General features: G+C 42.6%; 3 protein-coding genes across 4 annotated transcripts; all 3 read right to left on the reverse strand.

The window, feature by feature from the left end:
* Positions 1-5075: 5075 nt before the first annotated feature.
* Positions 5076-13399, reverse strand: LOC308325008 (uncharacterized protein). Of its 2 annotated transcripts, none has more exons than XM_080777388.1 (8): positions 13099-13399; positions 12057-12197; positions 10434-10495; positions 10270-10338; positions 9357-9423; positions 9170-9229; positions 8302-8400; positions 5076-6440 (listed from the first exon to the last, which is right to left on the reverse strand). In XM_080777388.1, exons 1-8 carry the CDS (start codon positions 13379-13381, stop codon positions 5335-5337), a joined length of 1887 nt encoding a protein of 628 aa, XP_080633514.1. In that variant the 5' UTR covers positions 13382-13399; the 3' UTR covers positions 5076-5334. The 2 variants fall into 2 exon arrangements, with proteins under 2 accessions (XP_080633514.1, XP_080633513.1); XM_080777387.1 differs by having other exon boundaries at positions 10425-10495.
* Positions 13400-17270: 3871 nt separating this feature from the next.
* On the reverse strand, positions 17271-23659 carry LOC308326340 (small ribosomal subunit protein mS40-like). The gene is made up of 8 exons (XM_080779146.1): positions 23616-23659; positions 22800-22945; positions 21778-21848; positions 21197-21265; positions 20635-20701; positions 19357-19416; positions 18363-18443; positions 17271-17508 (listed from the first exon to the last, which is right to left on the reverse strand). Exons 2-8 carry the CDS (start codon positions 22864-22866, stop codon positions 17417-17419), a joined length of 507 nt encoding a protein of 168 aa, XP_080635272.1. The 5' UTR covers positions 22867-22945; positions 23616-23659; the 3' UTR covers positions 17271-17416.
* A 4238-nt stretch (positions 23660-27897) lies between these two features.
* Positions 27898-46901, reverse strand: LOC308325291 (SPRY domain-containing SOCS box protein 4-like). Its single transcript, XM_080777775.1, has 5 exons — positions 46819-46901; positions 46337-46521; positions 44216-44714; positions 29007-29182; positions 27898-28614 (listed from the first exon to the last, which is right to left on the reverse strand). The coding sequence occupies exons 1-4, from the start codon at positions 46874-46876 to the stop codon at positions 29055-29057; spliced, it is 870 nt and encodes a 289-aa protein (XP_080633901.1). The 5' UTR covers positions 46877-46901; the 3' UTR covers positions 27898-28614; positions 29007-29054.
* Positions 46902-72089: the final 25188 nt, after the last annotated feature.

Raw genomic sequence — 72089 nt, forward strand, 5'->3', positions numbered from 1 at the left:
TACATGTTTTTAAAAATAGTTAAAAAAAATGGCAAAGAAGTTTAGGGATACTGGGTAAGGCAGCACCCTAAGGCCTTTCCCACAGTGTGCTCACCTGTGGGAAAAGCTTCACTGTGTCTTAAATCTATCTCTACTGCTAGCTGTTAGCATAAACCCCAGCTCCAGGGTCCAGCATATACGTTCACTTTAAGAAGACGGTGTTTGCCCGCCTCTCCGCCGCCCCACACACTCTTGTTACACACACCACCGCAGCATTGGAACAAGCACACACTCTTTACTTCTCGTCAGAAGCATTTACATGGCGCCAGCGTCGTGGTACAAAGGCACAAATTAAATCCGAAATGTGGATGGCAGAAAATCCACCAAGGACAGCGATCCTAGAATCTGAGTTATGACTGTTTGAAAATCCTCCTTTCAACTGCTGCTTTGCACTGTGAATATATTTGCAACGGAACGGTGGGGTGTTGCTATGGGAACCGGACCAATGTTAAAGGCTTCTGTAGGCCTATAATCTATTATAGACGTCTACGTTGGGGTACGTATACGGATTTGGGATATGACGCCACCTAGCGTCGACGTACGTATATACGTACCTGGGAAGAAAAAGAGTAATAAAAGTGGAAAGATCTTCACTACAAGGCACCTTACAGTTTACCTTTTTCATCTTTAAACAAACTGGATACAACCATACTATAATATTATATATTTCAGCCGGCGGCTGAGAATTACTGCACCTCTAGGAACCGATATGCAGAAACCAAATGTAATTATTTGTATTGGTATCCGACTACCCGGTACCCACCATGTTATCGGTTCTTACTTGGAACAGACTTCCGGTACCCAATCCTATGTCCGAGTGACCGAAATGTTGAATGTGAAGACAGTGTGCATTTCTCTGACGCACCAGTCCATCCGTAGGTGTGCAAAAAAATACTTTTTACTCTTTAAAAACATTTAAACACATTTACAAATAAATGTCAAACTCTAATATAATATCATGTTCATGACAATGAATGGTAGACTGTATCTTAGCATCTGCTCATGTGAACGCAGCAGCCTCTTTCATATATCATGATATCTTTTGCATAGTAATCATAGAGTGAAAAGTGGATAAGGTACTACAATAGAACAGAAGAACATTAAGAAAGAGCATGGAACTTACTGATGTCCATGTTTCCTTCAGGTTCCTGTTTAATAGAAACTGTTGTGAATGGTTCTGGGGAACTCATCTTCACCTGCAGGCTGGACGCCACACACGGGTCTAGAATGAAGGATCAATAGAATAAGGACATGTGACATGGGTTATACTGATGAAGGCTGAATGTAAAACACAGGGAACAGAAGAAGAAGAAAATAAGTGTTTTCAAAGTGAAGGGAAAGGGAAGTGACCGGACATAGAGTATATCCCCAATCTTCAAACAATGTTTAACTTGGATTATAACTATCTTTTATAGCTATAAATAGAAGTCCTATTGTCCATCTCAATATCACACCAGCTTTATTCATCACATAACACAATCACATTTGCCAAACAAGGGGTTTTATACTTTATATTTATATTTTTCTGCCAGCTACGTATATATTTGTATATTCGAACTGAACAGTTGGTGTGGTTCAGAGACAATGTAGGGCTCCACAGTAAGCTCACCTCTGAGAAATTCCAGAAATACAAAAAGAATCATTTTAAGTACAGTAGTGAAAATAGACGTTCTACAAACTTGCAATGCGACGCAAAGTGATGCGCTGCTATTTTAACTAGTTTACTTTGGGTCCCAGGCAAACATCTATCTTTTGGTTCTCAACCTGTTTTTGTATGGACGTAGTGTTGGGTGCTTGCACATATGCACACATGGCATCAACGCATGGTGTTGTGTGCAGGCACACTACACTTTGTCCTTCTTTTATCTGTATTGTATTGTGTTTTGTATGGACGTAGTGTTGGGTGCTTGCAACTATGCACACATGGCATCAACGCATGGTGTTGTGTGCAGGCACACTACACTTTGTTCTTCTTTTTTATCATTCATTCATTTTTTAAGAGCCTGCCCAGTGCCCAGGGACTACAGATGAAATTTTGCTTCGGCTAACTCTGGCCCATTTACATTGATGTGAAAACTGACATGTTGATTAATGAGCTTTGTCCCTGTCAAATAAATAAATAAATAAACCTGAAAAGTGTGGGAACCATGCACTGAGTAGGCTACATTATTTCTGTATCTCACTATCACCAGCGAGCCGCCCCGCGTCCGAAACGGTTGAGAAATGACAGTACCGTGTGGGGGTCCCTCTACTGTACTGTACTGTCACTGTACTGGGACACCCGAAATCATATACAGTTAATATGTGCGTGTGTGTTAGGTTGCGCACATGTCAGGTGGTGAAAAACAACCATGCTGTTTTTGTGCTCAGACACACACCCACACACACACACACACACACACACACACACACAGCTAGTCTTTTTTCTCCTTTTTGGGCGCTGTGTACCACCAGTGTCGAGTCAGCTAGGATTATACTCCTAGGTCTGTGTACCACTGTACCACTATTCATGCAGAGAGGGGCTCAACTACCACTGGGAACCTCTGGTCTGGATGACCAATGACTGTTCCATCGACATGGTCTCCAGTCCAAACAAAGGCTTGGTGTGTGTGTGTGTGTGTGTGTGTGTGTGTGTGTGTGTGTGTACTCTAGTCTAGAGAGTGAGACCTCGGGCTGCAGTGCAGTCTTATAGCTAGTTGCTAAGCTAACTTTAAAGCGGACCGTTATAATAACGGGATGTCGAATTATGAGCGGCAGCTGCGGACCCACTTTAAATCTAGCTAAATAAAGAAGGGGCGTGTGTGAACACAATCCTAGCTAGCTCTGCTCCATTAGCTCTAATGCCTTCATGCAACCGCAGCAAATATTAAAGGGCGTTAGGGCTATTCTATGGTATCAGAGCTAACACAATCCCATGCAGAATCAATATCAAATAATCAAACAGCACATACCAATGCCGAGTTCAATCGCTGGTACTATACAAATCTGTTGTTGACTTTACAAATCCGAGCTACGTTTGGAACTTGCGGACAGATCCTAAAGAGCAGCAGCAGCTTTTCCGTGAGATCAAAGCTAGCAGCAATAGTCGTCTGCTCCGTTTCTTCTCTGAATTAACACCATGTTTATCTTTACAGTCGTGGCTGCAGCCTGTCAACATGAGAAGCGTTAAAGCAAAGCATCAAGTTAAACGCGCGATAACACACGTACGATTCTATATGTGACCGACGTACGTACTGCAAACTAAACACTTTCACAATAAAACCTAGCAAACTGCACTATCAGTCTGTCTTAGTGTCTTCACTCTTTATTCTTCAATGTGTGCGCCGGAATAGAGCCGCATCTTCTGCAGGTAGTAGAATAAATGGCATTTTGTTATTGTTTATTTATTTTTTTACAGTAAGTTCATTAATTTACTTCATAGACGAGTTTCAAGCTTAAGGTTTCAAGTTCTGTTCTTTGGCTATAGAACTTAATTGTCTATTTGTACGTCTCTAAATGTTTTGATGAATTGAACAAGGTGGACCCTCTTGTAAACAAGTGTAATGCTTTATTGGGTCGTCCACTCACAGTTAACAGTCTTTGTAGTGAGTTGTGCTTGAAATGTACTGTAATTCTGCAAACTAGTAGTAATACATATTTCAATCAATCAATCAATCAAAAAAGTCCGCTGTTGTGACATTTTCAACTCGCCAGAAGATGGCGCCAGATTATGTATTTTCAAAGGGCTGCGAAATTAATAGCTGCATTAACCTCAGAACAGCGCTGCGGTCAGATAAACCCTTCTCATAATGGAGCCCGGCCGCCCGGGGACCCCCAGGATCTGTAAGGACGTCCGATGCCATGGGGTCCCCACTCCCCAGCTAAATGATTAGGCTAATAGATATATAGTTAATTTTCACCAGCCACGTATAAATACAACTAACTTAGAGAACTAACAAAAACGTCTGGCAGCCTTTACTCCAAATCAGTTTCACTGTCAATATCTCTGTACATATCTACATATAGTAATTCGACTATTGACATTTTCATAGATTTGTGTCCAATCAGAATGAATACATTAATGAATACAAACGTATAATAATACATTATACATTTATAATACTTATTAAATAATAATTATATATCTTATAAATAATACAAAATTTAAATAACTCCCAGACATAAACATCACACCCGTGTGAGGTGAGCTTAGAGTATATACTCTAAGGAGGTGAGGGGCTCTTATTATTATACTCATCATCCCATGAACAACTGAATATATGTGATTGGTTAATGGTTAGCCAATTTGCTCGCCTACATACGACATAATGTTCCCTTCATCGTCAAATGTCAATGGCATTAATGTTTGTGTGGCCACAAATGTAGGCTACGTCATATTTGAGGCACAATGGCCCCATATGACCTCATTTCTCCTTTCATTGTCAATGGCAAATATGAAACGTGTGTGGACAAAAGCTGTATACGGTATGAGCAGAGGGGCTAGAGCCCCTCAAAAATGTGTAAATTCTAAACAGGTAATTAAACTAAATTATGTCACCTGCCTCACTGACGCCTATCTATATGTGAGCGATACGCAGCCAACATCTACACAAATAGCACTACTAGAATTAGTCAGCACAGCATGCATATAATTAATGAAATTAATTAATGTACTTTTTCAAACCCTGACAGAATGTGGAAGAGACAATGGTGCTCAAATAGTTTCACCAGTAACCTATGAACTGCAGGTAAAAATGATACAAGGAAAACAAATAAAGCGATGGAAATAAAAAAATCACACTTGTGTGAAGTGAGGGGCTCAATCACATTCCGTGCTCAACCAATCAAATCATCACTATGGGCAGTATGGGGTAAACACATTGCTTAGCCAATCAAATCATCGCTATACACACAAAGCTGGGCATACTGTAGGAGGGGCTAGCACCCCTCAAAAAAGGTTGATAGATAAGAACAGAGATAATTGTGTTTATTGTATGTTGTCGTGTTAAGATTGCAAGGTTGTGTGATTCCTTTTCTTTAGTATTGCTTGTCCCGTCATTGTCATCCTGGATATCATACATACTTGATCATCATACATGTATCTGTGTGATATTGCATTGCAAGTATGATGGAATTTTTTTTTATACATAAATATAAAATGTATATTATTAAAAAATATATATATATATATATATATATAACACCACCCTCAGCGCCAAGGCTGCTCCTCGCCCCATTTTTTTCACTTGTATGCTACTGTAACATAGCCTCATATCAAAAGACAAAAATGCATCTAAAGAAAAGAGCATTTGCCAACTACATACTTTCTCCCCCTGCATGAGTTGTCATGTGCTTAGTTCTCATGTGCTTATTTAGTTGCCCCCTGTGAACACAGCCATGACCACAAACTGTACAAGTAAAGGGCTTTTCCCCTGTATGAAGCATCATGTGAGTCTTCAGATGTTCCTTTCGATTAAAGATTTTACCACAAACTGTACAAGTAAATAGCTTTAAATGACGCATGTGAACACAGCCTTGGCCACAAAGTGTACAATTAGTGGGCTTTTCCCCTTTATGAATCTTCATGTGTGAATTCAGATGATCCTTTCGATTCAACATTTTACCACAAACTGTACAAGTGAACAGCTTTTCTCCTGTATGAGTCATTGTGTGCCTCTTAAGACTCGCCTTTCGATTAAATGTTTTACCACAAACTGTACAACTAAACAGCTTTTCCTCAGTATGAACCAGTAAATGCCTCTTCAGAAGGGACATCTGATTAAACAGTTTGCTACAAACTGTACAACTAAAGGGCTTTTCACCTGTATGAATTATCATGTGAGTCTTCAAATTAGCATTTTGATGAAACATTTTACCACAAACGGTACAAGTAAATAGCTTTTGCCCTGCATGAGCCGCTGTATGCCTCTTCAGATGTGCCTTTCGATTAAACATTTTGCCACACACTGTACAACTAAAATTGTTATTCTCTGCGTTTCCTTTAACATTTTGTGTCTTGTGGGATTCCAGTGTGTCTACACCTGACTGATCTTCCTTGGTCTCCTCCCACTCATCACCGTCTTCAGTATCATATTCAGTATCAGATTCAGAACAGTGTGAAGAGAGGAGCTCATCACTAGTTGGTTGTGATGCTACCCAGTTCTTTACATAAGCTTGTGTTTTCATGTGTTCAGTTGAGGTGCTGGCTACTGGCTCTGTCTCTCTGTTTTCATAATAGTCATCTTCACTTTTCACAGCCAGAATTGTTAACATTGAGCCATCAGCCTCCTCTGGTCTTTGCAGTAGCTCCTCCTGTTCATCTTTAATCTGCGGAGGCTCTGGTTCCTCCTGGACCAGACTGGAGCTCCACTCCTGTTGTTCAGGGGGAACATCCTCTATACACACAGGGAGGTGCAGGAAGTCTAGGAAGAAGATAAAACCACTAAACGTTTGAAATGCCAAATAGCCCTGAAACCAATCTTACTCCAATTGCATAACTCATGCCTCTAGGGACCATTCCAGTGAAATCCCAGTAGAAGTGTGTGTGTGTGTGTGTGTGTGTGTGTGTGTGTGTATATATATATATATATATATATATATATATATATAACAGGCACTTTGAACAGGCATAACACATGCATCGTTTGGACAAAAGCCAAATGTGGTGACCTAAAGTGGCACTGTTGAGCTGCCTAAAAGGGCCATTCACACTGAGCACTATAACTGCAGCAGGCCAGCGGTGTTGTTGAGCAGCCTGCACTGCTCAGTTCACACGGGTGTGATTCTTCTTACTGTCTTATTGGTTGTTGGGTGAAATTTTGCCTGAGCTATATCTCTGAGAAATATGGGAGGGGACCCCAAACCCCTCCCGTACCGTTTTTCCTTACTGGGCGGGGTTTTTCCTTTTTATTTACATGAGTTGGGAGTGTTTTAATGTTATAGACTCTGGAAAAGCATTCTGGCAGAAAGCTCGAGGCATGGCTCGTTAGGCCAGGGGTTCTCAACATGTAGGTCGCGACCCCTCGGGGGGGGGGACCCAAAATTATTTTGGGGGGTCCCCAGATGATTTTCTTTTTTTAGGGCGCTATCCCCTCCTATACACAGGTTTAATGTTTGTCTATAGCTCAAAGTTTGAACATTGACAATAAATGGAAAATGAACGTCATAATGTGTCGTTTAAGTATCTTAATTGTTAATGGCGTTTGTGTTGGCAACGTTTGTTTTACATCACCATTACATCACCCATCATTAGCGCCCCTCACTTCACACGGAAAATGGAAATTGAGAGTTTACCTAGTACACATAGTGCATGCATAAACTTTCCTTAATGATTATATCTGGTTTCAGTATATATATATGATGTATTTTCTATTATAGCGGTCAATTTGTATTGAGGGTGGGGAGGGAGGCAGGGCATGCGAGACATGGAATAGACTTAATAATTCATACCTCCTGGGTTCGAATCCTGCTCACGCCATAATTTCTGTGCCCACCACAAATAACTTTTTTTGCGGATGAAGAAAAGTTTGCTTTGGTCTGACATGCATTGCGTCGTGCTTGCGGTTATGTTTAGGTTTGGGGTAGGATTTGTAATAGTAATGTCCAACATACCCTACATGGTCACCCGTGGCTTCGTGTGGTGTCACTCAAAGTGACTACAGTCTGTGTTGGGCTTGCTGGATGCATGTTCCAAGCCCTAGTATGTCTGTCAGAAGCAGTTGAGGGGTGAAAACACCCGCGTGCGTCTTATCGCTGATTGCAGCCATATTTATTATATTATTATTATTTTATTTTTATTATTATATTTAATATGAAAGTTGGGGATCATAGCTACGAAGTGAGCTATCTATCTAATAATTTAGCGGGGGTTGCGTGGCACAGACACCTGAAAATCAGCTCTGACAGTTGGACGGGGCATGTTCCCTGTCCGTGTGGACTTAAACCCTGTTGTTGTTGCGTGCTAACGGACACATTTTTAAATCACACAAAACATCTAATTCTTAACCTGATTATATAAAGAACTACTTTTGTGCCCAACCCAACTTCCCAAGACCATCTGTAAACAATTCCCCCCCTATCAGTAATGTGATCTATTACATTGCATTACCCACACTGAACATCATTTGCTGTTCATATATTCAGAACGGGTAAGGACTAGTTATATTAGATTGACCAACCAGTCAAAACAAATATTTGACACCCTTTTTTTTAAGCTTTTGAAATCAACAAATTGATTAACCACTATTTTATATTTCTGCACAAAGTATAAACCGGGCAGCTCACCAGAGTTCAGGCATGGGGGAGGTGGTGTGGTTCCCACTGCATGGTGGGTATTGTAGTCTTCTGTGAATTCCACATTAGGAATCTTATAGGGTAGAAAGCCTGGAAGAGAGGGTGGAGATCCATTGTGGTAGTAAAAATACAATGCAGTAGACAACATATACCCCACTGTTAAAAATATGTACTTACCATATACCAACATATGCTTTTAACCGATCTTCATATAATTGGTCCTCAATAATGCACATGATAGGGTACCATTTTTGTCTACTACTCCCTCAGATGAGGGCTGTGGACAGTTCAGAAACCTGCCTATCAGTGACATCATCGATGGGGAATCCAAGCTAACAGAAACTGCATGCTTTCTATTCCTAGAAAGTTAATATGCTAATGGCAGCCATAGTTATCTCGTTAATACAAATTAACACAAAAAAACAAAATCTTGTTTGAGAAGAAAATCTGTGATGATGTCACTGGTAGGCGGTTTTCTGAAGTGTCCAAAGCCCTCCTCTGTGACACAAACAGAGTAGGGAAAAATCACACTTGTGTGAAGTGAGGGGCGCTCTTATCATACATCATCACATTCCGGCCAATCACATTTGGCGTCCACACTTTTCTGTCATTCGGCCAATCACAATTCGCATCTTCACTTTTCTGTCCTCAATACAGCATTGTTCAGCCAATCAAATCATCACTATGGGGTGCTCAGCCAATCAAATCATCGCTATGGGGTACATACAGACACACAAAGCTGGGCATAGGAGGGAATAGCGCCCCTCAAAAATGGCACCGTTTCACCATGACTATTAGTGAGGATGTGAAGTTGTCCTTTAATGTTGGAGCCTGTAATGTGCATTGCAACATGATGTACCATAGTTTCGAGCTTTGTTCATTTCCTTATTTAGTCTCTTCTGGTGTTGCATGCATACACCTAAAAGATAAACAAAATGAGGGGAAATGGTTGATTGTTCTTCAATCTATTCACCTTGCTCTCATAACATTTAGCCATTTGTTAATGTTTGATAAAATGTTAAAATGTATTAAGAATGTTGGTGTACCTGTTTGAGTGTGGTCATACACCACCCCAGTGTCTGGATTCATGAACTGTTCCAATAACTTCACATTCTGTGGGATGAGGAAAATGATTTAGGTTAAAAACCAAATACAGTATGTGAACGGGAAGGGAAACCATAAAATGTACACAGACTCATTGCACTGCATGTTCATACTAGGATGTCCATGGATGGTTTGATGTATGCACATCGCATACACAGTATGCACAGTTAAATCAGCACTATATGTAACTTGATTCTTCTACCTCAAGTGCTGCCATTTTCTTTTACCACCAATAGAGCTGGTGGCTCGGGAGATCAATTGAATCTTTGATATTGTGTCTAGGTGAGACCTTTGGCACGATCTAAATGTCTCAATAGAAAAGCAAGGAGACTAAAGACAACCACCCCCCCAGTTATATAACTAATAATGTATTAACATACCATACAGAATGGACAGAATTTAAATGTATTCATAAAGGTTTATATCGTGAGGCTTTGACCACATAGATGTTTGGGTTGTCCAGTTGCCTTGCCATGATGTAACTCCAAAGGTGGGCAAGACAAAAATAAATGCTTCATTGACTAGAAATGTATAATTCAAAATGTGCTTCCTTTTGACATCGACCTTTGGATTTACATCATGGCAAATTACTACAGAACCTAAACCTCTACCAAAGTGGTCTATCCCTTTAAGCACTATTTTCAAATATAAATGTGCATTTTATTTTGCGGGGTCAAACAAGGAATCACATCACGTTGATTCCCTTCCGCTATTCACTCATACTAGGACATGACGTATGTCTAGGCAAGAGAATTGACTATAAAGACATGCCCAAAATAATTAGGGACACTGGGGTTAATGTGGTTAAAAACAATGACATCAACGTGGATTGCAGTAATTGTGATATGAACAGACCTGAGCGTGGATGATGATGCTTGGATCCCTGCAAAGTGGACATGGGTTCTCAGTGATTTTGCCTCCCATCTAAACATCACAGGAGAATTGGTAACTCCATCAAATATTCTGCTAACATAAAACATGTATGTTGAATCTAAACAATGTATTCTTACAATGCAAACCTTGCGTGTCATCTGTGGAAGGATGCCTCCGTCGTGGTCTCTTCCATAGCACTCATTATATTCTAGTACATAAGATAATTGGGGTCATTAGTAAGGCAACAAGATTCAATTGATTTAAGAGACAAAGTTTGACATTCTCATTTGTATGGTGTGCATGTGCGTGTGATACAAGAGAACTGTAACTTTTTTTGTAGAAAAGGCAAACTAATATTGTTTATGCTGTTTGCTTTGATGGAATAATTGATTGAACAAATTAACATGTACGCTGTAATATGATTTGATTTGGGTGTGTTCTAAATAAAGTGTTTGTGTGGAATATTGTGTAATTCATTTGTATGTGTAAACGGGTGCAGTACTTAGTTTAGACAGTTTTTGGTTTAGACTAGTCATTGGTTAGACCAGTCATTAGTCCTACAACTACAACCTATCTCAAACCCTCACCTCCCACAGGGCAGCACACCTAAACCTAACTTAACCCATGTCTAACCAATGACTAGTCTAAACTAAAAGTATGCACCCCATGTGTAAACTTGAAACATTAGTTTACTATAATTAGATAAATACACGATAATCAACACTAACACTTTATTTAGGACACACCCAAATCAAATCATAGTACAACGTACATGTTCAATCAATTATTCAATCAAAGCAAATTTATTTTGGGGGGTCCCCAGATTATTTTCACACAAAAAAAGGGAAAGAAAAATTCTATTGCAACTGAATGGCTGGAAAATGGAAATTAATTGTTTCCATTGTACACATAGTACATGCATACACTTTCCTTAATAATTATATCTGGTTTCAGTATTTATTTATGACTAGACCTGTATGTGCCCGTCGGCCACCGGTCTACTTGAGAACAATACAACTTGGGAACCTAATAATACCCGTTGTCAACTTGTCATAGCACCCATTTTAACTATCTGTCTGTGTCCCTTTTGTGCCCATACTGTACATGGAGATCTCTGTGTCTGTCTGCCTGTGCCTGAAGAGTGCAAACTGACTGTGAAAAGTGGACTGGTTAAGTAATCAATTGGCAGGTGTGGGGTTGCCATGGCAATCAATTGGCTGAGGCAGAGGCTGTAAATTGCTCCACTTGCAGAGCCTGACCAGAGCCTTCTGTGGTGTTTGTGGACAACGGTGTATGCCACCGACTCAAGGCCGGGTACTGCACTCCCTGTGGGGGTGTGGAACACGTGTGTCAGTGGGGCAAACGGTTCTCGAGTTACGTGCATTACAACTGTACACACGCACATACACAGACAGAGACGTGGTGCATTTATAGTTAGATGTATTCTCTCTATTATTAAGGTTATTGTAGCGGTCAATTTGTATTTCGGTGGGGAGGGGGGCTGGGGTCACGAGTCATGGCCAAAGCATTTCCAGGGGTTCCCAGCCAAAAATGTTGAGAACCCCTGGACTAGAGGACAAGAGATCCAGTAGAACTAAAAGACTGGGTCAAACATTCGGACATGGGGCTAAACATGAATTGTTTTAGACAATTTTATAGCAATACATTTTTTGTATTATTTACTATAGTCCTACTAGACCCCAGGAAATTACAACTGGCCACAACATATCACAGGATCTACTGAATGTGAAAGTGAATTTATTTTTTACCTGAGGGAGTTTCACAGCTGGTCTTCCTATGCAGTAATGTCAATGACACATCAGCCTCTTCCTGTTCGTCTTTAATATGTGGAGGTTGTGGTTCCTCCTGTACCAGAGCGGAGTTCCTCTCCTCAGGTTCAGGGGAAACCTCTTTACAAACAGACACAGAAGGAGGAGAGAAGAGGTAGCATTAGCACAGCAACTCAAAGTGTTTTTGTCTCTCATTGGATGAGATATATATATTTTTATATTGTTTCCCTATTGTATAACGAGCAAGCCGTTTGGAAGAGGGCTTGTCTCTTTGTGTGTGTGTGTGTGTGTGTGTGTGTGTGTGTGTGTGTGTGTGTGTGTGTGGTACCAAAGACGGAAACATGCCATCTCCGGCTTACTTCCTGTATCTGTGTGGAGTGGGTGGAGTCTTTTCATTCCAATGGAAGAGTGAACATAAACACAGCTTCTGAATCATTATTTAGCTCCATGGTCTCCATGGTCCATAAAACACTAAAAGTCCCCCGCCCCCTATATTCGTCCTACACAAAGTTCCCATCGACAATAAAAGGAGAATTTACATGTGAGCAAATGGGCTATTTTTGTCCTACACAAAGATTAAACTCCCATTGACAATGAATGGAGATTTGGAGAATTTACGTCATATGAGAGCATGAGCAAATGTAATATCTTATCTAATTTTCTAACCATGTATATGATTTCCTTTTTTGCATAGAATTGTATATATCTGTATGTGTCTTCTGAATTAAAAGTAGAGGACCCTGATGTAAACATGAGTCTTAGTGCTTTTTTATGGTTTATCCCATTCCTATAATAGCAGATTTTGTATCGATCTGTACATTCGTTGAACTGTACTCTACCCATTCTACAAACTGTTAATAAAATTTTCAATCAAATGTGAATTCCTACTCTCATTCAAAACCGCTCTAAAAGAGCACTTACAGGTGGCTGCAATTCGCACAGTCTCTCACACACACACACACACACACACACACACACACCTCCTGATGAACGTACTGTCTGTAACCCTGTGTTTACCAACCTGCAGTCGTATGGATGTCCATGTCAACACCAACGTCTAGCAGTTTGTTTCGTCTCTTCAGCAGAGTTTCTAGTGTCTTTATCTCTCTCTGGAAGAGCTTGAATATGAACTCTGTAGCCAAACTGAGACGCTCGCTGACAAACACGCTGACGATCTTCACACAACAAACATCACTTTGTTTTTCCAAAACACACAATATCTCCTCTCCCACCGACGTCAGGTGTTCATTTATAGACAGCCGTACAGACTCAATTTGATACATTTTACCTCCTTTAAGAGACATGTTGCATCGACACCTTCTTCCTACAACACCATGAAAAAACTACACGCTCTTACTTCCGGGTCGTCCGGGTAAATATGTTTTCACGCACGCGCATTAAAGGATCCAGGGACTGTTGCCCTAGTTAATGCCTTTCGCCCCATGGTGGAGGCGGTGTGCAACTGATATCAATTGAAATGATGAGTAAGCATCTATGACAAAGGGTCATGAAAATATGACCTTTAAAAAAGTGGTCCAAGTCGAGGACCACATGATATTTTAATGTTAAAAGCTTAAACTTGAACAGATAATGTATTCACTTAACAATAATAATATAATAACAGTTTTCCCTTTTGAAAATAGTCTTATTTATTTATTTATTATTTAAACAATATTAAGACAATTAAATAAAGTTTGTTATTCAGAACCTTATATTTGCAATATTGTTAATACAATATTGCAAACTTCTCTTAAGCGAGTCTGTCTCGACTCCCTCTACTCAGCAATGGAAGAACAGGGAAACCATTGATTTAAAACAAACATATATTAGATATGCCTTCGCCACGTCGCAGAAATCGAACGCATATACGCAACCTTGAATGTTTGGGGACAGCCTTACATACAGTACGTAAACAGGAAGACAAGAGCAATATCCACAGCTCAGCGTACTCCTGGCCAAAATGATTAAGCCTCAAAGTTGACTGATGGACCTCTTCCATTCCAGGGGGCGGCAGTGGCTCAGGCCTCAGGGGTATAGTGACCAAGTGGGAACCACAAGGATCCCAGTTTAAACCCGGGCTTGATTTTGGTCCGGTTAGCTCATAGGACTTTGTTAAGCGATCTACTGCAGAATAGGCTATTTCTATGGAAAATCACTTCACTGCCAAACTACAACAGAAGTGTGTTGTGATTATTATATTTTAGGTATTTAATCAAATACCAGTGAAAACAGTGAGCACAAACGCACACACATTCAATGTTTTCATTTAATTGTGTTTTATTTTGTATTCATAGAAAAATAGAATATTTCAGCAACAACAGGAGGTACAAATTTAAGGTTATTGTAGCAGGATCACCAAGTAAGGTTTCATTGACGTCTCTCTGACTGAATAGTGGTTCATTGTGCAAAAGTCACGGGCAGTCCTACGCCTGGCAATGAGAGGCAGCAATATGCAAGGAACCCTGCAAACATCAAAAGGTTATTTATTCCCCTCAGCTGTTATGCAGCATATGGACATAATTTTCATGAATAATTGAATATGGACATGTGCAATTTCTTTAAGGGGAATAGACCATCAGCCAAATAACTGCAGACATACATGATTAGTTAGTTTCAGGTGTGTGAATCTGCAGTTGAAAGAAACTGAAATAATTAACTAACTAGTAGCTTGTAGTACTGCAGCACTAACTGACAGCCAGTATTTACAGTATGTAGCTTTTACACACATGCTTGTATAAGCTGCTGACTGAATCTAAGGGCCGATTCATACTTCTATTTTAGAGCCGAATAAAAGTCGGTTCGACTCTGTAGACTAGAGCCTACAATGTGACGTCATTTGAGGTTCAGGGGGGCGGGTACCGTCCTAAAGTCGTCTCTTCGGTGCTACTGAAAATTTCTGACGAGCCGAAATCATTTCGCCGAAACAGCGGTAAAATAGGAGTATGAATCGGCCCTAAGACTGTTGTAACCATTTTAACGTGTTCCAGGCAGAAACAGAGAGAAAAATATATGTTTTTCTCTTGTCAATTTTCTGGGAAGACAGGCTTAGCTAGGGGAGCCCTGCACAAACGCCAAATCAAATTATGCAGACAACAAATGTGATCTGCTGTGGCGAGCCCTGATGTGAATTAGGTAATCAAACTATAATGACACCTAGAACTTAACGTATGTGCCATGATACACAGCAAACATCTACTAAAATCTAGTTAACCCTTTATTACATGCATTTAATCATTTAAATAATTTAGAATTGGCTCAGGTCTAAATGGGTTAAAAGAGAAGAGAGGACGCATCAAGTACCCAACTCATCCAGTGGTTACATGGTTACAGGTTTACTGGTGGTTAGCGAGCCCCCAAAGATTCATGACCACTGGCAAGTACCCAAATAAAATGGCTACTTTGCATTACAATATAGGTTTAACTCTTTACCTGTCCTGAACGTACAGTAATTAATACACAGTAATTAAAGCAACACAGCAGTATGGCTCCTGGTTCTGTGGTGTTCAGTTCTGTTTGCATGCAACAAGAATGCCTCCTTCTCCATCGAAGAAGAGATTCGTCCAAAGCAAACTTTTCAACAGGTGGTCCGTGGACCACTGGCGATTTGTGGAGGTATTGCATGTGGTCCCTGACCATACATTTAGTAATGTAGGATTTGTTGATGTTTAACATACACCAATAAATTACCTGGTGACCTATGATGACCGTCCATGTAGTCATTTACTGACAAGTTGGAGGTCAAGAAATTCAACAGAAAAGGGGAGTTCTCAAGTGGGGGAAGTGCACCATATTGTCTGGTTGAGTCATTATTATTAGGAAATTATTAGTAGTCAATGGTCAATTGGTCAGTTGGTTGAGAAACAGTGGGATGTTGTATACACATGGGAGCTCAAAGTGATACAAAAGCACTAATCTTAGCCCATATCCCCACCCAACACAACTGTGGTCCCTAGGTTGATGCTAAGTCAGGGTTGTGGTCCCTTGTTCACAATCAGTTGATAACCTGTGCACTAGGCTATCAGCTGTTCTGTGCGCATTCGCACATGTACAGTATAGGTGTGTGCACGTGTACGTACGTGCATGTGATTACACCACTGCTTTCATGTCAACTCAAACCGAGGCAATATGCACATTTGTGTAAAAAATATATATAATTCACAGCACCATCACGGCTCAAATCTAATTTAACATTTATAAGAAACGCTCTCTGACAATTGTGGATTGTATGGATCGGTAAGAACTTTGTGCTAAGAGTTTGCGCTACAGTGGAATGCTCCTTCCTAGTCTGTGTGAAAGGAGGGGGAGGGAGGGAGGGACAATTAAGAGACAAGCAGCTGTCTTTGGGTACCTAGTAATGCAATTCAATGAACACATAAACGTATCAACATAATTGGAGCTATTAAGTTGCATTATTTTGACATCGGCACGATTTTGATTTTTAAATTAAGAATCTGGCAATACCAATATGTGACCAATTTTATATTGTTCATCCGGTTTTTTAATATTTCTATTAATAATCTGCTGACCAATTATATTGTGTCTACCAAAAAATTAACTAAACGTTCTTTCCCCCTTTATGGGTCTGCATATGTGTATTTAGATTACCCATTTGACCAAAGCCTTTGCCACATACTTTACACGTAAAGGGCTTTTCCCCTGTATGTGTTCTCATGTGAGTATTTAGTTGACCCATGTGAACACAACCTTGGCCACACACTGAACACGTAAAGGGCTTTTCCCCCGTATGAGTCCTCATATGTTGTTTTAGATGACCCATGTGAACACAGCCTTTGCCACAAACTGCACAAGTAAAGGGTTTTTCCCCTGTATGAATCATCATGTGTGTCTTCAGATGTCCTGTTCGATTAAACATTTTACCACAAACTGTACAATTAAACAGCTTTTCCCCTGTATGAGTCATTGTGTGCCTGTTCAGATGTCCCCTCCGTTTAAAGACTTTCCCACAAAAGGTACAACTATAACTTTTCTTCTCTGTGTGACTCCTCATGGAGTGAGTTTCTTTTGATAATCCCAGGTCCTGGAACAGCTTGTTGCTCGAGATTTGTTGTGATTCCACATGTTGGGTATTGTGTGATATCAGTGTGTTTAAGCCCAACTGATCTTCCCTAGTCTCCTCCCACTCATCACGGTCTTCAGTGTCAGATTCAGAACCGTGTGAAGAGAGGAGCTGGTCATCACTAATTGGTTGTGATGGTACCCAGTTCTTTACATAAGCTTGTGTTTTCATGTGTTCCGTTGAGGTGCTGGCTACAGGCTCTGTGTCTCTGTTTTCATCATCATTTTCACTTTTCACTGTTAGTAACGTCGATGTTGACCCATCAGCATCCTCTAGTCTTTGAAGTAGCTCCTCCTGTACTTCTTTGATCCGTGGAGGCTCTGGTTCTTCCTGGACCTGCCTGGGGCTCCACTTCTGCATCTCAGGGGAAATCTTCTTTTTACACACAGGGAGGTGCAGGAAGACTAGGCAAAATATATGAGAAATGGCTTAACTATTATGCTATTATTATTATTATTATTATTATTAGTAGTAGTAGTAGTAGAGGATCAGAGTAGTAGAACATAAGTAGTTAGTTATCCGTCATTATGGTTAGATTAACTTTGGGCCATTATTCCTATTTATATCGTGATGATTCGCTAGTCACCTTTACAATGAGGTACAACTTGTAAATATTGTGTAATCGTGGAATGAGCCACACAGCTAAACGTGTGGGTCGTGCCTCCCAAAGAGTTGCCAATATCCCCTAACATCCTTCTGTTGGCAGTGTGACTGGTACCCGAGCATGGGTCCTGCAACTTTGCTGAGTTTATGTATGCTCCAAGCAGCAACACAGCCTCCATGGAAAGATGCCACCTTTGACCCTTCAGTATAAGGCTCATGGAATATGGCGATTGGGAGCTGCTGTTCCGTTACGCATGATGGCAGCATTTACTTGGTGTCAGACCTGGTACCATTTCCTAACATTAGACCAAGTTCTGTGAGACTGGTGAAGTCAAAGTAAGACAACACTCCAAGAAGAAGGAACCGTATGCTTTCTTCCAGACATTTACAGGCAAGATTTTCACAACGGTACCACAGACTGTCAATGTTGCAGGACCCATGCTCAGGTGCCAATCAAATTTCCGGGGGCCCTACCCACACGTTTAGCTGTATTGCTCATTCCATCATGAATACCAATTGGTATTATTGAAGGGGATAAACGACTCAATGCCGACTCAATGTCTGTTTTATACTTTGGCACACACAGCGCAAACAAGTAGTCTCACCAGAGGAGTTCAGACATGGAGGTGGTGATGTGAAGGAGTCTTCTGTGAATTCCACATTAGGAATCTTAAAGGGTAGAAAGCCTGGAAGAGAGGAACATTAATGGGCATTGCTCGTCGTCATTTGATCAGAATTGAGAAATGAAAATAAACATAAGATGCAGGCATGGTTATCCGTTGTTGTGAGGGGGAGGTGGCAGAGTCGAGCGTGCATATCATTATATTCTGAATCAATGCCACAGAAAGCTGACCACATCGACAATGCAAATTCTGAAAACCAAAATTAAAACTAGTTGTTACAGGTGTAAAAAAAAAAAACCAATTCCGCGCCTCAAAGGAACTGGTTGTAATAACGTGTTCCTTCCACGTGCTATACGTCTGAAAAGAAGCTTGGACTCCTCATGCATAGAGGAAGCGTGAGGTCAGTCTGTTGCACTCCCCAGGTTGGCAGAGGGAGTGTAGCATTTTCCTGCAGTGCTGTGAGCACTTTCCCCAGGCATGGCCGCTGTGTCTGATCTGCTGGCACGGCACTAGGAGCTGTGTGTCCGGAGTCCGGATTGTGTGTGTGCGGTGTGTTAACGTGTACACACAGGCACGCACGCGCGCGTTGTATTTAATGGAGAAGTATTGTAAACACGGAAACGAACGCGCCAGTCTGCTTGGCGCAGCAGAGGCGAGTCTGTCTCGACTCCCTCTACTCAGCAATGGAAGAACAGGGAAACCATTGATTTAAAACAAACACATATTAGATATGCCTTCGCCACGTCGCAGAAATCGAACGCTATACGCAAATATAATGATATTATAATATATTATAATATAATTCAGCAGAGTTGAATTTTCTATATTATTGGAAGAGCAGTCTTGACCTTTCTCCACTCTACTGGTCTGTATTTTAAACTGTAGGATAAAACAGTAAACACATTGCCTGTGTTTGGCAGCATTACACATCTCAGAGCACAGCCTGTCGGAAACCAAGAAGAAGACGAAGACATACCATAGTCCCGTGCTCTGTTAATTGCCTCGTTTAGTCTCTTTTGTTGTTGCATACACAGACCTAAAAGAGAAACAAAATGGGGGAAAAGGTTTGATTGTTCTGCATCAATCCATTTCCCTTTCTCTCAATAGGGCTGCTGAGATAATCACATTGTTCTTTGAGACACACAATCACACATAGGAGCATTTGGGGGCGTGGACGTGGATGAATCAGCCATTCCTTCTTGGTGTGAACACAACACAACTTACCATTGGAATTGCATTAGGGAACGTAGGGAACAGATTGTTACATTATTACTTGCGCGAGCAGAGCGCGCAAGTAATAGTTTTCGTCCAGTGCTTCGATGCGTATGTCGCCGTTTGATGTGTATGCGCTGTGCCAGCGTATGACGTAATGACTACTTGTGCTTGATATGGCAGTGGTGTCAGATTACATACATGTATACATAGGGGCATTACCTTTAATCCTCCTGACACTAAAACATATTGCCATTACGTCACCATCGGAAACCAATTACACCCTGGCATTGGGTCCTTTAATCCACATCTTTATTACGTCATCACTGAGAGCTAGTTGTACTATAGTTATACCCTGACGTCATATGCTGCTACGATACATACGCATCAAACGGGGCATACGCAAAGTAACCACAGTATATCGCTAATCAACTTACAAATTACATAGAGGCATTTCCTTTAATCCACCCGACACTGATCGACATATACGTCACCATCGAAAGCCGTCACTCATAATTTTCTTTCATCAGATATCGATGATTTATTTTTCTTTGAGAAACTAAAAAGGGATCCAGGACACTTCGATAGAACTGTATTTCTTTTATAGATAGAAACTTTTACCATACTTCACAATACTACTTTTTTTACCTCCAAAAACTAGGTACGTAGCAAATAGCTAACCTAATAATTCAATATTTCAAACGTTCTTTCACAGAGAAGCTGATATTTGACAGTTTGTAGTGGTCGACAGTACTTGCGCGCTACTTGCGCACTAGTAGGCCGTGCAACAAGCAAGTAGGCACTCGACAGAGTTCAGTTCTAGTTATTACTATTATTACCAGTAAGACGCCCTGAGGGCGGTGCAGCCAGTGCACAAATCCGCCTGGGTGACAGCAGACTGCTGGCGCTTTGCCATAGATAAATATTGTGAAAATAGCTTCAATTGTCACTTTAATGTACCCTTTACTCTCGACATTTAGCCATTTGTTAATGTATTTTAATATATAATTTGTTAATATATAATTTTAATAAATTGACATACCTGTGTGAGTGTGGTCATACGCCATCCCAGTATCTGGGTTTATGAACTGCTCTAACAACTTCACATTCTGTGGAATGAGGAATATGATTTTGGTTAAAAGTTTTTATTTAACGTGAACGAAAAACATAAAATGTACACAAACTCATTGCACTTCAGGTATGGGATGATAATTGTGGAAAAAATAATAATCATGTTGAAGAGATTTAAATGTTAAATTGTTAAATCGTTAAATTGTCTTTCATACACTGGACCTAGCCTGGAAACCAGACCAAAAAAGAGTTGTGGGTGACCAATCAGAGCATTTTTGTCTATATGAACTATATGAACTATTTGAAATGAATTCCCCCTGAAGAAGGCTTGACGCCGAAATACGCCTGTGTACCAGAAGGACTTTGGAGTGCTGGATATTCTTTGTTTTCATATACATTCAGTCTTGCTGAGCCTTGCACCCACGTGCAAGGCTGTTGTTGCTGTTGTTTGAATAGATTGAGTTGTGCTTGTTTTTACATTGATCAAATGAATGCCAGTAACATGGATTGCTATAATTGTGATATTAACAGACCTGATGGTGGATGATGATGCTTGGATCCCTGCAAATTGGACATGGGTTCTCGCAGATTTTGGCTCCCATCTAAACAAGATGAGAAGAATTTAAGTAATAATACTTAACATGTAGTGTGTGTGCAGTGAGAATCCAAACCATTATTCTTGCTCTTGGGTGATGCAGTGGTAAAGTGCCTGTCCACCACTGTAAAGGCTGTGGGTTTGAATCCACCGTGGTGCATCCAGCAGTCCAGCTTTGTCGAGAGTCTACAGTACTATAGTCTACTCTAGATAGCAACATTACACAATTGGCCTGTGTTCCGTAGAAGGAAGCCCGGTGGGGAGTGATAATTGTCATAGTGGGTAATCCTACAGCTTTTTTTGGTAATATGTTTTACTGTACTCTGTTGCTGCTTACATTCTGTCTAATAGACTATTCAATCAATCAATCTAGCGCTACGGCTCTCCTTCCGGTGGGGGATCCTCACTTGTAGGTTAGTCAGTAGCATACAACAGCAATGACAACAAAGACATTTGTGTGGGGGGGAAGCAATTGGCAAAAAAGAATATATATATATAGTTAAAAAAAAGTATTCTTACAATGCAATACTTGCGTGTCAAATGTACGGGGAAGTCTCCTTCATGGTCTCTTTCATATCGCTCAATATATTCTACGTAAGAGAATGGGAGGGATCATTAATAAGGCAACGAGATTCAATGATTTAAGAGACTGACATGTTTGATGTGTTCAGTGAAATATAATCTCAATAGAAGCAAACACGGTTTTGGGCGGAATTTACATTTGATTTTATTACCATTTCATTACTTAAATTATGGAACACTTTGTTTTCAATCGCTAGTTTGGTCAGGTTACTACTACTTGGCCTCACTCCCCGAACCCACCTCACCCCTGACCATTTGATAGGCTGGAATGGCCTATTGGACAGCTGCAATTCGAAACTGGCCCCTGTAAATAAAGTCTGAGTCCCCCCCACACCCCCTTTTCCCTTTTTTACTTTCTTTATATGATGATTTCCTGTTTTTAATATATAAGTGTATATTTGTATGTCAATGTTCTGATTAATTGAAAATGGTGGACCCTGTTGTATACAAGTGTAATGCTTAATCATGGTGTCGTCCACACACAGTTTTTGTATAATTTTCGTTTAAATGTACCCATTCTGCATAGTGCATAATACTGTGAAATAAAAATGTCAATCAATCAAGTAGGTCTAGAGGAACGGATTCAAATTTGCTGGCAAAAACAGCCGGTGTCTTGCTCAGGGACACTTTGCAGAGGCCTAGAATCTAACCTTGGGACCGTGGCACCATTCTAACCATTCAGCAATGGCCATGTTTAGTCTAGGTGAGATAGCATGCGTCCCCTGGCCTGGACGCAACGTTAGTTTAATGTTAATGTCTTGACGCGGGACGCATAGGCCTACTTAAAAACATCTCGGAGATCACAGACGTTTGCTTACATGTGGTTAAACAAAAGAGGCAGAATAAAAAGTCTGATGAATTCTGTGTACAAATGGAGATCTGTCAACCATAGCCTTAATAACAACCAAACAGAATTACCGTAAACGTTGAAAGAAGAAAGGATAGATAATAAAACGTACCAATGTCCAGGTCATCTTCAGGTTCCTCTTTAATAGAAAAGGTCCCGACTGGTTCTGGAGAACTCATTTTCACCTGCAGACTTGATTCAACACACTGGTCTGGAATGAAGGGCTGGTTGTGACATGGGTTGTACCATAATTGAAGGCTAAATGTAAGGACAAAAATCAACCCACTGAAATTAGGAGGTGGTCAGAGACAGAAACAAGGAGGTTCACAGAGAAAGAGACACAAAACTAAAGGATTACATTATAGCCACAAAATGTGTGCAACCATATTCTGTCAGTGACCCCCAAATTTAAATATGTATTTCCCATACCCCCATACAGCATTTGTGTTTCTAATTCTTATTGAATATAGCCGATCTATCGTTCACACTGTGTTCACACAGCTTGTAGATCACTATTTTCAAATAGGGCCGATGTACATCAGGTTAAAGAGTGATTAAACAGACTTTATGCATGACTTTTTATGTCATTTTGTCACTTTTTATGCCCCTCGAACTCCCTCAAGGGGACCCACTTTGAGAACTATATCATATTTGGAACGGCCTACATTTTAGGCCAGCTATCTTAGCGGCTATACAATAGAAGATTTGAATATTATGTTAACTGCAGACTATTATCACCGAGCAGATTATGTCAAATTCTGAGTTAGGCTACAGTCAGTTTGAACTATATAACTGCTAAGCTAACTAAGCTATCCTAAGTTCTGCAGTACGCATATGTTGTAGGCTTAGGGTATAAATGAAGGAGAGTGAACACAAGTTACACGACCAAAGACAATCCACCTAATCAAATAATAAAACAAGCAAATACCGAGTTGTCTTTACAGTCGACGTTGCGACGCTGCCGCCTGTCAAACTCAACATAGACAGAATTTGAAAGCATCAGGCTAAACTAAAATAAAAACACAAGTTACGTCCTGTCTGCACTTTCACAATAAAATGTATATAACTGACGATGATGCCTAACACTATAGCTGACATGACAAAGAGCAAAGCCAAACAACTTGCCAAATACTGCTCTGTTTCTCTGTAAAACCCTTTACCACAAACTGTACAAGTATAAGACTTTTCATCTGTATGACTCCTCATGTGTTGTTTCAGAGTAGGCCTACCTATTTCAACAAAGCCTTTACTACAAATGGTACAAGAAAAGTGCCTTTTCCCATGAGTCCTCATGTGTCTTTTTAGAGCACTCTTTTGACTAGCTTTTACCACAAACTCTACAAGCAAAGGGCTTTCCCCGTATGAGTCAACATGTGCTTTTAGAGAACCAATTTGAGTAAAGATATGTCGGCAGTGAAGTATGATTATGAATATTATAAACTAAATAAAATATTTTGTTTCACTGCTCCTGTTGCGCTAAACAGTTAAAGAAATTGCCAGAAAAATTTGATTCAAAACAAAATTGGCAGAAGGGACACCACAGAATCCCAACAATTTCACACAGATGAGGATACAGATAAGAATGTGAAGCACATACAAGCACTGTATGTGAATAAAGCAATAAGCCACAAGAGGTGAGGTTACCTTGTATTTTATAATGGCTCACCACTCCATCCTATGTGTGCGGGTGGTGCTTAGAAGCCCACATGGCCAGGGTTTGTAAGGAAATCAAGTGCTTATTCTCACTGTGTTATGCACCTGGGATCACATAATTTATAGGGTTGACAATCACCATGGTTACTGAAGAGGTTAGCTGATTGTTATTGTTATGTTATGTAAACACTTAACACAGGGAAAAGTCAAATACTCTGTCTTTAAGTGAACATTTTATATTTAACTGTATTTCTTATTTCTACAGTGATGAAAGATATAGGCCTACTGCGAACACAAATATTAGGGCCCGGGGTACAACAATCAATCGAATGAATCAATTTAATCAATTATAGCCTAAACACATATTGATACTACTCAATGATTTAAGGACAAGGACAAGTCGGAGATCAGCTATTTTCACTCTTTTTGCATGACATAGAGACAAAGAGATAAAAACAATTTGATGAATCAAAAAAGTAATCAATAGCATAATGATAACACTATTATTTTTGTAGCGATTATAGGCCTACTATAATCGCTACAAAAATAAACAATAGTTATTGGATTGATAGATATTGTAGATCAGCTATATTTGAATACGCAAAGAAAAAGAAAATGAGGCTCAACTGTCCCTCATTTTGCTGGGGACAGCAAGTGATAGAAAGGCGGACGAAATGCAAGTAAGACAACAATAATTACAGCAGAAAGTGTGTGTGTGTGTGTGTGTGTGTGTGTGTGTGTGAGAGAGAGAGAGAGAGAGAGAGAGAGAGAGAGAGAATGGAGGAAGTAATACATCTCAACACATTTTTAAATTAACTTGTTTTTTATTCACATTTCAGGCCTTGCTAACAGTGTCAGTGTGTCTGTCTGTCTGTCTGTACATTCAACTCTGAATAGCCGATCACTCAACACATATCAACATAATAATAATAACAATAATAATAATAATAATAATAATAATAATAAACAAAAGCAGCATTTTCTCTCCATTTCATTTTTTTAAACAAAAAAGTCATATCTCCCATAATCATTCTCATCACCCTCATCCTCATCTCAGTTTTTACCTGAATGTAACCATCTGATCATCAATATAAAATAAACATAAACAAACCACATTAAACACTTAAAACCCCATACGGTTGAACGGAGTCCCCATAGCCCCCGTCTTTTCTGTTTTCCGTTATTGTGGTGAAAGCATTTTCCTGAAAATAGCCGATCGACAGATCTGCTATGTTCAGAGAAAGCGTTCCCCACAATGAGGATGCTGGGGTTTGAGAGTGGATGAACAAGAAAACCATGTCTTCATCTTGGTATCATCGTCATCATCATCGTCTGTGTCAGACGGCACTCAATAAAACAATAAAGTATACAAATAAAAACCAAGGGGACTCAAGCATTTTAAATGGAATAGAACGGTAATTGGTTTATAATGGGCGCATGTCTGTGTTCGCGTGGGTGCGTGTGTGTCTGTGTGAAACGGTAGTTCTCAACCTGTGGGCCACGAGCGTATTGTATTTTTGTAATGTTGTGGTCTTTCCAGACAGCTACAGTATTGTGCTACAGCAAGACAAACTCCCAAGTCTCAAACCCCAGAACAGCATTAGCTGATGTTAACCGTATTAGAGTATTTGTGCGATAGCTCACAACCCACACGAAGCAGAACACAGCTATACAGTATGAGCGGACTTGCTTATAACACTGCATACATTTTGGTATGCCCAGCTGGGTATAGTCTCATACAGTGGTTCCCAAACCTTTTAGCATGTGACCCAAAAGAGAAATTTGGGTCTCCCCGGGACCCAAACTTATGAAAATTGCAGATCTACAAGCTCACAACGTATCGCTTTGTGCCTCGTTGTGAGCTTGTAGATCGGCTATTTTCACTACTACTTTCTGGAATTTCTCAGATTTTTCTTTGATTTATTCATGACATGCCTGAAAAAGGTCATACTTTTCAAATCATTGAAATTGTGTATCCTGTTCATTTCCTAACTAGAAAACTATGTCAAATGTACATAAAAAAGCAAGGACTTGACCATGGCATGCAGCGGAAGTTTTTTTGTTTTTGTTTTGGAAGGTAGGCTATAACTGTTTTTAGATAAATACTTTTGCATATAAAGTGATTTTTTTATGAGGTGTGCCACTGGTGTATGCGGATTGCGGGGTGAGTTTGTAGTCAATGATGACACCATAGTGTTTGTTTGTCCACCATGCATGACCCATTGAGCAGCACGCCCACAGTGCTAACTAACATTGGCTAGCGTTAGCTTGTGAACTTGTATTTGACATTAGCCTCGGTCCCAGCCTTACTCATCTGCAAAGAGAAAAGCTTGGTCACAACCTAAGGCAGAATGTCTAGCAGGGCTTCCAGCGTTTGAACTTCCCTGTAAGTTGTCATGTTTCCGCTTCCAAATTCCAGCACTAGACAATCACCAGTTTAGGTCTTTCCCAGCGTGATTTTACATAGGATATTAGCCACCTCTTTAGTTGAACGACTGATTGGACTGGCCTAGGTAACCAACTGGATTCAAACCCTATGGTCTTCCAAACATCCAACCACTATAAACAAGGCTTAAAGGTGCTGTAAGTGATATTTGTTTGTTTGTTAAAAAAACAAAAAAAATATTGTTAAAAATGTAAGCTCTACATTCTTCATTAATCATAGCTAGTCTATAGTGTTTGTTCAGTAACAGGGTTCTCTTTGTCTCTCCAGCTCTTTAGTAAACAGAACATACATTATAAGATGGGTTAAAAATATGCAATCAGGAGAGAGAACTCATCCATTCGTCAGCTTCAATTTTATATTGTTTCAATTACAACCTTGTCTGCTGGTTTTGTTCGTGTCATCACTTACAATTTTACTTTTTTATGCTGTATCCGTTTCTCTCTCCGGATAGGATGAAATTAGTATCCCAACCCGAATATATATTCTATGAAAATTAAAGACATGTAGAGACAGGGGGGGACTAACTATTTTAACAAAGAATATCACTTACGACATATTTCAATATCTGCTACATCTGGTAAAAAATGCCTAAATTGTAAATTGCAATTCTACATTGTATATCTAAGGTTAAACCTGGAAACATGGGCTTTATGGGATTACCCTTACAAAAAAATGTCTTGGAAAAAGGATTTAGCCGCCTGCACCAGAGGAGATATGGAGTACAGAGAATAGTGTCCTTAGCAGTGAATTATGTCACAAAGGCCTCCGGGTATAAGGATCGGTGTGCTCTCCCCATAGTTCTCTTTCCCGCCAGCAGGTGGGGTGTTGGTCTTCTAATGCTATTCCTCAGACCACCATTACCTTACAATGCAGTAGTTCTCAAAGCTTTTTCAAAGGACCACTTCAGCCAACTCATTTTAATATGGTACCATTCTACTACTCCATCTGTGTCTCAAAGGAGGGTTGCGTGTGGACTGTTCAGAAACCCATTCATTGGTAGGTTTGGTCATTTCAAGCTTTATTTTTTGTTTTATTAATAATATGAATGCAAGAACAATGGGTTCTATTACATCTTGAAAACTTTCCAGGAATAGAAAGCCAGCTAGCTGTTTCTATTAGCTTGCATACCCCATTGATGTCGTCACTGGTAGGCAGATTTCTGAACTTGTCCACAGGCCTATGAGACACAAGAGTGAATAGGCAAAAATGCTACCATTATGATGACCATGAAAATGGGTGACCCCCCAATAACTCTGTACAAATGGAACCATATGGATCCATTTGGTTCCATTTGTACGCTCTCAGAGTTATTGACCTAAAAAGGTCAATTTTGAACCCCCTCTCAAGGAAACACAAAGGCTTCTGGGTATCGGTGTGCTTTTCTCGCAGCAGTTCTCTTTCCCACCAGAAGGTGGGGCTGTTAGTCTTCTAATGCTACTATACTCCCTCTCCCTCTATTGGAAGCTCTCCATTAGAGAAGGCTGTCTCTCTCGGGTCGAGTGAGGTTACAGTAACACTGTCACTGTTTTCAATAATTTAATTTCTTTTAAAGTCTAAAAATGGGTCACCAAAAAGCAAACCCCTCAAAAAAGGAAGAAAAAAGTATTCCTTAATAGCCTGCCTTTTGAAAACATGGACCAGTTTATTTTCATCCGCCATTTTCGTGTCCGGCATTCGTTTTTTCAGCCAGACGTGCATCAGTGGCGTGCCACCATCTCCACGCCAAAAAATAAGCTGGTTTCAAATTGGCTGACCTCCCCTCCTCTGCCTCCTCGAACCCTTTCATCTGCTGGTAGCTCTCGGTGGGACCGCCTGGTCCCAGGTACTTCTGAAAAGGTGGAAAGTAAAACGAATTAAATACATTTAACTAACTAGTGTACTTGAGTATGTAAATGTTTTTGACACTTTATACTTCTATTCCACTATATCTCACAGTGAAATATTACATTAAGTGAAGATTTTAAGAAAGAAATCTGCGTATTTGTGTGGTGGCTGGTACAGACATGCAAACACACAAAGTCAGATGTAGAAGCGGCTGATACCACTTAAAATTACAGTCAGTTAATTATAGTCAGGTAAATAGTTGTGTTGCAATCACTTGCAGCTGTTTTGCCATGCATACTGTACATGTATACATACTGTACATGTATACATACTGTACACACACACACACACACACACACACACACACACAAAGTTGAACGTAGAACATGTGCGTACTAGCTTCCAGCAGTGTGGTTGCATGGTGGCTTGTGCAGGACGTCAGGGTCATTGGTACTGCAGGTAGTTCTTGAGGGACTGGGGCAGAGGCAGGCGCTCGATCTCCTGGAGACGCTCCCGACCCAGCGCCACACGTGCAGCACGCCTACACAGGTCCATGAGAGGTAGAGGCTCCGCTGGAGAGAGAGAGAGAGACAGAGAGAGAGAGAGAACATCATTAATTTCGTCGACTAAGACTATGACGAAAGTTGTTCGTCGATGTTCATCCAGATAAGGATGATTTCATTTTATGGTGATCCTGGGGGGTGCATACTTAGTTTAGACTAGTCATTGGTTAGACATGGGTTAAGGTTAGGTTTAGGTGTGCTGCCCCGTGGCGCTGGTGGTGCATGTTTTTAGTTAGACATACCGACATACAGTAGACACACCATTAGTCAGACACCCTCCCCAAACCCTAACCTAAACCTAATCTCACAGGACGCCACAGGTGATTTTTAACCCGCAGCACGGATTAGTTTGACTAGGGTGCAGTACGTTGTTCAGACTAGTCACAACCCACCTCATACCCTAACCTAACCATAACCGCAAACACGGGAGCAGACTCATATATCCAAAACTGTTACCTTTCATGATTTAAGCTTTCGGCTTATGGTTAAAAGTTCATAGTAATACAAAAGCACGTCCCTCTCTCTCTCTCTGTGTGTGTGTGTGTGTGTGTGTGTGTGTGTGTGTGTGTGTGTGTGCGTGCATGCATGCGTGCGTGTGAGTTTAACCTTGAGCCCAGCAGTAGCAGCAAAGGTACAGAGACAGATGAACAGCAGGTACAGTCAGTCTCTCATGTGTCAACACCTCGTGCATGCACAAATGCACACACACACACATGCGCATGCACACACACACACACACACACACACACGCGCATGCACGCTCGCACACACAACACACACACACACACACACACAGGAAAGCACATAAGCAGGCATAGTGCTGTATCTAATCGTCTCTGTCGGATGGAAACCTTGTTTGTCCAAAACTGTTACCTTCCAGGATTCAAATTGAAATGCAGCAAAAGTAGCAGATCATTGAGCAATGAGCAGAGCTCCTTCGTGTCCCGTGCAGAGCTTGCACTACTTGCTTGTGACGCTGTAGTGAGATCATCATAGTAGGACGTTGTTTTACAAAAAAACTGAAAGTTAGAATATGGAGATAAGAGGTTTCTGCCTGACAGCGACAAAATGGGTGGTCTTTATGCTCAAGGCTTGCTGTGTGTATATGTCAGGTTGCTGCCATATCAATACTTGATTTTCACACTCACAGTATAAGACACGCACGCACCCACACACGGATTGTGTGTGTGCCGTGTGTTAATGTACACACACAGACACACACATGAGGGCGGGCGGCGTGGTGGCGCTGCCCACCGACACCGTCTACGGCCTGGCGTGTCTGGCCCACGACGCCCAGGCCGTCGACAACATGTACGGCGTCAAGGCACGTGACGGACGTAAGCCGCTGGCCGTCTGCGTGGCCGCGACGCGGGACATTTACGACTTCTGTAAGGTGGAGGTGGAGGAAGCGGAGCTACTGGACGCCCGCTCACACTGCGGTTTGAGCGCTCCGACGTGCTCCCTGCACACCTTAACCCTTTCACGCCGCTGGTGGGCGTACGTGTCCCGGACCACGGCTTCCTGAGACGCCTCTGCTAGATGTGCGGCGAGCCGCTGGCGCTCACCAGCGCCAACGTCAGCGGGCACCCCAGCACCATGGCTGCGCACGAGTTCCAGGACCTGTGGCCTAGGCTGGCTGTGGTGGTAGACGGCGGGCCAATAGGAGACCAGAGCCGGCTGGGGTCAACGGTGGTCGACCTATCGGTGCACGGCACATACAACGTTGTCAGGCGTGGACGCGCATTCTCCTCTACGGTGGATCTGTTGGAGCGTAAATACGGACTATTGAGGATCTAGGGGACCTTTGGGGAGACTAGTGAAGACCTAACAGCCAGTCTATCTGTCTGTCACATCCTGAAATATGACCTGCATTACCTCTGTCTGTCTCATCCTGAAACATTACCTCCTAACAGCCTGTCTGCCTGTCTCACCCTGGTAAATGTAGGAAAGTAACTGGGTGACATCATAAAACAATATGACGCAAGGACAGGTCTAAAAATAAGAGAGTCGGAGAGAGCGAGGGAGAGAATACTATCTTGAGTGCTTGTTGCTGCATGATAGCTGCAGTTATGTGTAATGTCAGGTCTGTCTCCCATTTTTCTCTGCATGTCTGACAGGCTCTGGGTGATCTGATACCAAATGCATTATGGGTAATGTAGTTATAGATTAAGTCATTTATGGATATTAGTATTCGCTGCATGTGCGTCTCTCTCTCTCTCTCTCTCTCTCTCTCTCGTCTATTCATTCATGTACTAATAAAGATACAAAATTACAATTTAGCCTCTCTCTGGCTGAAAGCCATGCTCGCTCGACCAGTAACAGTGCTTTTTCTCTCTTTCCTGTCTTTTCATGACACTATACTTTATACCAAAAGTACAAAGTACTCATGAAGCAGAATGTTCAAATGTCTCTCTCTCTCTCTCTCTCTCTCTCTCTCTCTCTCTCTCTCTCTATATATATATATATATATAGGGCTGAAGTGGTTAAAATCTACAAAGTAACTAGTTTTTTAAATAATTGTAGTGGAGTAAAAGTACATTATTTCCCTCTGAGATGTAGTGGAGTAGAAGTTGAAATACTAAAGTACAGTACTAGACGTACTTATGCTTAGTTACTTCACACCACAGCACACCAGGTTGAAAGTGGTTAAAAAAATCACACCCGTGTGAACTGAATGGTGCAATCCCCCCCCCTCTCTCTCTCATTAGCCGGCAGCAGGCACAGCACTGCTGCCTCCCTCTGTTTCTGGCGCCCCTACTGGTACTAATAAGTCATATACTCGTGCTCATGACCACTGATACATAGATAGATACGCATGGACATTGCTGGTTGTAGGAGTGGTTGCACCACTCAAAAAGGGGGACTCGGCAAATCATCACGTCACGGCTAATCTTCTACAGCGCAGGAGATTAGCTGTGACAGTGCTGTTGACGGGGGAGGGCTGGGGACACTGTGACATGACAGATGCAATGAGGAGCAATGTGACAGGCCATGATGTGACACTGCATTTATGATGTGTTTGATTGGTCCGCACGCACACGCGTGCGCACACATACGTACGCACAAACCTGACAGGATTGAGACTACTGTTGAGTCACCATGTTTAGACAGACAGACAGACAGACAGACAGACAGACAGACCAATGGCAGAGTGACGTTTAACCACTTAAAGGCAGAGTATCACGCTGGCATCTACTTTAATTATGACAAAGTTGTCAAAAATGCTTCTATCCTACGTCGTCCCATAGAAACCCACTGTAAAAGCCCTTTGGAATTTCACTATTTTAGCGTCTTTATAATGAAGTAAATTAATAACCTTTTTGATTAACATGACCAATGACTCAAAGCATCGTTAGGCTATATTACTTTTATGCACAAAGTTATTCTGCCTGTTATTTCATGTACATTTTCCAGCCAGAGACCAACCATGGCAACCGACCATATGATAATTAATTATAAGTGTTATGTTGATTTTCCTGTTGATCTAAATATTAATTGATTTACACTACAGCCAAATAACACCCTCTAAACAAGAATATATTATGATATATTAAGTCTTAGTGCTTTTTTCTGATTCATCATCATAGCAGTTTTTGAATTGACCTGCACCTTCTAACTGTACACATTCTGTGAATAAAAATGTCAATCAATAAATCAATCAATCAATCAATCAATCGTGACCTGAACATTGTCCATAGTAGGGATGCCACAAAGTGACCATTTGCCCAATCGAATAATCTACAGCTCTAGCGATTAATAATCGATTAATCGACCCCCCCCCCCCAAAAAAAAAATCAATATCAGATAAAACTTTTAAGATTTTATATTATGCACATGCCATGGTCACATAAGCATTATATGTTGAGTGCATGCTTTGATGGTTACAGTTTTATAATCAGTTTTGATGAGTAAACCTTTGTGGAGATCTTCTCAGAGCCATTCAGGATGGAAAATGAAATCCATTTGGATTTGGGGAGAAGTAGTTTCATAAGGGGCTGGTATGAAGTACTTGATATAAAGAGAACATGTTCAGTTCACTAGTCTACACTCTACTCTACACCTGCCTTCATTTCATCTGATTGTCTGTCTGGCAGGCACTTAACCAGCGATCGTTAACTGTGTCTGTTAGAGAGAGGGGCAGAGAAGAGTGGCTTTGCTCAACTTGATTTATATTTATATTCTCCACTCTGATGAAGGTACATGTTCGATATATCATGCAGCCTTACTTATTAGCCAATATTTTGGCTAAAAAAGAAAAACAAAAAAAAACGTATAATTTTTTTCCCCGATTTTCGATTATGAAATATTAAAAGCGATTTCGGAGACTGCAACTATTAATCCCTATAGTCCATAGCTGAGCTGTAAAGTAAGTAGACTTGCCGAGCCATGAGGCCCACGGAGCAGGAGCCTATCTCCTGTTTCTGTAGCGTGAGGCAGCTTGATACACCCCCTGGACATGACGCTAGTATGTCGCAGGGATTTACCCCCAATCCAACCCTTGATGCTGAGTGTCAAGCAGGGAGGCATTGGGTCCCATTTTTTACAGTCTTTGGTATGACCCGGCCGGGGATTGAACCCCAACCTCCCAGTCTCAGGGCGGACACTCTAACCACAAGACCACTGAGCTGTGCTCACAACAAATTGTGAAATTGCTATGGTTCATGATGCAGGCTACTATACTTTGGACTTATAACTGCAACTCTGCCTAAATCTTTAATTTTTCCTAAATTGTTTTTTTAACTGGACATCCTTAGGGGGTCTTTGATAGATATGCATCATATTTTTTTTAAGGAAATGTCCCTGCTTCCCACCCTTTAACACTTAAACCATATTATACTCCGTTGACTGGGGTCCCGCAGGGGGGTCTGTACCTCTCCTCTCCTCTCCTCTCCTCTCCTCTCCTCTCCTCTCCTCTCCTCTCCTCTCACTAAAGCCCTCACTTATCTCTTCTCCTCTCACCCCCACTTTCTCCTAACCTTTTTCATCTGCCGCCCCCTTTCCCTTCACTCTGTCCATTTCTCATCGTCCTCTCTCTCTCTCTCTCTCTCTCTCTCTCTCTCTCTTTATCCTCAAGGTCGGCACGTTTCATCTGCACTAGAATGCTTACGGTACGTACCGTACCTACATAGACTACCTACCTACATCCATAACTAGTTTATAGCCATGTCCAACGCACGCACACGTGCGACACACACGCACACACACACACACACACACACACACACACACACACACACACACACACACACACACACACACACACACACACACACACACACACACACACACACACACACACACACACACACACACACACACACACACACACACACACACACACACACGTCCTGGGGGTGTAATCAAAGAATTAGTGTTGAAACGGAAACACAGCTCAATACCGCAACCTCTGTATAGTGACCTCTGTACCATCCCCCCCCCCCCCCCCCCCCCCCCCCTAAACACACCCCACCCTCACTCAGTTTCATTCGTTCAGCTGTTGACAGATCTTGTGACAGAAACAAGCGACCAGGTCTACGAAAACAAGCCCCAAAAAAAGGAGTGACCAGTTTGACATTTAAAAATAGCAGATCTACAACAAGCTCTTGAATATTTTGGAAACATTTTATCCACACAAATCTTGTGAGGGGGGATGCCTGGCACAACATAAGTTTCAGATGCGGGGGTCTGTGGACAAATACATATGAATTTGGGGGTCCTTGACCACATTTTAGAAGCAAGCCAGAAAAACACAAACAGCAACCAATATTTACCCAAAGTCACTTATAAAAAGCAGACTTGGCAACACTGCCATCGACCTGTGGCCGTGCAGCCTAAACATGAATTACACACACTGAGCGTGCAGGCTGTACATGTACACCATTGATTCCCACCCACCCACACACGCACGCATGCACGCACAACACACATATGTTATATGAGTGTGTGCGTAAATACATAATATCGATTATGTGGGTGCGCACTCAGACGACAACCAACTTGTGTTGGTTTTCCGAGGCTGCTCACAAGTAGACACTTGTGAGCACACACACGCACACACACACACACACACACACACACACACGTGCGCATGTGTACGTGCGTGCGCACATGCGTACGTGCGTATGCAAATGTGTACGTGAGTGCGCACACTCATATAAATGGTTCATACAAAAGCACAAAATCTTCCTCTCTCTCTCTCTCTCTCGTTTAATAGATAGCCTATTGAAACAATGTAAAGTATCAACAAGAGCATGTCTAAACTATACATTGGATCCATTGGATTCCCTGAAAGGTAGGCTACCAGTCTTGTCGAGGTACAGCCACCATAGCCTGATCTATCCATCAGAGGCATGCGAAGATAATTGCACAGACAGCACTGAGCTGACTTTGTAAAGCCGATACGTCCTGGATTTTTTTTTAAATAAAATGCAAAGCATCGATTCTGCACTCCCAGAAATAAATAAAATAACCAGCGGCCAACTCTGAGCCAAGAGTAAACAGATATTGTTTATGTCAGGCAGAAACCGCGTATTTCCATGTTTCAAATGTTTACGTTTTCCCTCATCAGAAATGATTGAATGTCTTCACACAAAATAGTGAAAATAACAGTCTTGTGAGCTTGTAGATGGGCTAATTTCACTGTTTAACTTTTTTATGTTCCCCAAGTTAGTCGTTATGCTGTTTTTTATTATTTCCTCTCCACACACATCTCTGTGTGTTGTCATTGCTGTTGTGTCCTACTGACTTGGTGAGGAGTCTCCTTTGTGTCTCCATACTGTATGTGACCACTGCTGGTCATCAAATGACTGGCTTAGGAATGCGACATTTCTCATTTTACACACTGGTGCACTGACAACTACCTAGAGTTGAATATGGACAAAACCATATGAACTGGTCATTGAAACAAACAACCCACACTGGACTTAACTCACTCCTCATTAATGATAAAACAGTAGAACAGGTTGACAGTTTCACATTATCTTGGACTCACTCTGGAAAATAGACTTCAAAATCAACCCTATTAAATCTATTCACATTTTCAGCAAAGACTCCATAATCCGTAAGTTACAGTATCTGTTGCCTCTCATCTTCTGTAATTATTGTACAAAAGCATGATTCAACCTGTACTGTTCTCCGCATGTTTATATACTGTCCATGGCTAACGGAAACAAACTTTTCAGTATTACCTGTACTGTATTTCAATAACACATGACACTGATCCCCTGTATCGCTTTTTCAACCTCATGCCATCGGGACAAAGATACAAAACCTTGGAAAAAGCATGGAAAAAGGTCCGCTTTAGTAGAAGTTTTGTCCCCTCAGCCATCACAGTTCTGTGCACAGCGGGGACCTCATGTCTATGTATGTATTGTCCTGGTGATGTGTTTTAATGTGCTATGTGGGGTTTTTTGGTCACACACATGTGAAGATGAATATCCTTCAAGACAATATAGTTAAATATTATTAAAATGAATGAATTCTCCATGGGGTGAGTAATTGATAGGGGAAACTTTTTTTTTGCATGATAAAGAATTAAAGGTTTTGGACATAAAAGGATTCCAAACGACACAGACAATATGATCTCTATACAGCACGTTGCAAACACTAAACAGTGCATTCACAAAATCAATAACATATGGAAGAGATGCATTAACGCTCACACTGTGTACAAGTCACACACACACACACACACACACACACACACACACACACACACAACACACACACACACACAGAGAGATGATAGCGTAGGTGTAAACAGCTTTGTCACATTGACAGGGCTGCAGGATGCATTGTCACAACTGAAGCCCAGAATAGATGAGATATACTGAGAGAGAGAGAGAGAGACATGAGGGATGAGATGATAGGAAAAGAACAGATGAACAAACTACACTTTGAGTGCAGCTATAGGAGCTGAAGTCTGGCAGTTACTTTTTGCAAACCGATGCGTAGTTCACACTTACGCACGCATGCACTCAATCTGAAATCATCTTTCAAGGACCCACATTTTGAAAAATAAAATAAATTTGAAATAACTTTTGTTTTTATTCATCTCTGGGATGCCAATCTACATTGTAAAATCTGTAGGCTTACACTCTCTCCATTTGTACACTCGTAGACCCGTAAGGTTCCGAAATACCAAACATTTAGCTGGGGACCCCGTTGGAACCCTTTCAAAGGCCCATGCGGAGGTCCACGGCCCGCCTGTTGAGAAGCAGTAACCTGGGACGCGTACTGTACATTGAGGACATATCGAGTGGTATATATGAGTCATGGCCGGGCCCGGTGGCCGGTGCCCCGGGTCGGCATGTAATGAGCCGGGCATTGTGGGTAGAGCAGGCTGGTAGCGACAGGGAGGAAGGTGGTAACACGACCCTCCCTCCCTCCGGTTGCTTAAGGACTCTGCGTCTCCTTTTACCTCCCTGGGTTACTGTAAATGTATTACTGGAGAGGAGAGGAGAGGAGAGGAGAGGAGAGGAGAGGAGAGGAGAGGAGAGGAGAGGAGAGGAGAGGAGAGGAGAGGAGACACAGGGGAGGAGAGGAGGAGGAGCATGGGGAGTGTGAGAACAGAGGAAAGGAGAGAAGGAGGCGGTAACCTCAACCAGTCACTGCACTGACCCTCACAATGTCCTTGTGACACACACGCACATGCACACACAAACACACACACACACACACACACACACGCAACTCCCAAGAGTGTTAAAACATACGTCATGAAATTGTCACCGTTATGAAAGTGACAAAACTAATTAAGATACTCGTTATTCCTAATGCTCTGGGATTTGCATATTGTCGCCGTTGGACAGCAACCATTGCATCTCCATGTTTCAATTATTATTATTTTTGTAAAAGAATGCCCCAAATAAAAATGTAAAAATAGCAGATCTAAAAGCTCTGATCACAGCGCTGCAAGCTTGTACATATCTGCTATTTGTCAACACAATATTTTTTTAATTTTAATCTCTTCTGGGGGTCCCTAGCACAAATAGGGGTGGGCGATAAGGTGAATTGTCAAGATGATAAAATGTCTCCACGATATGCCTTTTCAGAGATATAGCCTACTGCGATACAGTGAATATATGATTTGTATAGTTCTATACCATTATTTATACTTTTATACATTTTGTTCGGAAAAGTAACATGTATTTTGGTCTAAATGGTCTGTTACTCATTTTTCTTTTAGTTTTTGTTACCTTGTAGGGTTAGGGTAACTTGAAAAATAACCATAAAACACCACATAAAAATATAATCGTTATATAATAATTGTTAATAGTAAATGATATGATATTATATTTTCCCCTGGGCACAAAATATTTTCAGATGGAGGTCCACGGCCAAAATACATAGGACTTTGGGGGGTCCTTCACATGAAAACCACAAAAGACCACTGATATGACGCTAAGGTTGAAAATGATGTGCTCTTCTAAACGAGTGCTCCCAGTGTGACTGTGACGCCATGACTTCACCTGAAGTCTATTTTTAGAGACAGTGAGCTTCCAGCTGAAACAGGATGCCAGATCCTCTGAAGTCTTGCAACATATCTTCGCTGTATCATTTCATTTTGAGGAAAAACATTTTTCTTTTTCTGAAACATATGTCCAAAATTGCTGACACATATCAGCATATATATTTTCCACAATATTTATCTGTTGAACCGAGTCAAAGTAAAATGAACAATTCCAAGTGCTACCCGGGGTGTCTGCATGTGTATTGAAGCCTGAAAAGTTTGAGAGCCATTTAATGAGTCTACCATTTATAGTGTGTGTGTGTGTGTGTGTGTGTGTGTGTGTGTGTGTGTGTGTGTGTGTGTGTGCGAGCGTGCATGCGTGAAACTCAGTGGAAATGTTTTTTTTAAACTGTTAATAGGCAGTGAGTTGGACGGCAGAGCTGGTCAGCAGTGCATGAGCATAAGCGCAGATTATTCTAAAAATAAAAACACTCTAAAAAAGCCTCTCTACCTGACTTCCGCATGGATGATTACATTAATTTAATCCACATGTCTCCATTCAAAATGTACTTGAGTAAAAGTACTAAAGTATCGGCATCATCAAAATATAATCAAAATCAACCAAATAATTGTAGTGCAGTCAAAAGTACAATAGAGTATTGAAAATTGGAAATACAGTAAGGTAAAAGTACATCAAAGTTGTACTCCAGTATAGGTCTATACAGTACTTGAGTATAATGTACTTCAAATGCCAGCGGCTTTGACAAGTGACAGTGTGTCACACTCAAACGACCTAAAGACCCACATCCTGCACACATCAGCAGTGGAACTAGATTACACCACACAGGTCACCTCATCATACAAGACACAGGTCACCTCATCATACAAGACACAGGTCACCTCATCATCATACAAGGCAGGTAGTAATCTATCCGTGAGTGCAGACACATGACACCTCATGCAGCGCACGCCAAACAGCAACACGCCAGACCGGATATTATTTTAACAGACGAAACCGAAATAAACTAAAAGTGAGACTAAATATGTTTACAATTTTGTCGACAAAAACAATCTAGACTAAAATGTTAGAGAGGGACGAGTGGAGAAGTCATTAAAAGTAATTTTATGTTTGGTTGCATGCTGAAAATAGCAGATCTACTGTACAAGCTCACTAAAACTAGACTAAATCATTTCAGATGACTAAAAGATGACTAAAGACTCTTATCACCATTCATTCAAGGTCGTGCAAGTGATATTATATTGGTTAAAACTAAACTAAACTTAGTTAAAAGGTGAAAGTTCTAGTAATCATTGCTCATGCCAATTAATCGCACCAGAATGACCGACATTATGGTTTAAAAAATGGGCAAATTCCCCAAAAAAAGAAAAAAAACATAAAAGGTTGATGTCCCCAAACGTGCGTTCGTTCATGAGGGAATGAGTTCATGAGGGAATGTGGGCTCATTTTATTAAAGTCAACCCATTGAGATGTTGTCTTTGTACAGGGACCTCCTGCAGAAAGTCAGCTCAGGTCATCTCCACATGATGAGGCCAGTCACTGCTAATTGGACTGAGAGCAACCACAAGAAAGTAAAAGGTCGTTACCAGGACCACCAGACACAATGGAGAAAAAAAAAATAAGAAAAAACAGGTGATTATAATGTGTGTGTGTGTGTGTGGGGGGGGGGGGGGTGGAGGAGAGAGAGAGAGGTTAAGAGAGAGAGAGAGAGAGAGAGAGAGAGAGAGAGAGAGAGAGAGAGATGGTCCAAATGACTGAAATGAGTCGTGGTGACTGATGTTAACCCATGAAACCACGGTTATATCTGCTCTGGGTGTAGAATGCAGTGGGCTTTATTTGTTGTATTCGTGCTATGAACCTATCATATGTAACATGACTCACTGTAACACTGATTGAATGAGGAGGGCTTGGATCTGTTTCAAAGGATGTCACACATACAGTATATATCTATAAGCCTCCTGTAGGCAGCATGTCACTGTCCCTCATGATGAAATATTTACAAGCAGGTGAGCAACACGGAGGGGGGGGAGAGAGAGAGAGAGAGAGAGAGAGAGAGGGGGGGGGGGAGAGAGAGGGGGGGGGGGGAGAGAGAGGGGGGGGGGGGAGAGAGACAGACCAATGTTGATTTTGTCGACTAAAAATATGACAAAAAATAATCGTCGACTACCTTTTGTCACTGACAAAAACATTATAAAAACGATGCTATGATGACTAAAACTGAGACTAAATATATTGACAAATAAAAAACTAGAGGGACTAGTGGAGAAGAGATACAGTTTGGTTACGCACGGATGTTGTGCTCTGAAAATAGCAGAGCTTGTAGATCGGCTATTTTCAGCATGCAACCAAGCGTAAAATCAGCCATTACCATGCCATCAAGGCTCGCCAAAATACCTTTTTGTCTAACAAAATCAACAGTAGATTTAGTCGACTAATCTTGTGATATTTAGTCGACTTAAAGTAAACTAAATAAAATCTTATTCAAAAGAATAAAAGATTATAAACTAAATAAGAAATTCTGTCAAAATTAACACTGAGACAGACAGAGAGACCCCCAAATCGAAGAGACAGATATAGGACAAATGAAATCAAGCTAGAGAGCAGGCTGAGGGTTTATAAGGCAGTGATTCTCAAACTATTTAATGTCGTGGACCCCTAAATTAATGTGTATTATTTGCCCGTGGACCCCCATCTGAAAAATGTCAACGATTTTCAAAGAATGTCAATTATTTTTGAAAATAGCTGATATATATACAGCCCTGGGGAGTATAGAAATGGAACCAAATGGACCTGTAAGGGTTAATTTGGTTCCATTTCCATCTGAAACATGTAGACAGGCAAAGTGATTCACCCATGTGAATCCAATAACGTCATGCGCCCACACCAGTACAAAGGAAGCAGGTGTGTGTGTGTGTGTGTCAGATTATTCTTGTCATCTGCCATACAGCTGTATAATTAAGAGGACACAAGGAACAAACAATCACACACGTGCACGCGCACACACGCGTGCACACACACACACACACACACACACACACACACACACACACACACACACACACACACACACACACACACACACACACACACACACAAGCCAGACATGACTGTGCATTTCCTGTGTGTAGTAAAGGCTCATTATCTGTAACTGTAGCACAATTAACTCAAATTAACTGTAAAAACTGACTGGCACAGATCTGAACTGAACACACACATACACAGAAATACAAAGACATTCTTGGCAAACCACACCGTCTGGTTGGCCTCTCTCTCTCTCTCTCTCTCTCTCTCTCTCTCTCTCTCTCTCTCTCACACACACTCTCTCACTCTCTCTCACACACACTCACACTCACACTCACACACACACACACACACACACACACACACACACACACACACACACACACACACACACACACACACACACACACACACACACACACACACACACACACACACACAGCTCTCCATCTGTCATTGGCTGGTTGAATAATTGCTCTGGTGATAGGAAGTGAGGGTTGTGTGTGCGTGCGTACATGCGTAGGCCTACATGCTGTACGCTGCATGTGTGTGTGCATGCATTCATGCATGCGCGCATGCGTACATATGTGCGTGCGTGCGTACATAAATTCTCCATGCATTGTCAATGGGAATTTAATGTTTGTGTAAGACGAAAATGTGAGTCTTTTGCTTGCCAAAATAGGGCCGCCAACAATTCAAATTCTTAACAAACACAAAACAAAACAGACCAGCATGCAACTGTGAGCTGTCAACAGAAGCAGAGTCGTGCCAGACACGCACGCACGCACGCACGCACACACGCACACACTCGCACACACACACACACACACACACACACACACACACACACACACGCACACACACGGTAATAAGTGAGTCATCCTCGTAGCAGTGAGTGAGTCACTTCAAAGCTAATATTAGGGCGTTAAGTGGATCTGTTCTTCAAACGGTCATCATCATTAGGTGCTGTGCTTTGTCTCTCCCCCCTCACTTAACACGATGCCTCCAGGCTGTCTCATTTCATCTCTCTCAAGCGTTCATGTCTTTTCTGTTTTCTGTTATTGTGAGGAAAGCTTCCGCTGAAAATAGCCGATGGACAAGCTCACATTGCGTCGCAACGTGGCACTGTTACTTTTGTGTTAATAAATAAAATGTAATTGTCCAATTGTCCAATCTGTATGTTAGACTATGAAAATACAATATGACTTACAATCTGTGTGGTGCAGTATGTTAATACAATAACTTATACAATCTGTATGGTACAGTATGTTAATACAATATAACTTATACAATCTGTATGGTAGACTCAGGGCTTGACACTAACGGTTGCCAGATTGTCCGGGGGCAAGTACAAAAAAATGGTCTGGCAGGTGAAGGTTGCTACCGGGTTGCCCGATCGTGCAAGTGTGCATTTTGAGTGGGGATACAACCGTCTTAGTTCGCTATAAACACAACACAAGATATATCTGTCTTGAACGTGGTCATCTTCCCCTGCTTTCTATCTCTCTCCTCTCCCAAGCCGCCCCCCACTGACTTGGCTCGGCCCGAGCAACACTATGCGGCGATGCTGCACGCCGAATGTGGCATGATTCACAACGCTTGGGATGTGATGCGCCATGAGCTTGTGGATTGTTTGTTTTCGCCACAAGACACCGTTGTACCACAAAGTAAATCTCGCAGAACGAACACACACACATCAATCTGCTATTTTCTTAGAAGAGATTTTGTGTAGAAATGATACATGCACAACACTAGCATAGCTGTCTTTCATGGATTTAAACAAAGTACATAGGGTTTAACACCTTTACACCACCTTTAAATCACAACGTACTATGAACCACTGGTGAGTGTGTGTGTGTGTGTGTGTGTGTGTGTGTGTGTGTGTGTGTGTGTTTGTGTTTCATCTATCTGATTGCCTTCCAGTCAGTCAGTCAGTGTGTTTATCTATTCAGGTGGTGGACAGAGTTGAGCATCAACAGAGAGCCTGTCAATACTAGCAAGGCTGTAAGCCTGTCCCAGCATCCCTCTGGCATGTCTGTCTCTCACGCACGCACGCACGCACACACACACATTCCCACAACAAGCTGAGCTCAGCAAGGAAGCGGACACATGCACAGTGACACTACATCTCGCCTATTTCCCTTGTTCATTCTTTCTATCCGTTCTTTCCGTCCTTCCGAAAAACATATTTGTTTCCTCTTGACTGTGACCACTCATCATTTTGGTTATGGTTTTGTGTGATTAAATAAAGGTAAAACCTTGAAACGAAATGTAATGACTCAACTCCTACATTCCATGTGCTTGTCATGGTGTGGAGCCAGGAGAGGGGGGGGGGGGTTCAAGGTTCAAATATTCTGGGAGGTCCGCAGTTCAGAGTATGCATCCCCCATTGACGTCTCTCCCCATTGGCTTAGAGGACAACCAATGATCAAAAAAGTGTCGAGAAAGGTAGAACACACACATCCCAGTCCCTTTACAGATCAGGCCGGTACGACTTGATAACAAGAAAGTGAGGGAAAAGAAAAGAACAAGGTGGACATGGGGTACTCACGATCCAGCCCGTTGACGTAGCGCATGGTGATCTCGCAGTGGCCCCACACGGCGCTGACGATGGGGTACAGCTTCTTCCCCTTCAGCCCCCGGAAGGCCACGCCCAGGTACTGCCCGTCCACGGCGAAGCTGAGCGTCCCCTCGTCCATGTCCAGCACCACCAGGAGCGCGTCGGGTAGCGAGAACGCCTCCTCGGGCTCCAGGAAGCGCGGGTAGGCGGGCAGCGCGCCCTGCGCGCGGTTCCTGCTGTCGTGGCAGAGCCGGTTGCGGCCCAGGTCCCAGCCCCAGGACTCGCGGTCGGCGCCCACCAGTGCCGTGTAGCCCACCGAGTGGAGCGCCGCCTCCTGCGTGGCCACGCCCACCACGGCGTGCGTGCCACGCTGCCGCGCCGGCCAGTGGATGCGCCAGGCGTGGAGTCCGCGCGTGTAGCCCACGCGCCCGCGGATGCAGTCGGTGCTCTGGGCGACCGGGTGCCGGTGGAAGGTGAGCCGGTCTTCGTCCTTTTTTGGTTTGATCAATTCAAATGGTTGTTTTGAATGTGAGAGAAGAGAGAAATATGGTCAATGGACTGCATTTACGTAACGTTTTTCTCCAAAGAGCTTTACATTACAATGTACTTCACGTTCACCCATTCTCACACCGGGCGTTGGCGGTTTTCAAGTCCTTTCCTAATTTTCTTTTGCAAGTTTACCCCATCCCTCATATCCTACCTTTGATGTACTGCATATTGATATGTTGTTTTTATATGTTGCTTTGACATGTTGTTTTATTTCCTTTGCTTTTCCTTCGTTTTTGCCTCTGTATGTTTTGTCTCTTTCTGTCTCTTTGGTTATGCCCTTTGGTTCGACCTTGGTCGTTGGAAATGTGCTTTACAATTAAAGTTTGATTTGATTTGATTTGATTTGATTTGATTTGATTTGATTTAGGGGGAATTATCGATTAATTCATCATTGATAAGTGATACGTTTTGATAACCTTAACGATAGATTAACCGGTTAGTTGATAAGTGGCCTTATTTATATATTTTTTTATCTGAGAATCTTAATTTCCCTCAATGTCCAACATAAAAATCTACATTTTGCTGATATACTATAAAGAATAAAAAAGGCATATTATATTTCTTAATCAATTATTTATTTGACCATTTGAGATACAGGGCCAGGATATGGCATCTTTGTATGAGGAATAAAATGAAATGCACTGTCACTGTGCACTGTCTTGTCTGTCACATCACATGCAAAACCTGGAGACGTTTCTGTGGCTACCAAGGCGGGGAGGGACTTTTTTAACCGGCCACTTGCATGCATCCATTGATTGTTAACTGCTGAGTTTAATTTAATCATTTCTTACCTGTGATTTTTCGATTAACGATTAACTATTAACATGCCTAAGGGAGGAAACCATGAAGGCACTGACCTGCTCATCAGGTTCAGTGTCTTGCTCAAGGACACTTCGACACTTAGCCGGGAGGAGCCAAGAATCGAACCTGGAACCAGTTTTACCTCCTAACCGATATACAATGTATATACAACGCATTCAATGAACAGTTATGGAAATGTTACGATTTTAGGTGTGCGTTATGCTTACAGTAAGTAGCCTTGCCGAGCCATGATGCCCATAGGGCATGAGCCTATCTCCTGTTTCTGTAGCGTGAGGCAGCTTGATGTACAAGTACACCCCCTGGACATGATGCTAGTATGTCGCAGGGACCCCTAATCCAACCCTTGATGCTGAGTGTCATGCAGGGAGGTAATGGGTCCCATTTTTAGAGTCTTTGGTATGACCCGGCCAGGGATTGAACCCCGACCTCCCAATCTCAGGGCGGACACTCTAACCACAAGGCCACTGAGCTTACAGTAGTTAGTGTCCAATTAACTGAAAATACTGTATATTGTAACTGTTTAGAACCAATCACTGAATAATCAAACACAAACATATTCATAATGACTCAATCAATTGGTCTTAAACCTTCATTATTCTTTGCCGTACAATGGCCACGTTCAAAAATCTTGAAAATACCCGATCTACAAGCTACACAACGTGTCGCAGAGCATTGTGAGCTATTCAGAGTCAGACATTTATCGTAATCGGCGAAGGTTTTGGAAAAAAAGTGATAGGATACCTTGATGAAGACGTTGAGCGAGCGGTCCTCGGGGTTCCAGGCGTGGCGGAGCTGCGTGTCGGACCCAGCGGCGGGCATGTCCAGCAGCAGGTCCAGCCGGGGGGGTTTGCAGAAGTCCAGTCCGCTCAGCTCAGGGTGCCGCCGCCGGTGGGACAGCGGCCGGTAGGACGGAGAGCCTGCCGTCTCTGGAGAGAGACCATGAAATATCAGTTTAGTATCAAATGTATCTTAATATATACATATATAGGTGTGTGCCAGTCACAGGTGTGGGACTGACACCTGAGCATGGGTCCTGCAACCCTGTTGAGTTTGTGTACGCTCAAAACAGTTTGTCAGTTCGGGATGAGGCTTTTTGGCACGGTCAGCTGTGTTGTTCATTCCACAAATTCCACAAAGTTGTACCTCATTGAAACGGTGACTAATCAGGCTTTCCAAAGACATGAAATGGTATTCCTGAATCAATAATTAACTAGCTTTCCTACCCGTGTCAATGGCGCGGCCGTCCACCGTCTTGATGCCACCCGAGATCTTCTGGCCCATGGTCGTGGCGTGGGAAAGGGGATGGGTTAGGGGGGTGGGGGATGGGGTGGGGATATCAATGTGGGTGTCCTGTGTCGGGGGGTGGGTGACTTCCTGCTACCTCATCAATGCGTCGGCGCAAGGAGGTGGGGCGAGTGCGGAAGAGGGAGGGGCGGAGTCTGAAGAGGAAGGGGCGGGGTCAGCTCTCATCACCATGCAAACGGCGGCTCTCGGAAGGACGGAGCTGCTCCTGTGGAAGAATGACAAGATGGAGGACAGGATGAATGACAGGTCTGATCGGAGGGAGGGAGGGAGGGAGGGAGAGAGAGATAGTCTTTTTATATATTATATTGATTACGTTTCACAACTCTGTCCTGCTAGCGTCTGTAACTGTAACACTCCGGTTGCTGTGCGATGAAGTAAACAGGAAAAAAACGAAGTGAAAAGTCTGCTGGCTTATGCTGTCATGGGAACGGATTTTGTTTTGCATCCTAATATCTTGGATTCTTCTTCCAGGCTGAAAAACAAGCTTGATTTGCGGCTCATTTCTATAAACGCTATGATCGCAGTTTACAAAATGTTTTGTGTGAATTAAATATATTAAATGTTACATATTACACTTCCTGTTTCTCCGTTTCAGAGTGAAACGTGCTTTCAAAATAAGACGGTTCTCCATAGAAACGAATAGTTGGCGGTCTCCAAGTATAAATTCAGCCACCAGATGGCAGTGATGTAGCCGAATGAGTTAATGACTAACGCACACCCGCTTGTGTTGCTTAAATAACACGCCGCTGAATTCAGCGATTGTCCAATCAGAATCAAGCATTCAACCAAGCTGTGTAATAATTCTGGATACTGACCGCTGGACTCAATAACAGACCGCTGTGCTAAAAAGTAACTAAATAAATTTTAGGTATTTGTAGGCGTTTTTCCAATTTCCAATACTTTTACTTATACTCCACTACATCTCAATACCTTTCATTAATTCATTCACCAACAAAAATACGTCTGCCCAGAATGGCAGAAAGGTCTTTAATGTCTTTTGGGGGTTGAGAGAAGGGCTCGAGAGAATAGAATAACAGGACTGGAAATGACAAAAGTAAGAAATGCAATAGTTGAAGTGTGATGAATGAGGCTTTAGACAGCCGTGCGTCACCCCAGCTTGTCCTGGATGTTCTCCCTTCTAGCAGGAACTGTGTGTGTGTGTGTGTGTGTGTGTGTGTGTGTGTGTGTGTGTGTGTGTGTGTGTGTGTGTGTGTGTGTGTGTGTGTGTGTGTGTGTGTGCGCGCGCGCGCGCGCGCGTGCGCGTGTGCGTGCGTGCGTGCGTGCGTGCGTGCGTGCGTGCGTGCGTGCGTGCGTGCGTGCGTGCGTGCGTGCGTGCGTGCGTAATGCTAGCAGGAACTGCCTGCTAGCATTACATAGGGCTGCTGTATTTTTAGCTTATCGTCAACCAATCGCACCTTATCTTCTCTCCGTTTGTTCCTCTGTCTGTCTGTCTGTCTGTCTGTCTGTCTGTACCATTCACTGATGGAGTGTAGAAGTCCTTGTACTTAACTGTGTCAAAGGTTTGTTTCATTTTTGTATTGTCTGGTTAAATATAAAGGATGTAATTAATGCTGCCACAGTGATAGGCTGCTACTGCATCATGTTCAATGAATGGATTGGTTTAAAAGCATCACAGAGAGAGAGAGAGAGAGAGAGAGAGAGAGAGAGAGAGAGAGAGAGAGAGAGAGAGAGAGAGAGAGAGAGAGATGATCTAATCAAGGAGAGAGAGAGAAAGAGAGAGAGAGAGAGAGGAGACTGCATTCCGAGTATAAATAAAGGTGATGATGATGATCTAATCAAGGAGAGAGAGGTCTGTCTGTCTGTCTGTCTGACTGACTGACTGACAAAATAGTCAGTCACATTGTGAGCTTGTACCTATAGTCTCTTCATTTCTTAAAAGGCTATCCATTTATAGGCAAAATTCTGCATATGTGTGTGTGTGTGTGTGTGTGTGTGTGTGTGTGTGTGTGTGTGTGTGGTTATTTGATGTTCCTGAATTAATGAATTAAGTCAACCCCCGGGGTGATGGGATGGAAGACTGAACCCCCCGGGGGATGGGATGGAGCCTTACAACAGATGGGAACAGTAACATCACATCAACGCAAAGCAGCTGTGATGAACCACACTACTCTCTCTCTCTCTCTCTCTCTGGTATGGATGGTTGAACACACACACTGTACAGATCAGATGGATCACTCTACTGGTCCCTCTACTGTACAGTACTGTACTGTACTGGCAAACCCGAAAGCATCATATATACAGTTAATACGTGCGTGTGTTTGTGTGTGTGTTAGGTTGCGCACAGGTGGTTAAAAACAACCATGCTGTTTTCGTGCTCATAGTCTCATACCCAGCCAGGCACCCACCCAGCCAGCCATCCAGCGACCCACACACATAGCTCCGTAAGGGAGTGGTTGCACCACTAAAAAACAAGCAGGAGGAGGAGAATTGACAGTTAGCACACAGACGTTTATGATGCGGGTTAAGTGGTCGGGCCGGGAACCCATTCATGGGAAAATATCGTTACATCCTCACAAAACATGCATTGGCATGGGGATAGTATCTAATTCTAAAGTAATCACAAAAGCAACTACGCAAATAATTTGACTGAAAAAAGGGCTTTCAGTTGGTCAGCCATATGTGTTGTCGGCATATACAGTAATTGTATATCCCCCAAATCCAGAAGGCTAATTTGACCTTTGGGATAGGCCTACACAAGTAGCGTAAGTCAGTGTGTCCAAAAATGTAGTTACTGCACTTTTGCCTTTGTAGGGCAGTATGCCTGTCCCACAAAAGAAAGGGAGCGAGAGCGAAAGAGAGACATTATGGGAGACGCACACACAGGGAGACGCACACACAGACATGGTCTTCCTCTTCGGGAAGACCATTTGTCCTCAGAAAACCCTGACATTGTCCAAACACACTGTGTTTACACTCAACCCATGACTCACTATTGTGCGTGCACTGCACACGCACACACACACACACACACACACACACACACACGGAAGAAGTACTCACATGTGTAACTTAAGTAAAACTATCTACACCAGATTTGCAGTGCAAAAGTATTGGCATCGAAAGCTACGTAAAATACCAAAGGTAAAAGTACTCACTGTGCAGAATGTCCTGAAGTGGTTAATGTTATGTTGTAATAATAATCTAAATCTACAAAGTAACTAGTAGCCTACTTAAACTAAAGATGTCCAATAATCGCAGTGGGAGTTTAATATTTGCCACTGACATGTAGTGGAGTAGAAGTCACTACAGTATGGCAATTGGAAATACTCCATATAAGTAAAAGTAACTCAAAATGTTACTTAAATAAGTATATATACAATTCTTGAGTAAATGTAATTAGTCACTTCACACGCTACTGCTGACTGGGAGTGTGTGTCAGTGTGTGACACACACACTCCCCGAAAGTGAGCTGAGTCCAGCAGGAAGCAGGATGACTCGACCCAGACGGCTAGACGCTCCGTCTGCCTCCCTGTTTTCCTGTGTGTGTGTGTGTGTGTGTGTGTGTGTGTGTGTGTGTGTGTGTGTGTGTGTGAAAGCATGTCCATGCTAGCAGCACTTACAGCATGGCACTTACGACCACTGTGTTAGTACGTGTGAGAGTTATTATTCTATTAACACACGCGCACATGCACGCCCACACGCAGACACACACACACACACACACACACTCGCGCGTGCAATCCGCGCATGCATGATATCCTTCTTGATATCTTTCTCCTATCACAGCAGTTCACGAATCTTGGTGCTGTATGCACATTGTTGTTGTACTTGTTGTACACACACACACACACACACATACACACAGCAACATGTTTGCTCAATTCAGCACGTGCAAAGCATGCAGCTCGATTCGAACGTATGTATTGGATCTGCTGTTTTCGCTATCTTTGAACACATTTGACCGTTTTAGACCATTTCCGTCAATGATGACGAGGCCAAAATATTAAATGACACAAAAAGACTGTACATGCGCGCACACACGTGCGCGCACACACATGTTGGTGGTGTACGTAGCAGACGTTCAACCCTGCTGAGTGAAATGAATTGTCTCTCAGCGGTAGAATATTCCAGACATAAACTGTAATGTCTGCATCCAGATGTAATGTCTGCATTCAGATGTAATGTCTGCATTCAGATGTAATGTCTGCCTGCAGATGTAATGTCTGCATTCAGATGTAATGTCTGCATCCAGATGTAATGTCTGCATTCAGATGTAATGTCTGCATCCAGATGTAATGTCTACATTCAGATGTAATGTCTGCCTGCAGATGTAATGTCTGCATTTCCAAATAAGAGACGATTCTTCATTTCAAGGGACCCTTGGTTGCAACCCCCAACTCCTAAACCTAACATTGAATGTCTAAAGGTGTGTTCCTGCCAGATGCAAAAAATCCTCCACACTAACCGTCAGCATTGGAGAACCACAGGGCTGTGTCTCATCTATACTCCCTGTACACCTACGACTGTGTTGCAACCCTGACCTGACCTGGGACTGCCATGTCACTGCAGTCGTGAAAAGGCCCAACAGCGCCTGTATGGACTCAGGCATCTGAAGCAATTCGAGACCCAACACCATCAGGGACTTCTACAGGGGCACAATAGAGAGCCTCCTGACAGGCAGCTTCACATTCTGGTATGGCAGCTGTACGGACAGAAACCGCAAGGCGATGAGGAGGGTCGTCCGCACTGCCGAGAAATTTATTTGACAATTCTGCTGTGTTGTCCTCGTCCTCCCACTCTCTGCTCCCCTCTCATCGCTGTGTTACTTACTGCCTGGCTGTCAGCTGCTGTGTGAACCTGGTGTCTGAGTATGCACCCAGCAGCTCATTGGCTCATTTACTCATGACACAACCAATAAGAATCAGCGCTTTCAGTGTTGCTAAGATACGACCCCCTCCCACACCCTGGGATCTATATTCACCACAACAAACTTGAAAGCATGACAACAGTACCGGCTCAGAACTGGTACTGTAGCACTACACTGTCTCACTGCATTCTGTGTGCTACTGAGGCACTACACTGTCTCACTGCATTCTGTGTGGTACTGAGGCACTACACTGTCTCACTGCATTCTGTGTGGTACTGAGGCACTACACTGTCTCACTGCATTCTGTGTGGTACTGAGGCACTACACTGTCTCACTGCATTCTGTGTGCTACTGAGGCACTACACTGTCTCACTGCATTCTGTGTGCTACTGAGGCACTACAGCTTCTCAGCTGTCAGCTGTTATGTAGCCTACTGCCTGAAGGCGAGTGGAGCAGGAGCTGTTATGTAGCCTACTGCCTGAAGGCGAGTGGAGCAGGAGCTGTTATGTAGCCTACTGCCTGAAGGCGAGTGGAGCAGGAGCTCCCACTTGGCCAGATGTCACGGCGGGAGGAAACAGAACACAGTCTGTTGACTTAAATACCAATCCGGGGGCTTGTTTAGTTTGAAGACGCATCACACAAAAATAAAGGGTAGTGGGTCGCACACACCAAGACTGCAGTTCCAATATAGTTTATTTGATATTTGATCACTGATGAAGGCTGGATAGCCGAAACATTTGTCCATTTGTTTCAAATATGAAATAAACTATATTGGAACTGCAGTCTTGGTGTGTGCGGCCCGCTACCCTTTATTTTTTATATGTTTTGAACGGGTGGCGCACCTATAGTCAGAGCGCGGTGGTCATATGAAGATTAGGACACATCACACCACATATAACATGTAAACAGGGACCCTCTCCAGCGTTAACCCATTAACCTTGACCTCTAAAGCCTAATCCCAACCAGAACTCAAGGTCACAATGTCTACTTGTTCCCTATCTGATCCCGATACCACAATTTCCATGTTAGCCGATACCGAATAACAATAATACCAATGTTGTGAACTCGTGTTGTGCTTATCGCAGACTCCTCACTCAAACTTGCAGTTTGGGCAACTCAAAAGCAAACTCCCACATGCCCCAACATTTTATTTACCTGCCATAGTGTCAACCCCTTACCCCTGTCCCCTGTGTCGGATCGGTGGTTGGACTCATGGACTGGCATATTCGCAGATACCGATATGACCCGATATGACAAACAAGGGCCGATACCGATTCATCTCTAATTAATCACACACACACACACACACACACACACACACACACACACACACACACACACACACACACACACACACACACACACACACACACACACACACACACACACACACACACACACACACACACACACACACACACACACACACACACACACACACACACACACACACACACACGTCACTGAGGGAGCCAGCAATGATTAAACTAGATCCACACGCATACACGCACGCACAGGTCTCTCATGGTGACTTGAATTCTCAGAAAGTTTGTCAGTGGAAAATCAGAACAAGGAGAAGCAGTGCCAGGACATTTCCCAGAGTAATAGAGAGAGAGAGAGAGAGAGAGAGAGAAGAGAGAGAGAGAGAGAGAGAGATGAAACAGAAAGCGGGGAAATAAATAAATAAATAAACATTGGATTAAAGAAAGAAAAACCGGAAAAAGAGGGGAATAAAACGTGGAAGAAAGACAACAGGAAGTGAGTGGTGGAAAAAGAATATGATCAGTGGAGGAGAGATATACACTACAAAGACACAGAGAGAGAGAGAGAGAGAGAGAGAGAGACAGAGACAGAGACAGACAGACAGACAAAAAGAGACACTATCTCTCCATCCAAACACACACACACACACACACACACACACACACACACACACAGCAGTGGGAGAGAGCTAGCAGGCTAGCTGATCTGTGCTTCTCTCTCTCTCTCTCTCTCTCTGTTAGAGACACAAACAGCCAGGGTTAAAAATAGAACGATGCATCTATCCTATTGACACAGAGAGAGCAGGGAAACCCTCTCTCGCACACACACACACGCACGCAGACACAACACAAAAAGAGAGCAGGCAGGCTGCCACACTCTCTTTCTCTCCATCTCTGTCACACACACACACACAGACGCGCGCGCACACGCACACACACACACACACACACACACACACACACACACACACACACACACACACACACACACACACACACACACACACACACACACACACACACACACACACACACACACACACACACACACAGGGGTTCCCCAGCTGGTCAGCCCAAGGCCATTAAGATAATTAAATATGGCAGGTGCAGGAGAGGAGAGGGACGAGAGGAGGAGCAGAGAGGAGAGGGGATATGAGGAGAGGAGAGAGCAGAGGGGAGATGAGGAGAGGAGATGAGGAAAGAGGAGAGGAGAGGGATGGTAGCAGAGGACATGAGAGGAATGAGAGGAGAGAGGAGGAGAGGAGAGGGAGAGGTGGGGAAATAAAATTCTTCACATTATATAAAACGATGAACAGTGACAGCTCTAAGTCCATCGCACGAGGGTGCATGGCTCGCCAAACGTCAACACATCTACAAGCTAATAGCGCCTACTAGCTTGTGGATAGCATATGGATTAGGTTTCACAGCCGTTAATAGGTTCCCCGCCATGGCTCGGACACGCATTACTACAAATTGAATTACGCACACCGATATATCGTACTGTTTGCACCACGGCGCGCAATATAGAGATGTGCAGTAATGCTGCTCTTATACTCTCTCTCTCTCTCTCTCTCTCTGGGACGAACACATGAGTGTGTGTGTGTGTGTGTGTGTGTGTGTGCGCGTGCATATGTGTGTGCCATGCCCGTGTGTATGTGTATGTGTGTGTGTGCGTGTGCCATGCCCCTGTGTGTGTGTGTGTGTGTGTGTGTGTTTGTGTGTGTGAGAGCCTCATACACACACACACACACACAAACACACACACGCACGCACGCACACACGCACACACACACACACACACACACACACACACACACACAGTGTGTACAGAAACACAGACAGAGAGAGCCTGTAATGTACCGGTAAGCACTTTAATAGCCTATACTGTTAATATTGTGTGTGAGAGACAGAGAAAGGGAAAGAGAGAAGAAGAGTCTCTTTCTCTCACACACTGTGACTGTGACACACACACACATACACACTGTGACACACACACACACACACACACGCGCAAACACACACACACACACACACACACACACACACACACACAGGCTAATGTAATGTCTATGTGTGCGCATATAGACAGAGCGAATGAGAGTGTGTGATATAGTAGCAGAGCATTTGCGCAGATTGCAAACAATGAATGTACAGTAGTGTGTGCGTGTGTGAGCTTACATTCAGTCTTCAGGCTCTGTGTCTCTCTGGCGTTGCACTGTAGTTTTAGCTCATCCTCCGTCCCATGGTATAATCCACACACAGCCTGCTCACACTGGTGGCTAAATTCTCAATGAAAGAAGAACAGTTCCACCTCTCTCCCTCTGTCTCTCTGGGACTGGCAGCCCCTCCTTCTCTCTCTTTACTCCTCCTCCTTTCCCCTCCCCTTCTTCCCTTAAACCCACCTTCCCCCCCCTCTTTTTTTTTTGGTCACTCCCTGGAGTTTGTGTGTCCCGACTAGGCTTTCCTCTCCTCTCCCCCTCTCCTCTCCTCTCCTCTCCTCTCCTCTTCTATTCTCCTCTTCTCTTCTCTTCATTTCTCCGTTCCTCTCCTCTCCCAGCATTTCCAAGGCATTGCCTGCCACGTTATCTTACTAGAATTTCGACGGCCTTCGGCCGGCGAATCCTAGTTACATTGCAGCGCAATATGGGAAGAAGGAAATAGCGGGAGGTGACAGACTCCACTTCATGTTTCAGCTGTGTTTTTAAACTCAGTAGTGTGCCCTGCACATGTAGTAACGGATGGGTTATAAATTATTATAATAACAGAAAGTGTTTTTGATTTCTCATAAAAACGCAAACATGGTGAAACAGCAGAGGCGCAACACTGACCGAACGCTAGGGGGGGATATAGAGCGGCGCCGCGAAGCGGCGCCGCCGAAAAATCCGTCCCCCCCGTCCCCCCCACTACCCTAGGGGAGGGGGGGATGGGGGGGTCTAACCACCAAAACGTGGGGTTATGGTTAGGGTCGGACTACAGAGAGGTTGTTCCAGTGACTCAATGCACATACAAATGCAATGCCAATATGCTATATTAACATTAGAACGTTTTAAAGACAGATTAATTATTGACGACAATGCAACCTGTGGGTCCAACGTCACTGAAAACTTTCATAATGGCAATTAAATTTACTCACGAGTGCTGATGTGAAATGGAGGATGTAAGAACACACTTTTGTTGTATTAGAGCAGGGTAAATATGAAGTTTTGCGCCAAGGTCTTGTTTATATTCCTCTTTACATAGGCTAGGCTGTATTGTCGCAATTTGGTCCGTCTGAGATCTGAGTGAGGGGGCCTTCCTGAGTGAGGGGGTTTCTGACGGCGTCGCTTACTCGCTTCCCCTCTGTCAGAGGTGGAAGCTACGCGCAGCCGTCGGGAACCCCCCCAAACCGACTGTCCCCCCCCCCCCTCCAGAAAAGAGGTCTTTCTGCTACAGAAACTGTCAGACGAAGACCAAAAACACTAGCGGGGTTCCTATGTTGCGTTATATTTTTCGAAAGAAGCAACAGCTGTACCTATAGTCTCGTACCAGGCCCAAACTCATTTGGGGGGGACCAATGTGACGCTGGCAGGGGACGCGTCCCCCGCGTCCCCTAGGCTATTGCGCTTAATGTATACAAAAGGAGAAGAGAGAGAGCAATGTGTTTGTGGCTCAAACTTTGTCTAATATTGTTTTAGAGCAGTGGTTCTCAAACATTTCCATGCCAAGAGCAAAGGACCCCCAATATTTTTTCAATCTACAAAAATAATCCCCAAATCGCTTATAAATTAAATTAAATTACTTACTAATCGCTTATTTGGCAACACTGGCCAGAAATTACCAGTGTTGCTTCTTTTTGTCTTATTTTGTATAGACCTAGGTGGCTTGTTTCTGCCATAGAGTTATACTGGCAACACCTGGCTTCAGCTAGCTGGTGCTGCTGCTCTCTCGTCTCTGTGTGTACTGTCAGTCCCAGCTCCGTGACTGGGAGATGGGACTGTCGATAGTCTGGATAGAACTTTCTGTTACAGTTAAATCAATATAAAAGTACCACACAACTGAAAAGTATTGCGACTGTGACGGCGATCATGTTTGGACATCTATGGACAGCTATTTTTCGTGGCACATTATGTTTAATCACAACAACGTCACGTTTACTTTAGCTCCTCAATGTTTGGGTCGGGACATGTATGTGTCTACGTGCGCTCCAGTCTTAAGCATTAACATTTCAATGGCCGAGGATCGTTAAGAGTCTATTGTTCCGTGTTGTTGTTATTAGACGTGTGACAACGCAACAATAGGAAGCGATTACCACGGTCCATTCTGTTGCTGGCGCTCCGAGTAAAATGATCTGATTATAATCAGCTGTTTTATGTGCGTGCGTGCAGGCCAGGGTGTCACCCAGGAACCGATAGAGAGAACCGAAATTTAATTATTGTAATGGGTACCCGGTACTCGAGCATGTTCGGTTCGGTACCGGATTGGTCCCGAGGTTCGGGACCCACCCCTACCCCCCCCCCTCTCTCTCTCTCTCTGACGTTCTCTCTCTCTCGCTCGCGCGCGTTACTCTAACACGTCTTTCTGTCTTTCTCTCTCTCTCTGTCTCTCTCTCTGTCAGAAAGCGTTGTCAGTTTACTCACAGCACCGTCACTCCTGTCAGTTATTTCGTCGTGTATTGGTAGCCTATATGAGCCCAATATTGGCGTTACGCATTTCACTTGAATAATGTTGTGTGCGCACGTGCGCACGCTGAGAAAGACAGTTATGTAATGAAACTGAAAATTATAAGTGCTGCACTGCTGTCTCGCTGGCGTATAGCCATTCCTGTGTGTGTGTGTGTGTGTGTGTGTGTGTGTGTGTGCAGGCGTGTGTAGTCGGCATTGGCTGGCAGGCGAAAATAGCAAAAGCTATACGTGTAATGTAAATATTTCGCCACAATCCAAGTAGTGACAATGAACAATGTTGATGTAACTAAGGGATTCGCTGAGTGTTTTATTTTGTAAATACAGGGATTTAGAAGTGATAAGCAAAATAGTGAGCCAATAATTTCTCCCCTTCCTTCTGTCTGTTATCCTGCGAGAGCCCTAAAAAGCAAGATGGCTGCCGATTGCGAGCGGAGAGACAGAGAGTAGTGACGTGTGAGCCGGGGGCGGGCCTCTGACAACAGCATGAACACAGGGCAGTGTTGCCAGGTTTGCGAATTGTAAGCGAGTTGTAGTGTGTGTAAGTAGCCTGGTTAAAAGGCCTTGTTTCTGCCCGTGTTGGGGCAACAGCATAATGTCCACAGTTTCTGTCCACCGCTTTTGGCACGTGACCAACTTAAGCCTTGTTAAATTAGATACCAGTAACTCTCCCTCGCATTCAGTTCTGCTCAATGTCACTGCTCCTCCTCCTCGTGTGTGTGTGTGTGTGTGTGTGTGCCCCCCCCCCCCCACACCCTGAGTATAAGTAGACTACAAAAGTATCGGCAAACTCAAGTGTGTGAGCTGGTAGATCTGTTATTTTCAAACGGCCAAAGTATAAAATAGGACTTTAAGTTGCATAATTATGGATAATAATCAAAATATACAAAGAAACTATACGTTTCAAATCATAAAGGAGTAAAAAGTACACATTTGTCTCTGAGATGTAGTGAAGTAGAATTATGAAGTCTTTAAAATGTGAAATACTCCAGTAAAGTAACTAAAACGTACTTAATACTGTACTTAATACTGTACTTGAGTACATGCACTTAGTTACTTTACACCTCTCTATCGTTCATCATGATACAACATGATGAGCTCACATGTGAGCCTTGCTTCATAACTTGGCAGTTGGGAGGATGATGACTATGAAGACTTCCTGCATGTGAAATCTCCCAATCACCCAGACACAGGCAACCTGGGATGACAGTATGTGGAAATAACTGATCTACAAGCTCAGAGAGAGAGAGAGAGAGAGAGAGAGAGAGAGAGAGAGAGAGAGAGACTGACCGACCACAGTGTGTGCAGTCATGCGAGCTTGAGACACACTTCCCTTCCTCCATGTGCTTCCTGACTGTTGTCTGGACTGCAGGGCCCATGGGGGAACACAACCCCTGTTTCCCCTCACTGTATATGTGTCTTTTCCCTTTTTACCTCCTATGACGATTTATTTTTGACTATATAGTTGTGTATATTCGTACGTCTCTAAATGTTTTGATTAATTGAAAATGGTGGGCCCTATTGTAAACAAGTGTAAGGCTTTATGGTGTCGTCCACTCACTGTTAACAGTTTTTTGTATAGAGTTTGTAGGCTACTTGAAATGTACTGTAATTCTGCAAACTGTTAATAAATCAATCAAACAAGCTCAACACCCATCCTACTAAATGCATGTTCATTCAGGTGGGACACCAATTTAATCCAATCAGGAGAGAGAACGCATTAATCAGCTTCAATTGTATCACGCCACAGTTCCAATTCTGTCTGCTAATTACTTTGAGTCATCATTTCCAATTTAACTTGTTTAATCTGTATGCTGTATCCTGATTAGATCATGCAACTGGTATACAGACATGTTAAATAAAGAGCTGGAGAATAGATAGAGGGAGACTTACTATCACAATATAGAGCTATTTAACACTGTTAATGAACTCTATAGCAATGATTCATCATTGCTATAGAGTGTTTGTTCAATAGCTCTATATTGTGAAATTAATTAATTTCACAATATATATAGAGCTATTTAACACTGTGAACAAACACTATAGAGCGTCACAGTCAGTCAGTTCAGAAAGTATTTATTTAAAGACGTTTACGCCACGGACAAAACCAACTCTTGTCGTGACAAATCATGACAATAAACACAATGTTTTGGGCCAAACAAAGAATTAGAAAGTAGGAAAAAACGGCAGGTTACAACACTTTTTTGTTGTTTTTGTTCTTTATAATTATTAGTTTGGTCAAAAATATTGTGTTTGTTGTCATGATTTGTCACGACTCGAGTTGGCTTCGTACGACGCTTAAAAGGTCTTTAAATAAATACTTTATGAAATGTCTATGGGAAAAATGCATTGGGATTAATTTCCTGGGCCTGGATTCGTCATGAAAGGGGGCAGGACTGCGACGCTCTAAAGCAATGATTACTATCACAATATGAGGTAACTCTAGCTATTTAACACTTATTTGAACAAAAACAATCATTTACATTGCTATTTCTTTCTTTCACATTTGTGTACAGTTGTACACACTAGGCATCAGATTAAGTGTCTTTGTTAGGCTATTACAGTAGGCTACAAAACTCTTGCCCAACCTAACTACTGGCTAAACCCATGCTTACTTGCTAAACTCTTGCCTCTACTTGTCTAAACTGTTGCCTAATTATTGCCTTAACTATTGCGTAACTACTGGCTAAATTCTTACCTAACTACTGTCTAAAACTAGTCTAAACTCTTGCCTAACTACTGTCTAAACTCTTGCTAAACTCTTGCCTAAAAATTGCCTTAACTACTGCCTAATTACTGGCTAAAAGCAGCCGAGCAACAGTCTACAAGACTCTACATTAAGCTCATGGAGTCATGGAGTGCCTCAAACAGCTGGACGAGTGCTCCACCTACACATTTTGGTCTACTTATATACTTACAATATTCAGAGGACGTCCCTTGACCAGGACACTGCCAGCACACAACTCTACTGTACATCACCAGCCTTAGCCACAGAAGACATGTTTCTGCCGCTACAGTCCACAAAATGCCCCCCCCCCCCCCCCCCTGCCCCATGGACCTCCACGACATGCAACCACCACCATATGTCAGATGGCGAAACACACCCGTCTGTGCACAGCCACACCAGAACATGCTCTCACCCCCTCCCCCCACCCCCAGCCTCAAATACATGCACATTGACAAAAACTAAATTAGTAACATTAGCGATTTCTCACTGTCAGTTAACTAATTCATATGAGTAAAACCACCGGGAACAAAAAGCAAACCGGGTAGGATGTGAAATTATGTCATATAGAAGTATATTTATTTTTAACCGTAAAACAACCATTTCTCCATCACAATTCTACTATACTTGTGGGCACATTTGGTATACTAACAACACACACTCACTCACTCACTCATGCACGCATGCACAGTTTGCACACATGCACACATGCACTGCGAGGCTACTGAATTGGCCTCATTCAAGCGTAATGTTGAAGAGAGAGGAAACATGAGGCGTTGTGCAAACACACTGACTGACCGTGCACACTCACTACTATGCACGCACACACGCACGCACACACAGTGAACCCTGTTACCTTTACCCCACATACACACACAGGCATGCACGCACACACATACACACCTCGACCTGCTAAGTGACACAGTGTTATTATAGACAGCCAATGTAGGTCATGCTTTTAGAATGTATAGGCAGTCACTGTACAATTCACACCATACAGTAATATACTGTATATCATTGCTGAAAAAACAGAACCTGTGGTCCAATGGATCCAAACATACTGTACACAGACACTTAATTATTTCTATGCCAACTATGAGAATTTTCGTACTTTCCCTCTACACCAGTTGTATGCCAACAATATGAGAATTCTCATAGATAAAGCTTTATATCAAATATGAAACGGTTTTGCTGAAAATCTACTTTTAACACTGGCCCAGTTGGTAAGCAACGCCTTGCATACCCCCAGCCCTCCAGCACCAGGAGACATGCGAGCGCATCCCATAGGGTCCCATTAAAAGTAGGCTCTACTCGCTGTCCACGGTGATGATCATCCATCCGAGGTTTGGATCAGATTTTTCATTGCATTGAGCACGACATATTAACATAGTTTCTGGCGAAAGATAAACAGTGTGAGGCCGTGAGCTAATGCTAACATAAGGCGTTTCTTACAATGTTCTTACAGTGTCGTCTTTGTTTCTTTCTTTTAACATTAACTACTCGAAACCTAGCATCCCTGTTCTCTGGGGAACATTGCTCTGGCAATAAGGCCACTGTCAATGTGTTGTGGGCTTGTAGATCGGCTATTTTTGGCAAAGAGCTTTGGTGTATTCGACACCAAACCTCTTTGCCAAAAATAGCAGAGGAAAATTGCAGACCAAGTATTGAGGGTTTAAGTGGTTCAATGTCTGAAAATACACATCGACAAACAGAAAAAAGCTTAACGAAAAATGTACGATGAATATACCTTTTTTCACTGACAAAATCTAATAAAAGTAAGCTATGACTAAACTAAATATATGGACAATGTTGTCAACAAACAAAAACTAGAGTAAAATGTTAGGGAAGGACTAGTGGAGAAGAGATCCAATAGAACTAAAAGGCAACTCATTGTATGCTTGGTTGCAAGCTGAAAATAGCAGATCTACAAGCTCACAACGCATTGCTGAGCTTGTAGATTGGCTATTTTCAGCATGCAACCAAGTCTAAAATCAGCCATTACGACGCAAGGCCTGCCAAAACACATTTTAGTGAACTAAATCAACTGTAGATTTAGTCAACTAAAATCTTAAGATATTTCTAATAGTCGACTAAAACATTTCAGATGACTTAAAGGGACACTTCACCCTTTTTGCAAAAGAATATATGTTAATGACTCTCTGCTAAGGGGTTATATGTAGTGGGGGTCCCTGCTTCATCTCTCTCTCTCTCTCTCTCTCTCTCTCTGCTAAGGGGTTATATGTAGTGGGGGTCCCTGCTTCATCTCTCTCTCTCTCTCTCTCTCTCTCTGTTAAGGGGTTATATGTAGTGGGGGTCCCTGCTTCATCTCTCTCTCTCTCTCTCTCTCTCTCTCTGTTAAGGGGTTATATGTAGTGGGGGTCCCTGCTTCATCTCTCTCTCTCTCTCTCTCTCTCTCTCTCTCTCTGTTAAGGGGTTATATGTAGTGGGGGTCCCTGCTTCATCTCTCTCTCTCTCTCTCTCTCTCTCTCTGTGTTAAGGGGTTATATGTAGTGGGGGTCCCTGCTTCATCTCTCTCTCTCTCTCTCTGCTAAGGGGTTATATGTAGTGGGGGTCCCTGCTTCATCTCTCTCTCTCTCTCTCTCTCTCTCTCTCTCTGTTAAGGGGTTATATGTAGTGGGGGTCCATGCTTCATCTCTCTCTCTCTCTCTCTCTCTCTCTCTCTGCTAAGGGGTTATATGTAGTGGGGGTCCCTGCTTCATCTCTCTCTCTCTCTCTCTCTCTCTCTGCTAAGGGGTTATATGTAGTGGGGGTCCCTGCTTCATCTCTCTCTCTCTCTCTCTCTCTCTCTCTGTTAAGGGGTTATATGTAGTGGGGGTCCCTGCTTCATCTCTCTCTCTCTCTCTCTCTCTCTCTCTCTCTCTGTTAAGGGGTTATATGTAGTGGGGGTCCCTGCTTCATCTCTCTCTCTCTCTCTCTCTCTCTCTCTCTGTGTTAAGGGGTTATATGTAGTGGGGGTCCCTGCTTCATCTCTCTCTCTCTCTCTCTGCTAAGGGGTTATATGTAGTGGGGGTCCCTGCTTCATCTCTCTCTCTCTCTCTCTCTCTCTCTCTCTCTCTCTGTTAAGGGGTTATATGTAGTGGGGGTCCATGCTTCATCTCTCTCTCTCTCTCTCTCTCTCTCTCTGCTAAGGGGTTATATGTAGTGGGGGTCCCTGCTTCATCTCTCTCTCTCTCTCTCTCTCTCTCTGCTAAGGGGTTATATGTAGTGGGGGTCCCTGCTTCATCTCTCTCTCTCTCTGCTAAGGGGTTATATGTAGTGGGGGTCCCTGCTTCATCTCTCTCTCTCTCTGCTAAGGGGTTATATGTAGTGGGGGTCCATGCTTCATCTCTCTCTCTCTCTGCTAAGGGGTCCTTGACCTGAACAACACTGAAGGGTGTAAATTGGACTTAAATTAGTTGCCTCCTAATGTTCTGCTTGGGGGCACATTCACACTTAAGGGGACACATGGGGCACGTGTGTGTGTGTGTGTGTGTGTGTGTGTGTGTGTGTGTGTGTGTGTGTGTGTGTGTGTGTGTGTGTGTGTGTGACTGTGTGTATATGTGCATGCTAATGTGAGTGGGAGGTGAGTGGAGGCAGGACCCCATTCTCCTGCAAAGCGAATTAGGGGCAGGGGTCCCCAGCTGAGCAGCTTTACCGACAAAGGAGACAAGTGTGAGGTGTGTGTGTGTGTGTGTGTGTGTGTGTGTGTGTGTGTGTGTGTGTGTGTGTGTGTGTGTCCTGCCAAAGCACGTGTCAAAGACAAAGCCCCCACATCAACATTTACACACCCTCAGGGGAGGAGAGAGATGGACTGATGAATTAGAGTAATGGATTAGAGAAGAGGAGAACAAAAGGAAGGGATATAAAAATAGTGGGGTTGGAAATCTGTCCTCCGCTGCCCTTAGGACGAGGAGGGCAAAATATAGGAGGTGTCTCTCTCTCTCTCTCTCTCTCTCTCTCTCTCTCTCTCTCAAAGGGCTAAGGCAGCAAAGGCTTTGGGTCAGTTGGTTCTTGTCAGCCGACAGCCGCCCACAATGACAGTTTGTCAACCATTCACAAAAGGGAAATGCAGTGAAGAAAGATAAAGACAAGACAGGAAGTGAGCAACCTCCCTGCTTAAACTCTCGAGGCCAGCTAGGACCGTCATCTCGTCATCAGGGTCTCGTCATCAGGAATATTTGTCAATAAACTTTTTATACACACTTCATTGACTTGTCCATGCCTTTTTCTTTTTTTTTTTACTTTTGGGGGATTTCAGATGTAAAATTGTGTTAGAGGCAATGAATATGGCAATTTTACCAGTAGGCCTAATGATGCTTTGGATAAAATGTACTAATTTCTGGCTTTATATTAACCTGCTTCATTTTAGACTATTATTAATTCAGCTTTCACATTTTTACCGTCAAGTGATCAGGCTAACATGTTCTCTCCTTAGTAAATAAATAGCAGTTATATTAATGCGCATCTGTGTAGTGTAGTGTAGTTGTGTCTTGTTAGCTTAGCTTAGCCTCAAAGATAAAAAACACTGTATGGCAGCTGGTCTGGCGTGGGTGTCAAGCTGATGAAATAACATTACTTTCAACATCCCCAAACACATAATATGCTCTCTACCTGTGCTCAAACGGGTTGTTGCATTATTAAACAGTTATAAAGTACGAGAATCCATAATCAATATGAAGGCAACAGGAACACTCTGACAATCACGCTCCGAGAAAATACGCCAGAGTGGAGGTAGGGGGCATGGCCAGGAATCTCATGTATATCCTTCATCCTACCTCATATTATGAAAGATACTTTGAAAATGTGGACTCTGACTACAAAGGTGTATTATAGATCAGAGGTTAATTCTCAGAGTTGAGGCGATAAATTTAGTTTTACTTGGTTCCACACAGATAAGACTACTATTTTCACAATTTGGCCAATGTTTGACCAGTTTTTAATATTAGGAACAGTTTGTTTATTACTTTGCCAGTAATTATGTTATTAATTATTATCATTTTCATTAGAGGCATTATAAAGGTCTCAAAGGTATTTAGAAATGTGCAGATATACACTTATACTGTGTGTTGCTTTGTTTACTTGATTTTGTTGAGTGAGAAAACAATGGTAGGCCTATAATTTCTTGAGCGAATAGGGGAAGGGGATCAACATGCGATTCCCTTGTTTGACCGGGAAAAAACTTGGATGTGTGTCAAAGAATATGATTATTGGCAGAATTGCGGAAAGTTTTGAAAATGTGGTGGTCCTGTTTTCATTTTTCACAAGATTGGTGGTTGCAATTTACTTGTTGTGAAGCTGTGACGAGAACAAAAGTAACAATGTGTATGCGTTCCCTAATTCAATCCCAATGGTGGAAACTGCATTGTTTTTACCCAGTGAAGAAATGGCAGATTAGGCCACGTCCCAAAATAACCCATGTGCGTCTCAAAGAATAAAGCCCCCTGCTCACATGGTGTAATTAGTGTGGTTGCTGTAGGCAACACATTATTGATCTAGGTCAGATAACTTTGATGTCATGTAAAGTAAACCTGCTTTTTTGTTAACCTTTTTTGTTCATTGAGTTCCATGGATGTCTTTTTGTAACCTTTTATGTTACCCCAAAAGTCCATTTACTATCACAGTTTTGACAATATAATGTCCAATCAGACAGGAGTGACATCACAATATGTAATATGAATGGCAAGACAGAATTAATCAAGAACTTTCTAGTAGTATAAACCCATGAATTACAAGTGTGAAAATGACTTCCCACATGAGAAACGAATAGCTACATGAAGAATTCAAGATGGAATTCATTTCCCAGCTGATTCCTCAGTGCAACTAGCTCTGGTCCATAGCCTTACTGCTCTAGCTGCCGTTGCATTAATAAGGCTATGGAACTGATTGGCTTCCTGCCTCGCATGAAATGCAGACCAGCCTCTCCTCTATAGCGAAAATAAAAATAATGTTTTACCTACTCACCAATACAAAGACGGGATGTGTAATTAGAAAGCCTATATTAGAAAGCCTTAGTGAACGCACTTTGAGCCCCCCACCACAATTAAAAAGGCACTTTTTGGCCATAAAGGGATTTTGTTTTCACCGGGAATTTTTGAGTGGTGCAAGGAACAGCAATGTCCGTGTTAACCTATGTGACTATGTATGTGTGTGACTATGAGTGCCAGTAAGGGCAAAAGTAGCGCTGTTGTGCCAGAAACAGAGAGAGAGGGGGGGGGGGGGGGGGGGGGAGTGAGGGGAGAGAGGGGATCGAGTTGCACCACTTCTTTTTTAAGTTACTCCACTGCGCCCTCTTGCCAAGAGAAAACCCTCATAGAGAAGACTTTTCCTTCGGGTGAAAAAAATCCCTTTCTGGCCAAAAAGTGCATCCACTAAGGAATAATTATAATTACACAACCCGTCTTTGTATTGGTGAGTAGGTAAACATTATTTTTTATTTTCGCTACAGAGGAGAGGCTGGTCTGCATTTATGCGAGCCCCGGAAGTCGACAGTAACATGGCTCTTTGACAACAGTAAGGCTTGACCCATTAAAACCGGGAAAGTGTCATTTTAGATTTGAGCTACGTAGGATTTAGAACATTGGTTTAGAATAGTTGGTTCTCAAATGGTAGATGTTTTTAATTTTATATTTTATTTGTGAAGAATCTTGGAAGCGTTGAATGTTGAAAGATTTAGAAATTTTTAACACCAATATTCCCTGATTTGAAACGGGCCAAATACATTTCGATGGTCCCGGTGGTCACTGATTTAGAAGACATTTGTAAATAACTTTTTGAATGCTGTAACTATCTGAAAAGGTGTCATATAATCCCATGAGGGATGGGCCACGACGTGGCATGACACTTAAATAAAATCATTCATTCATTCATTCGGGGCCATTTTGTTTTCACAAATTTTTCTCCACAACAATTTTGTCATTATGCCAGTAATTATGCCAGTAAGCCTCCATGTGGTTAGTAATCAATAGAAAATAAATGTTTTAGGGGTGAACTATCCCTGTTCGAGGGGATAGGTTCGACCAAGACTTTGCTATGGATATGACAAGTACATCACTCTTCCATTCATAAAACACTTTGTGTCTGACCCCTGCATGGGCAGGATCCTGCTTTAGCATGTGATAATTGGTTAAATGACATGCATATAAAGTATATTTTACATGCATCACAATATATATAAAAACATAATGCAATCTATAATATATTTTTGCAGAATGGAATATAAGGTTAGTCTGTACCCAACACCACTAAATCCATCTGCCCTCTCTCTTTCTCTCACACGCACGCATGCACGCACACACGCACACACAGAGCGTGGGTCATAAAAGGGTCACGAGGGAGTTATGCGTGCGTCTGCTGTTAAAAAGTGATTGACGTTCTTCTTTCTCCACTCATCCCCCAATCACTCCTCCTCCACTTGCTGCTCTATCTCTCCTCCTCCTCCTGCGCCTCCTTTCTCCTCTCCTCTCAATCTGTCACTACTCACGCAGCCGGCTGTCGCTCAGGGCTGTCACCATTACACATTTAAGCTGACGGTTAATTGTCACACAAACTATCGCAATTAACAAAAAAAAAATTGTGCATTGACCATTGGAACGTTACAATTTGTAAGAAATAACTGACACATTTAATATATTTTTGATATTGTTTTCTTTCCAAAAAATGTACAAAGTAGCCAAAATAGTTGATCTACATTACAAGCTTAAAACACGTGTTGTAAGCTTGTAGATCTGCTCATTATGGATATCTTTCAACGTGGAAACAATTATGCAAAAATAATTGTGATTAGGTGATTATGCAATAATTGCAACAGGCCTACTGCCGTCCAGGGTCAACCTCACTTCCACATCCACACTGAGACCCTAACCCACATACGCAGTTGACTTAAAAAAAAACAATCATTGGTAGAACTACAATATTTGAATGATAATATAACATTAATGCTGTAATCTCAATTCAAGTGCTTATTGGGGGGTCCCCAGTTCAATATGATTATTTTGGGCGGTCGCGGCCTGTCTCAGGGGTGAGAGCAGCCACTTGGGAAACAGAACATTCCTGGTCCGATCCCGGTCCCCCTTGTGCTTAGTCCCTCTGTGTTAGTGTCCTTAAGCAAGACACATGTATCCCTTAACTGGTCCTGAAGAACTGGTCGGTGCCTTTCATGGTTTCCCCGGCCCGTGTGTGTGTGTGTGTGTGTGTGTGTGTGTGTGTGTGTGTGTGTGGTTTGGCTAAGGGTGCTATAAATGTGCCAATTACTTGCTAACTTACTGCTGTGATGCAAACAGACAGACAGACAGACAGACAGAGTACATTTCCCATCATGCCATCGTGTCTTACCTGGTGTTTTCCCACTATATCAACATGTCTGCATGTGTCCAGGCCCAGGGTCAAAGGGCAAAGGTCACTTCCACTTGCAGAGGTCACGGATCACCTATAAAGCACACGCACACACGCACGCACGCATGCACGCACACGCACACACACACACACACACACACACACACACACAGTCTCAATTATGACAAATCGTCCAGACGCAATTATTGGAGATATAATTTTCCATAATCGTCATAATTGTGGAATGTGGAATGCCACCACAATCATCAGGAGACATATTTTTAGATGGGGGTCTGTGGCCGAATACATATCATTTTGCGTGGTCCTTGACGTGAAAACAAGTTAGGATTTATCGTGATGATTATATTTTTGTAATGCCAGATTTAGCCACTATATGACTGCAAATGTCCCATGCCCCACTGCTAGCCTAGCCACTCAGCCGGCTCTGCTCTGCAAGACCAGCACAGAAGATTTTTTATGTTTTTAATAGGTGTGCCATCATGCTCATTTAAGCACAGTTAGATGGCTATTTCAACCAATCAGATTGATTCCTCGAAACTCTACCTGTTGTATAATGTGGTAACAGACAGTCATCTTAGTCTTTCTGGAAACATCTGAATGTGGTTTTCCAATAATTGTCTCAGCTACAGGGTTTCAAAAACAAAGGTTTATTTATAGAAGTGTGTCTCAATGGGGGGCGCTGGAAGCAATATTGTTGAAAGAGGGGTTAGCTGCGGTGCTGTTTGGGGGGGGGGGGGGGGGTGTTATGTCATCAGGGATACAAATGAATATGCAGTTGGCCGTGGAAAATATTGTGTGCCAGGGAACCCATACCATAGTTGAATTGTTAAAATGTTTTAAAAAAATATTCAAAATTAGTTTTTTGTATTATTATTATTACCTGTATTACCAATATTAATATTAATATTATTATATTGCCTATAATGAAAAGAAAGTGTGTATAGTCAGTGTGTATAACATTAAAGTGTTTAAACCACTTTAATGTTATATAAAAAAAAGAATTGCTCTGGAATTCTTAACTGTTCTTGGCTGTTAACAATGAATTGTCAAGCGACATACACTGTGTGAACAAATGATGCCCGCGACAGACCTGGAATTTGTCTCACAGCATTGTGACCTCATCTTCCAGTTATGTAGCGCTGACTTCTGAAGCGCTCACTGTAATTGACAATTTATTTGTTTTCACTGTTTAGCGTTTAGCGTTATATTGTTGATTGATGCAACTTAGTTTTCGTTTTGCCTTTTATTGCTGTATACAGCAGTACCCTTTTCTTTTTCTTCCTCTACCTGCAACTATATGTAACCTTAACTGCAGTGCACTGCCACTGAATTTCCCCCATCCATCCATCCATCCATCCATCCATGTCTCTCTCTCTCTCTCTCTCTCTCTCTCTCTCTCTCTCTCTCTCTCTCTCTCTCTCTCTCACAGAGCAGATAATATAACAATCCAGTGTTCGTGACAGTGTCATAACCAGAGAGAAAATTCCTCCCTGCTAATAATAAGCAGGCTACCGGAGAGCTGTCCACTTTCAACCTGGCGTTGAAATGAATAGCAGATCTACAAGCCGCAAACGCTAAGCAGAACAAAGCGTTGTGAGCTTGTAGATTGGCTTAACTAAGTAGTTAAAGAAGGTATTCTTGTCAGGCCGTGGCAATGGGGAGGTGAAAGTTCAAAGCGGTTGCAATATTCTCACATGGAAAGTAAACGAAAAGAGAGCTAATTATAATATCCTGGCCTGCCATGGCAACCGATTTAATGTTGCCATGGCGATGGGCGGGGTGTAGCGTAGTGGGGATGCGCGCACGCACACACACACACACACACACACACACACACACACACACACAACGCATGCATGCACGCACTGTTCACACTGTTGATCAGTGGTGGAAAAAGTATATATTTTTACTTAAAGGGGTATCGGTATTTCACTTTCAAAAATACCTTTGGTAATTGTATCATCTACTGAGGCTTATGTGAACACCCCAGACAGTTTTTAAGTTGCTCGATTCAGTATTTAGAATGATATTTGATAGACATTTTAGCGGCCCCACCCCCTTCCTATACAAACTCATTGTAACTTCAAACTCCATTTTAACCATGATACATTCATCGAAAACACCTTGGTCTTTGGTTCTGATATTGTTCCTCTGATACGAGAGCAGGTGCCCGTGTTTTTTGTAACTAGACCTGCACACGCCCGTTGGCCACCGGCCTACTTGAGAGCGATGCAACTTGGGAACCTAATAATACCTGCTGTCAACTTGTCATAGCACCCGTTTTAACTATCTGTCTGCGTCCCACATGGAGATCTCTTTTGGAAAATTATGGTCCCATTTATAAAAAAAATTACCATAAAGTCCTGTATGTTCTGAGGGGCGTGGCTACCGTTACCGTCTATGATCGGGATTCCCCACCCACTCGAGTCAAAATAAAAACCAACGGAGAAGAAGGGGGGAAGTCCCGCCTCGTTGTCTGGGCCAGCCAATGGCCAGCTGGGCCCAAACGGATCTAGAAAGATGGCAATGTACAATTCAAGGACTGACAGGCTTCATTTTACGTTCATGTTAGACCCGCGGAACGCTTTGTCCATATTTTTTACAGTCTATGGTGTGAAGAGTGCAAACTGACTGTGAAAAGTTGAGTGGTTAAGTAATCAATTTGCATTGCCATGGCAATCAATTGGCTGAGGCAGAGGCTGGAAATTGCACAGGTGAGGGAGTCTGACCTACACTCTTTTTTTTGCATGTTCTCCCCGTATCCCCTATAGGTACCCTCACAAAAAACATGCAGTAATCTTGGTCTCTAAACTAATTCCAATAGGCTACTCAAATATCTTCCTCCTCAGATCCCCCGCCGGCCACCATGCCATAGCCTACGGTGGAATTGGTGACCCCACGAAATGACCATATTGACATTATTGAGGATGAGGACTTTCACATAATCCCTCACCACTGGTGACATGTTTCAACATAACGCCACCATGCTGGAGGATGGGGAAAAGCCCCATTCAGACCCTCCAACAAACTTCTACTCCAATACATCTCAGAGGCAAATATTGTACTTTTACTTTAATTAACCACTTCAGTCCTATATACATTTCAGCCATTTGAAAAGGGCCAATCTACAAGCTCACTAGCCTGGGCACCATTTCATTTCGGTATATGATCCGGGCTGGAGCCGGATGATATGCCTACATGTTGTAGGCAATGGTTTGCCTACAACAAACAGGAAGCTGTTTGTTGCTTCCTGTTTGATTAAAAGCAATAAAAGCTCTCGTAAGCGAGAGCTTTTATTGAGAGGGAAAAGGAAGTTGTCGCCGCCTGTTCGTCCTGTCTGGCGACTACAAAACAATACTACAAC

This window comes from Protomyctophum bolini (genome assembly GCF_963924005.1).
Source record: "Protomyctophum bolini genome assembly, chromosome: 12".
Lineage (NCBI taxonomy): Eukaryota > Metazoa > Chordata > Actinopteri > Myctophiformes > Myctophidae > Protomyctophum > Protomyctophum bolini.

Coding starts and splice junctions, on each gene's coding strand:
- LOC308325008 (XM_080777387.1), bottom strand. CDS start 13,381: ATGTCTCTTAAAGGAGGTAAAATGTATCAAATTGAGTCTGTACGGCTG. Junction 10,496..12,056: donor CAGCTGTGAAACTCCCTCAG/GTAAAAAATAAA, acceptor CTTATGTACTAG/AATATAATGAGTGCTATGGA. Junction 6,441..8,301: donor TCCCCCATGCCTGAACTCTG/GTGAGCTGCCCG, acceptor TCTTCTTCCTAG/ACTTCCTGCACCTCCCTGTG.
- LOC308326340 (XM_080779146.1), bottom strand. CDS start 22,866: ATGAGTTCTCCAGAACCAGTCGGGACCTTTTCTATTAAAGAGGAACCT. Junction 19,417..20,634: donor GTATGACCACACTCACACAG/GTATGTCAATTT, acceptor TTTCTCTTTTAG/GTCTGTGTATGCAACAACAA. Junction 18,444..19,356: donor TAACAGAGCACGGGACTATG/GTATGTCTTCGT, acceptor CCTCTCTTCCAG/GCTTTCTACCCTTTAAGATT.
- LOC308325291 (XM_080777775.1), bottom strand. CDS start 46,876: ATGGGCCAGAAGATCTCGGGTGGCATCAAGACGGTGGACGGCCGCGCC. Junction 46,522..46,818: donor CGGCCGCGCCATTGACACGG/GTAGGAAAGCTA, acceptor GTCTCTCTCCAG/AGACGGCAGGCTCTCCGTCC. Junction 44,715..46,336: donor CGCTCAACGTCTTCATCAAG/GTATCCTATCAC, acceptor AAACCAAAAAAG/GACGAAGACCGGCTCACCTT.